The sequence below is a fragment of the Zea mays genome, chromosome 10 (genome assembly GCF_902167145.1).
Source record: "Zea mays cultivar B73 chromosome 10, Zm-B73-REFERENCE-NAM-5.0, whole genome shotgun sequence".
Taxonomy (NCBI): domain Eukaryota; kingdom Viridiplantae; phylum Streptophyta; class Magnoliopsida; order Poales; family Poaceae; genus Zea; species Zea mays.
Window position 1 is genome coordinate 79,463,761 of NC_050105.1, and position 72,089 is coordinate 79,535,849.

Sequence of the window (72,089 nt, forward strand, 5' to 3'; positions counted from 1 at the left end):
ATAAGCAACATGAATATGACTCTTATTATGATGAGGATGACTAGCAATTTTCCTATCATAAATAAAAGCATGGTTTCTTTGAGGACTACTAGCCATAGGGGCCTTCCCTTTCTCCTTGGTGAGAATGGGAGCCTTTTGGCAAGTTAAGTTCTTGGTTTCCCTTCGAAAACCAAGTCCATCCTTAATTGAGGGGTGTCTACCAACAATGTAGGCATCCCTAGCAAACTTTAATTTATCAAAATCACTTTTGCAAGTCTTAAGTTGAGCATTAAGACTTGCCACTTCATCATTCAACTTAGTAATAGAAATAAGATGTTCATTACATGCATCAACATCAAAGTCCTTACATCTATTACAAATACTAACATGCTCTACACATGAATTTATTTTACTAACTTCCTCTAGCTTAGCATTTAAATCATCATTTAAATTCTTTAAACTAGATATAGATTCATAGCAAGCAGATAACTCAGAAGATAGCATTTCATTTCTCTTAGTTTCTAAAGCAAGAGACTTTTGTACACTAACAAATTTGTCATGTTCCTCATACAAAATGTCCTCTTGTTTTTCTAGCAGTCTATCTTTTTCATTTAGAGCATCAATTAATTCATTAATTTTCTCTACTTTGGCTCTATTGAAGCGTTCCGATCCTTTGGGACTCAAATGTGATACAATTACTAGTCCCAGGAGGCTAGTAACCACATTCCTTACTTCAAATAGTACAAAGTTTAAATGAAGGTTATTACAATACCGGGGTACAAGCTCGAGAGAGCCAGAATAATAAGCGCAGTAGAAAGTACACTAGCCCAAGCCACAGGCAGAACTGGGTGCAGACACAACCCTCTCAATCAAGCATAGCAGAAAAGAAATCTTCGGCTGCTGAAAAACATAAATAAATCTAGTTGAATACACTAGGTATTCCGCAAGCCCATCCCACTCCCGTAAAGAGAAAGAGTCCTATAACATACATGTTTTATATGGTGGAGTTAAAATCACTCTTCTTTTCTCAGAAAAAGGCAGTTTATGTAGGGTTTTTCCCAAGGAAATAAAAATAACAAAATACTCAACCACCACTGAGCTTCCCGCTCCCGTGGCCTTGTTTTCTTTTTCAGTACGCACTTACACACACATTTCCCTGTTCACAGAGGTTATAAAAACACTAATTGTCATACCACACCCGACTCGTCCATACTAGTGGACACGGACTATTCGAATAGGTTTCAACTCTGCGCAGAGGGGTACACTTTACCCACTAGTCTTGTTTCTGCGATCTCACCGTCGTGAGACCCGAATGCCGAATCTCTTTCTTTCCTCGCACGTCCTAACCTTAACGGTTATACCGGAAGGAGTTAGGCCACTGCCATGTCCAAACCGGACAAAACATTCCCCCTCCATACCCTCCCGGTGCTCCCCAGCCTTCATAACCCTGGGGTCGGACCGTACGAGTTCGGATTGAGTGACTGCCCACACAGTCTCGAGTGGTTGTACTATTTATGAGTACAGGTAGTGAAAGATGACAAACTAGTCCTTATATGAGGGGATAATCCTTTTGCTCACGCCTAAACCAGCTGAGCCAACACCTTAGGCCCTCCCTTAAACCAGGGAGTCCCTGATCATCCCACTCCCAAGGTGATGAGGGTGAATACCCTTCATCGCACATCCCTTTTTCTAAAAACCTCTTTTGAAGAAACACACTGCCCTTTCTCCCATCCCATATTTTGTATCCAAAAGATATATGTTAATGTGGGCTATCTCTCTACTCACAATGCAAATATCCCACCCTGAAATCCCGGCCTAGGTAGTGGTAGAAAGAATAGGTAATTTATGCATCAAGGGAAGGATGGACTTGCCTTCGTCGAAGCTTTCCTAGCACAAAAGGTCTACCTCCAGGAGGTCGGGTTCCGGCCCTTCTTCCGGGGCTACGGCTTCCGGATCGACGGTCCCCGCTTCTTCTAGTAAAACAGGCAATAAACAATACATCAATAGTGGTTTACTAATTGGAGTGTGTCATTTTCTAACATTATTATTACATGTGACTTTAGAAATTATTTTGATAATTTTTGGTGCATAAAATATTGAGAAGTAATAATTAAAGGAGAAAAGGCTGAAAAAGGAAAAAGAAAAGGATTTAAGCTCTAGTGGGCCGTGGGGGGGGGGGGGGGGAATCTGGCCCAGCTGCGGCCCAAGGCGGAAGACGACACGGGCGTGCGAGGGATGACGCCGTTTCTGCGGGGCCCACACGTCAGAGAGAGCGGGAGGGGGGAACGGCGCCAACGGTCGACGGGCAGGGTGAACCGGCCGTCCGCGGGGGAGAAGCTGGCCGCCTGTGGGCTCGGCGGCGATTCGCCGCCGGTGACCCGGTTCTTGGGTAACGGGCAGGCGCCCTAGCATGAGGAGGGGTTGGCGAATTTAGGGGCGGGCTCAATTTGGCTAGAGGAGGCCGGGAGGGGGCTGACTACGGGGAGGTGGCGGAGCTCCACGGCGGGAGTCGCCGATGGTGAGGTTCGTGCGAGGATTGGGGTAGGGAGTGGCGTTCCAAGCTCGCGGTAGTGTGGCTCGACTGATGAGCCTAGCTAATTTCTTGCTGAACCACTAGAGGTGAAGGGAGAAGAGGGGAAGGGCTTACCGGAGGGGAAGAAGACGGCAGCGCTTTCGTGACCGAGCTCGGGCGAGGGGGAAGAGGGGTGGCTGAGGCCAGTGCGGGGCAAGGAAGTGCTCGGGGCGACCCTTTTATAGGCGCCCGAGGGGAGGGGAGCGGTGGAGCTCGGCAGACGCCGGTGAGGTGCACAGCGCCGGAGTTAATGCCGCACAGCGGAGACGACGAGACCGCACGGCAGGCGGTGCCGTGCAAGGACGCGACCGCTGCGGCGAGGACGGGGCGGTGCCAAACTTTCCTGTGCGGCGAAGGGATGGGCGAGGGGACGGGGCGAGGAAGAGGATGGTGGTCGGAGGTGATCGCGGCGAAGCCGTACGCGGCAAAGACGACGGGGTGACTGACTGGTGGGGCGAGTCTATCTGTGGGAGCGATCGCGAGCGAGGGCGAGGGGGCGGGGACTGACGAGTGGGGACGGCGCGTCAGCGGTGCGCGGGTGCGAGCTCGGAGTGGGTCGGAGGTGGGCCGGAGGGGGGGAGGGGGAAATCGCGAGCGTGAGAGGGGGAAGCAGCCGCGGGCTGGATTCGGCCCAGCTAGGAGAGAAGGTTTCTCTTTTTATTTTTCTTTTCCAAATTCTATATTCATTTTTTATATCCTTTTCTTTTGAACAATTAATTTACTAGATAATCTTAGATGCTAGAAAATAAAATCTAAGTGAGGTGCTTATAATCAAAGAAAGTGTATGCATATGATGAGAAGACCTAGGGGAGATTTGGGATAGATAATAAGAAGGGGGGGTTATATTAGGGTTCCAAACCTGGGTTGAAAATTGGGATGTTACAAACCTACCCCACTTAAAGGAATCTCGCCCTCGAGATTCAGACGGGGCTCGAGAAAAGGTAAGGGTATTCCCTCCTCAGAGAGTCCTCGCTTTCCCAGGTGGCTTCCTCTTCTCCTTCTCTGCTCCACTGAACCTTACAGAGTCTTACTTCTGAGTTGCGGGTCTTTCGGACTGCTGAGTCAAGAATCTTTATTGGCTTTTCCCGGTACTGGAGATCTTTTTGGATCTGAATTGTCCTTGCCTCGATGTGGTTCTCTGGTACTTGCAGGCATTTATGGAGCTGGGACACATGAAACACATTGTGAATATCTGACATGGATTCTGGTAGCTCAAGGCGGTATGTTGCGGGTCCCACTCTGCTAATGACTGGATAGGGGCCGACGAAACGCGGTGCTATCTTTCCTTTCATTTGGAACCTTTTGACACCATGCATCGGGGAGACCTTGAGGTATATGAAATCTCCTTCCTCAAATCTGAGTTCTCTCCGTCTGTTGTCTGCATAACTTTTCTGTCGACTCTGAGCTTCAAGTAACCTCTTGCAGATCAGGGCAACCTTCTCTTCGGCCTCTTTAACAGTCGGGTCCTTCTAGTGTCCTTTCCCCTACATTGGACCACATTAGGGGGGTCTGGCACTTTCGTTCATACAATGCTTCGAACGGTGACATCTTGATACTGGCCTGATGGCTATTGTTATATGAGAATTCGGCATACCACAAGCTGGACTCCCAATTCCTGTCGAACGTCAACACACAGGCTCTTAGTAAATCTTCGAGGACCTTGTTGACCCTCTCCGTTTGACCATCTGACTAAGGGTGATAAGCGGTGCTAAAATCTAACTTGGTGCCCATAGCTTGCTGAAGGCTCTTCCAAAATTTTGAGGTGAACTGCGTCCCTCTATCTGACACTATCTTCCGAGGAATACCATGGAGCCTGACTATCTCTTTAAGATATATTCGGGCAAGGGTGGCTCCTCCGAAAGTGGTTTTTACTGGAATGAAGTGGGCCACCTTGGTGAGACGGTCTATTATTACCCAGATAGAGTCATTTCCTTTTTGCGTTCGCGGCAGTCCGGTTACAAAACCCATGCCTATTTCCTCCCACTTCCATTCAGGCACTGGGAGGGGTTGCAGTAGGCCTGCAGGTTTCTGGTGTTCGGCCTTTGTTCGCTGGCAGGTGTCACACCGGGCCACATACTGTGCTATCTCCTTCTTCATCCCTCTCCACCAGTATCTGGTTTTGAGGTCTAGGTACATCTTAGTGGTTCCTGGGTGGATGGAGTAAGCTGAGTTGTGGGCTTCATTGAGCAGGACTTCCCGTGCCTCTCCTTTTGGTACACACAGACAGTTCTTGAACCAGAGAACTCCTTGTTCATCCGTCCTAAGGTCCAGAAGTTGCTCTTTGCGAGCTTTTTCCATAAGCCTTGTTGTCTCCGTGTCCAGGCGTTGAGCCTTGCATATGAGGTCTTCTAGCATTGGCTTGACTTCTAGGCTACCGTTGTCTCCCAGACACGCATTTAGCTGAGCTGATTCCTTCTTCCAATCTTCTAAAAAGTTGGTCCCCTTTATCCCGAAAGGTTTTCGGCTGAGGGCGTCTGCAACCACGTTGGCCTTCCCAGGGTGTAATGGATCTCGAGGTCATAATCTTTGATCAGTTCAAGCCATCTTCTTTGACGGAGGTTGAGGTTTGGCTGAGTGAAGATATACTTCAGACTCTTGTGATCAGTGAAAATGTGGCATTTGTTCCCAATCAGATAGTGCCTCCATATTTTTAGGGCATGCACTATGGCTGCCAACTCCAAGTCGTGAGTGGGGTAATTCTGCTCATGCGGCTTGAGTAAGTGGGATGCATAAGCAATAACTTTCTCAATTTGCATTAAGACACACCCTAAGCCTTGCCTTGAAGCATCACAGAAGATGACGAAATCCTGGTGTATATCTAGTAGTGTCAAAACGGGCGCGGTCGTGATCTTCTCCTTTATGATCTGGAAACTTTCCTCACACTTTGGAGTCCACACAATTTATTGTCCTTCTTGAGAAGTTCGGTCATAGGTCTTGCTATGTTGGAGAATCCCTTGATAAAGCGACAGTAATACCCTGCCATTCCCAGAAAGCTTCGTACTTCACTGACGTTGGATGGCTGTTTCCATTGTGAAACGGCTTCTACCTTGGATGGGTCTACTTCTATCCCTTCCGCAGTCAAGATATGCCCAAGCAAGGCTATCTTTTCTAACCAGAATTCACACTTGCTGAGCTTAGCATAGAGTTGGTGTGCCCTGAGTCTTCCGAGGACGATTCGAAGGTGACGCTCATGGTCCTTGCGATTCTTGGAATAGATGAGGATGTCGTCGATGAAGACTACAACAAACTTATCCAATTCGTCCATGAATACCTTATTCATGAGGTTCATGAAAAAGGCGGGGGCGTTCGTTAGCCCAAACGACATCACTGTGAACTCATATTGTCCGTATCGGGTGAAGAATGCAGTCTTCTGTATATCTGCTTCCTTGATTCTCAGTTGGTGATATCCTGACCTTAGGTCTATCTTGGAGAAATATTTGGCTCCCTGCAGCTGGTCGAAGAGATCGTCGATCCGAGGGAGTGGATACTTATTTTTGATTGTAACTTCATTCAAGGATCGGTAATCAATACACATTCTCATACTTCCATCCTTTTTAGTGACGAAAAGGATGGGTGCTCCCCAGGGAGACGAACTGGGACAGATGTACCCTTTTTGTTGCAGCTCTGCAATCTGGAGTTTTAATTCTGCTAACTCTGTGGGGGCCATGCAGTATGGTCTCTTTGCGATGGGCGCAATGCCAGGAATGAGATCTATATGGAGCTCCACTCCTCTTTCTGGCGGCATTCCAGGCAACTCTTCCGGAAATACATCCATGAATTCCTCTATTACGGATATGTTTTCTGCTGCCAGGTTAAACATCACTGGATCATTGGCGGGTGGTTGGGCCTGACAGGAAACTGCTTTTCCTTGGCGGTCGGTGAGAAGGACGGTCTTACTTGCGCAACTTATGATACCCTTGTGCTTAGTTAGCCAGTCCATTCCTAGGATCACACCAATCCCTTGGGATGGCAAGACGGTTAAGTCTGCCAAGAACACTACCCCACTTAAAAGAATTCTGACTTGGGAGCATTTGAGCTGGCATAGAAGGTCTCACCCCGGGGTTCGGGTGACTAGAGGGATTTCTAGAGGTGTAGAGGGGATGCCATGTTTTTCCACAAAACTAGTGGCTATAAATGAATGGGATGCTCCTGAATCAAAAAGCACAGTAGCCGGAGTAAATTCAACAAGGAACTCACCGAACACTACTCCCGGAGCTTGCTGGGCCTCTTGAGCGTCGACGTGGTTAACTCGAGCTCTGCCCTAGTACTGGGCCCTGCTCTGCTGACTGTTGGAGGGGAGTGCCTTGGAGGCAGGTGTCGTGGTATTCTTGGGTCCATTCACCGAGTTGGAGTGGGTAGGTCCGGGTGCCTTCAACTGGGGGTAGTTATTCTTGAAGTGACTGGGGTCTCCGCAGTGCCAACAGGCAATTGCTGGCGGTTGGTTGCTTGCAACCGAGGGGGCCTGAAAGGAGCTCTGACTCTACTGACTGTAACATGACGGAGTGGGTCCAGCTGGTCTATTGAAGCTTGGTCCCTTGGGTGGAAGCCCGAAGGATCGATCTCTCTGGTGACGGTCTTGCTGCTGAGCTCGAAGAACCTGGAATTTCCTCTTGAGGTGCCCTTTTTCTTCCTCTTTTGCCCTTTCCACTTGGATGGCTTTGTTGGAGAGGTGCGAGAAGTTGAGGAAATCTTGGCTGGCAAGGATGGTCTTGAGTTTTGGTCTTAGCCCTTTCAGAAAACGGGCCATCTTCCTGGTTTCGGTGATGACATCGTCAGGCGCGTAACGAGCCAACTCTGTGAATTTGTGCACGTACTCACTGATAGATCTTCCTCCTTGAGTTAGTTCCCGGAATTCATCTTCCTTGAGTTGAACGATCCCCTGGGGTATATGGTGCTCACGGAAAGCAGTTTCAAATTCTGCCCAGGTAGCGTCCCTGACGGCCGCGCTGAAGGTATCCCACCATGCTAGGGCCATCCTAGAAAGTTGATGAGCAGCCAATTGAACACGCTGATTTTTGGGGCATCCGATGGCTTCCAGTTTCCTCTTGATCGTGTGCAGCCAGTTGTCGGCATCGAGGGGATTGCTGGATCCAGCGAACGTGGGAGGCTTGAGTCTCAGAAATTCTCCCATCCTATCCTGTGGTCTTCCACCACCTGGGCGCTGGTTCTCCAGACTTCTAGTGAGGACTTCAATGAGTCGGGTCTGATTGGATAGAACTTGGGCCAAATCTAGTGGTAGTTCCGGAGGTGCGGGGAGGTGGGTCTCACTCCCTTGTCCACGAGCTTCTCCTTCTGCTCCTAGGGGAAATCCTGCTCCAATCCCGGAGGCGGTAGGCGTGGTTTTATCCGAAGCCATCTGCTAGGGGAAAAGAGTTACTACCATGCACATGCCAATTTTTTTAACCAGTTACTTTATTCATTACACAAGTTCATTACAGCATACAACTACCATAAGTTCATTACACGCGAGTGCTATCTAGGGTACTCCCGAACTCCTTCTCTAAAGTGTCCCCAAATTCCTTGAGAAGGTCATCAAGGCTGGCTAGGGACATTTTCTCGGTGTCGGACGAGTTCCCTATCCTGGTAGGAGGTAGGGCTGGAGGGGCTTCTTCCTTCTGCTCAGTCTGGCATCCTTGGCTTCTGGTCTTTTTGCGGATTTTTCTTGCGTGGGCGAGCTTCTTTAGCTTCTTGTCGTAATCCATCTTCAGAGTGTGGTAGGCCTCATGGGTGTTGGTTTCCTCGCCTTCCGCTATCTTGAGACTCTCTTGAAGGGACACCTTTTCCCTTGTAAGCTCCCTGACTTGTTACTCCAGGCTTTCCACCCGGGAGTTTAGGTGAGTGCAGTGGGAGGTAAGGTCATCATATTGGTTATCGAGAGTGTGGAGGTATCCAGCCATGTAGACGATGGTGGGGTCATCCTCGATAGGGTCTCTCCCTGACAGGGCCTGAAGTCTTTTCCTCCAGGCGGGGGTATTTTTGTTGCTGGGTGGAAAGTAGCAAAGGGGGTTTCAAAGATTACTCTGCTGTAGTTCTGGCATAGTTGACGGAGGGCCTTTCGGGCAACATTTTGGCAGGTATCTGGGAAGCGGTATCCGGTGAAAGTGACTTGGAAAGAAGGATGGTTCGGGTAGTTTCGGCTTTCTCCCAGGTAGACTGCCATAGAGCATTTCTCCATTCCATTCTCGAGATACTCCTTCCAGACATATTCTGGCTTCTTGTGGATACCCATGCGAAGCGCACAACTTCGTAGCAGATGTGGGAACCCCTCCACCTCTGAGCAGTAGGATGTCCTAATGACAAGAGAGTCTTCCATCTGGAATAGGAAAAGAAGGGTCTGTTAATATCGGGGGAAAGGAGAGAAGTTTTTTCTTGGGGTAAGAGGTATTTTCTTTTAAGGCAAATTTTAAGGTCAGGGCTGCGACCTACGGCCAGTCCTATGGCTCTGATACCACTTGAAGCGTCCCGATCCTTTGGGACTCAAATGTGATACAATTACTAGTCCCAGGAGGCTAGTAACCACATTCCTTACTTCAAATAGTACAGAGTTTAATTAAAGGTTATTACAATACCGGGGTACAAGCTCGAGAGAGCCAGAATAATAAGCACAGTAGAAAGTACACTAGCCCAAGCCACAGGCAGAACTGGGTGCAGACACAGCCCTCTCAATCAAGCATAGCAGAAAAGAAGTCTTCGGCTGCTGAAAAACATAAATAAATCTAGGTGAATACACTAGGTATTCCGCAAGCCCATCTCGCTCCCGTAAAGAGAAAGAGTCCTATAACATACATGCTTTATATGGTGGAGTTAAAATCACTCTTCTTTTCTCAGAAAAAGGCAGTTTATGTAGGGGTTTTCCCAAGGAAATAAAAATAACACAATACTCAACCACCACTGAGCTTCCCGCTCCCGTGGCCTTGTTTTCTTTTTCAGTACGCACTTACACACACATTTCCCTGTTCACGGAGGTTATAAAAACACTAATTGTCATACCACACCGACTCGTCCATACCAGTGGACACGGACTATTCGAATAGATTTCAACTCTGCGCAGAGGGGTACACTTTACCCACTAGTCCGGTTTCTGCGATCTCACCGTCGTGAGACCCGAATGCCGAATCTCTTTCTTTCCTCGCACGTCCTAACCTTAACGGTTATACCGGAAGGAGTCAGGCCACCGCCATGTCCAAACCGGACAAAACATTCCCCCTCCTTATCCTCCCGGTGCTCCCCAGCCTTCATAACCCTGGGGTCGGACCGTACAAGTTCGGATTGAGTGACTGCCCACACAGTCTCGAGTGGTTGTACTATTTATGAGTACAGGTAGTGAAAGATGACAAACCGGTCCTTATATGAGGGGAAAATCCTTCTGCTCACGCCTAAACCAGCTGATCCAACACCTTAGGCCCTCCCTTAAACCAGGGAGTCCCTGATCATCCCACTCCCAAGGTGATGAGGGTGAATACCCTTCATCGCACATCCCTTTTTTCTAAAACCTCTTTTGAAGAAACACACTGCCCTTTCTCCCATCCCATATTTTGTATCCAAAAGATATATGTTAATGCAGGCTATCTCTCTACTCACAATGCAAATATCCCACCCTGAAATCTCGGCCTAGGTAGTGGTAGAAAGAATAGGTAATTTATGCATCAAGGGAAGGATGGACTTGCCTTCGTCGAAGCTTTCCTAGCACAAAAGGTCTACCTACGGGAGGTCGGGTTCCGGCCCTTCTTCCGGGGCTATGGGTTCCGGATCGACGGTCCCCGCTTCTTCTAGTAAAACAGGCAATAAACAATACATCAATAGTGGTTTACTAATTGGAGTGTGTCATTTTCTAACATTATTATTACATGTGACTTTAGAAATTATTTTGATAATTTTTGGTGCATAAAATATTGAGAAGTAATAATTAAAGGAGAAAAGGCTGAAAAAGGAAAAAGAAAAGGATTTAAGCTCTGGTGGGCCGTGGGGGGGGGGGGGGGATCTGGCCCAGCCGGGCGTGATTGCGCCAGCCCAGCTGTGGCCCAAGGCGGAAAACAGCGCGGGCGCGCGAGGGTTGACGCCGTTTCCGCGGGGCCCACACGTCAGAGAGAGCGGGAGGGGGGAATGGCGCCAACGGTTGACGGGCGGGGTGAACCGGCCGTCCGCGGGGGAGAACCCGGCCGCCGGTGGGCTCGGCGGCGATTCGCCGCCGGTGACCCAGTTCTTGGGTAACGGGCAGGCGCCTAGCATGAGGAGGGGCTGGCAAATTTAGGGACAGGCTCAATTTGGCTAGAGGAGGCCGGGAGGGGGCTGACTGCGGGGAGGTGGTGGAGCTCCGCGGCGGGAGTCGCTGTAACACCCAAATTCTGAATTTGGGATTGGTAGAAGAAATCTGAGCAAAGTACCCTTGATAAATAATTAAACTTTATAGTTCACCCTTTTTAAAGGTAAATGATCATAATAAAATAACGATGGTTAAAATAAATCATAATAAAGATTAGACATTGGAAAAATGTTCCTATCAAAACAAAGGGAGAATTTTTGAATATACCTTTAATTCGACTACACACTCAAATAATAATATATTGCTATAATGAGGTGTGTGTACTTCATGTTGAAAACATTACCTAATTAATATAATAATAAAATAAATGAAGAAATACTATGTAGTAATTGTGCATCATGTGAAGTTTTTCTTGTGCATAAATTTGAAATTTAGAATTTAAAACTTGGTTTGATTTGAAATTGAAATAAGAAAGGAAAATAGAAACAATAAAGAAAAGAAAAAAAGGGAAAAACTCACCTTGGGCCGAATTCTCGCGCGCCTCGTCCCAATACTACTTTTCCACCGCGCCAGCCCACTCTGCTCCTCTTCCTTTTTTTTCCGGTTGGGGCACTTCCAGGTGGGTCCCTATGGCTAGCTTCATCCCCACCAACTGAGCGTATCCAATTCCCTCGCCGTGAAACCCGCTCCCGGCCGATGCGGCCTCAACCAAATCCCCACCGCGCCGCCGGAGTTCTCGGCGGACCGCTTCAACCGCCGTGTGGGCCCCGTGGTCGGAGCTTTCGTCTCCGCGTCGCGCGCGCTCCGGGTAACAGAATCGCGCTGCCCGCCGCGTTCGTCGCGACGGCTGCACCGCGAAGCTCGCAACTCCATCCTTCGTTCCTAGCTCGGACTCTACCCGCACCTGTGTATAAAGGAGACCCCCTCTGTCTCGCCATCTACCTTGTGCCGTAGCTTCGTTCGCCACCGCTGTGAGAGAAGTCGGAGAGGGCTACGTAGTTCCATCGCAAGCGAAGCTCGTCATCGCAGGGACTCCGTCCTCGGGGTTGGGCTTGGCAGGGTCGCCATCATCTAGGGTGGCCGTCCGCGACCTCAATTGGAAGGCGGACCTTGGGGAGCGCGGATAATTCCTCACCGTGATCCCGCCACCGTCGTGCTTCCACCCATCGCCGTGGCCATACTCCTGTGCTTCAACCCCTCGGTAAGAAATCCGTCCCTCTTGTTCGTCTTGCCTTCCGCATGGTATATCTCGAGTCAATTTAATGCTTAGCGCGCGGGGAACACCGATTGGCGACCTCGCCGGAGCTCTGCTGGGTGTGGAGCAGGGGGCGGCTCCGCCGTGCGTGTGTGCGCTGTTGGGGCGGAGATCGTGCGCCGTTGGATGACCAGCAACGGCTGCGATTAGATCATGTGCATACCGATTCGCATAATGGGCTCGACGCTGTTCAATCCGCATCTGGCGGCCGGAAAGCGATCGTGGGAGAGTTACTGCGTATGGTAGATCTGAGCCGTAGGAGCCCGATCCACCTATCAGGATTGTTTACTGATTCTTATAAAGCGTGGGCTAATCCTGGCGGTCCGTTTCGGATCGGACAGCTCTGAGTGAAGGATACCCGTTCGGCTTGGATTTTTGCATAAGAGACCTCTGGTTTCCGTTAAAATAACCCGCCATCCCGTTCTGCTGTGTACTGAGTCTTAGGACTTTTTACACCGAGCCCCTGCGTTTCTGTTTAATATACGCGCAGCCCAGAGATCCTAGGAATTGAATAAATAATATCAGGAAATGGTTTTTAATGAGAAAATAAATACTAGAACTTATAAAATTCATAGAAAATTCACATGATATCCAAAATTACCCATTCCAGTTTCTATAATTTTGTAATATTATTGTTTATCATTTATTACCACTGTTTTGACATGAAAATCACAATAAAATTTATATCATATTTAATCTTGTGCAAAACACATAAAATCTCCAGAAATTCATAACTTAAAATCTACAACTCCAAAATTAATGATTCCTGTTCCTAGAATCTTATTTTAATGTGTAGATTATTATTATATATTTTGTTCTTATGTTTGGTGTGATGTTAATTTTGCCTACACATGTATGTGTGTATTGCTACGTTTAGCGGTGAGGACACGTGTCATCTGAAGAGCAAGTTGGTACCTGGAATCTCAAGTCCCAGGCAAGTTGTGCCCTTGATCACTTCTTTTTACCCACTCATGTTCTAATTAATCATAATGATCTGCATAGGTTAATTTTGATGGGACCCAATAGGTTACCCTAGTTTGACTATCTTTATACCTTGTTCACCACTGAACTTTTTGGGTAGTGCTTGCTAGTGCTATATGTGGATTTGGGTATAGAGATACACATTATTCATGATTATACTTCTGTTATCAGTTGTTATTTACCGTTCATGATAAGATCATTATATTAATTGGAACATGGAGCGACCACCTGGGAAAACAGTGCTACCACAAGGGTTTATGGACGCCCTTGGCTGATTAATTAGGAAAGCTAGTGGAGGACTACCTTACCCGAAAGGGGCAAGGGAAGTAGGGGAGTGGTCAGTGTAGGGAGGTCCTTGGGATGATTTTGCTGCGATGGCGGTCATGCGAGGCGTCCCTGCATTGGAGCTTCCTATAAACTGTAGCGGGTTTTCTGAAGCTAGTGGAACTTTGTAAAGGCCTCGTAGTGTTACCCTGCCTCGCCTCCTCGGTAGAGGTGTATGGGAAGTCGCGATCCCTTGGCAGATGGGTAACATGACTTGTGGGTAAAGATGCGCAACCTCTGCAGAGTGTAAAACTGGTATACTAGCCGTGCTCACGGTCATGAGCAGCTCGGACCCTCACATGATTAACTTATGGAACTAAATTCAATTTGTCATATGCATTGCATCGCAGGTGATGTTATTACTTTTGTTCTACTATTTAATTGGGTTGGTATTTACTTATACTTAGTAATTGCTAATAAAATTTTGACCAACTTTAAAAGCAATGCTCAGCTCTAACCATCCTCTTTGGTAAGCCTTACACTTCACGTGAGCTCCCACCTTTGGCGAGTTCATGCACATTATTCCCCACAACTTGTTGAGCGATGAACGTATGTGAGCTCACTCTTGCTGTCTCACACCCCCCACAGGTCAAGAACAGGTACCGCAGGATGAGGCGCTTGGAGGATGCTGTGACGAGTTCGTGAGAGGTCTAGATCGTCGTCTCCCAGTCAACTTTGGGTTGCTGGACCGTTGTCTCCTTATAATGTAATTAATTATTTATTTTGTATAGAACTCCTATTATATAGTAAAGTTGTGACATTCGATCCTGTGCCATGATTCATCATATGTGTGAGACTTGTTCCCAGCACACCTGGTGATTATGTTCGCGCTCGGGTCTTGGTGCCCCTGAAATCCGGGTGTGACAGTCGCCGACGGTGAGTTTCGTGCGGGGATTGAGGTAGAGGAGTGGCGTTCCAAGCTCGCGGTAGTGTGGCGCGACTGATGAGCCTAGCTAATTTCTTGCTGAACCACCAGAGGTGAAGGGAGAAGAGGGGGAAGGGCTTACCGGAGGGGAAGAAGACGGCGACGCTTTCGCGACTGAGCTCGGGCGAGGGGGAAGAGGGGTGGTTGAGGCCGGTGCGGGGCAAGGAAGTGCTTGGGGCGACCCTTTTATAGGCGCCCGAGGGGAGGGGAGCGGAGCGGTGGAGCTCGGCGGACGCCGGTGAGGTGCACAACGCCGAAGTTAATGCCGCACTGCGGCGACGACGAGACCGCACGGCGGGCAGTGCCGTGAAAGGACGCGGCCGCTGCGGTGAGGACGGGGCGGTGACAAACTTTCCTATGCGGCGAGGGGATGGGCGAGGGGACGGGGCGAGGAAGAGGACGGTGGTCCGAGGTGACCGCGACGAAGCCGTACGCGGCGAGGACGATGGGGTGACTGACTGGTGGGGCCAGTCTGTCAGTGGGAGCGATCGCGAGCGAGGGCGAGGGGGTGGGGACTGACGAGTGGGGATGGTGCGTCAGCGGTGCGCGGGCGCGAGCTCGGAGTGGGCCGGAGGGGCGGGGGGGGGGGGGGGGGGGGGGGATCGCGAGCGCGAGAGGGGGAAGCGGCCGCGGGCTGGATTCGGCCCAGCCAGGAGAGCAGGGTTTCTCTTTTTCTTTTTATTTTCCAAATTCTATATCCATTTTTTATATCCTTTTCTTTTGAACAATTAATTTACTAGATAATCTTAGATGCTAGAAAATAAAATGTAAGTGAGGTGCTTATAATCAAACAAAGTGTATGCATATGATGAGAAGACCTAGGGGAGATTTGGGATAGATAATAAGAAGGGGGGTTAGCTTAGGGTTCCAAACCTGGGTTGAAAATTGGGATGTTACATCTATCTAAACCTTTAAATAAACTAGAGTAATCTACTTCATCATCGGATTCCTCATCACTAGAAGAAGAGTACTTCGGGGAATCTCGAATACGTACCTTCTTCTCCTTAGCCGTTAGGCAAGTGTGATGTTCGTTGGGGAAGAGCGAAGACTTGTTGAAGGCAGAGGCTGTCAGTCCTTCATCATCGGAGTCGGATGAAGAGCAGTCCGAATCCCATTATTTTCCAAGGTGCACCTCACCCTTTTCCTTCTTGTAAACCTTCTTCTTCTCCCTCTTCCCATACTTTTCTTGTTTCTGGTCATTATCATTATCGGGGCATTGAGCTATAAAATGACCAGTCTTACCGCATTTGAAGCAGGAGTGCTTTCCCCTTGTTTTATTCTTGGAGGGGTATTCTTTGCATCCTTTGAGCGCGGTCTTGAAGCGCTTGATGATAAGCGCCATCTCATCTTCATTGAGTCCGACAGCCTCCACTTGAGCTACCTTGCTTGGTAGCGCCTCCTTGCTTTTTGTTGCTTTGAGAGCAACGGACTGCGGCTCGTAGATGGGTAGTGGACCGTTCAAGGCGTCATCCACGTATCGTGCCTCCTTTACCATCATGCGCCCGCTCACAAATTTTCCAAGTATCTCCTCAGGCGTCATCTTGGTGTACCTGGGGTTTTCACGAATAAGATTGACAAGATGGGGGTCAATTACCGTGAATGGCCTTAGCATGAGTTGGACGACATCATGATCCGTCCATCTTGTGCTTCCATAGCTTCGAATCTTGTTGATGAGGATCTTGAGCCTGTTGTATGTATGAGTTGGCTCCTCTCCCCTGATCATCGCAAATCTCCCCAGCTCTCCTTCTACCAGCTCCATTTTGGTAATCATGGTGGCGTCGTTTCCCTCATGAGATATCTTGAGGGTGTCCCAGATTTGCTTGGCGTTGTCCAAGCTGCTCACCTTATTATATTCATCCCTGCAAAGCGAAGCTAGCAAGATAGTAGTAGCTTGTGCATTTTTATGAATTGCTCATTTATGAAGACGGGATTGTCAGCACTATCAAAATGCATTCTGTTTTCAACAATCTCCTAGATACTAGGATGGAGAGAAAATAAATGACTACGCATTTTATGACTCCAGAAAGAGTAGTCTTCTCCTTCAAAGTATGGAGGTTTCCCAAGTGGATTGATAGCAAATGAGCATTTGAATTAAATGGAATACGGGAGTAATCAAATGAATAGTTTTGATTGACCATTTTCCTTTTTGAAGAGTCGTCGTCGTCGTCGTGTGGTGAAGAAGACGAGGCATCGCTGTCGTAGTAGATGATCTTCTTAATGCGCCTCTTCTTCTTCCCTTCTCTCTTCTTTTGACTCAAGCCTGAGTCAGTAGGCTTGTCGTCTCTTGGCTCGTTGAGGATGGACTCCTTTTCCTTGTCGTTGACCACCATCCCCTTTCCCTTAGGATCCATCTCTTCGGGCGGTTAGTCTCTTAGATGAAGAGTACGACTCTGATACCAATTGAGAGCACCTAGAGGGGGGGGGGGGGTGAATAGGTGATCCTATAAAATTAAACACTAAATAGCCACAAAACTTAGTTATATAAGTGTTAGTGCGACTAAGTGAATTTGAGGCGAGTCCTTGTGGAAAAAACAATCACAGAGAAAGCAATCACAAGAGACACACGATTTTATCCCGTGGTTCGGCCAAGTAACACTTGCCTACTTCCACGTTGTGGTGTCCCAATGGGCGAGGGTTGCATTCAACCCCTTTCAAGCGATCCAATGATCAACTTGAATACCACGACTTTCTTCCTTATAGTCTTTTTCCCGTTTGCGAGGAATCTCCACAATTTGGAGTCTCTCGCCCTTACAATTGAGATCACAAAGAAAGCACAGAGTAAGGTTGGGAAGAGCAACACACACAAGACCCAAATACGCAGCACAACCACGCACACAAGTGAAGACTTGAGCTCAAATGACAACTCAGGGAGTGCACAACTCGAATAGAGCCCAAATCACTAACACAATGAAGCGAATGTGCGAGAGTGGAGTCTGGATGCTTAAGAATACTCAGAGAATGCTTGGGTAGCTCCTCCATGCGCCTAGGGGTCCCTTTTATAGCCCCAAGGCAACTAGGAGCCGTTGGAGGCAAACTTGGAAGGCCATCCTTGCATTCTGTCGAGTGGCGCACCGGACAGTTTGGTGTGCCACTGGACAGCAACTGTAGCCTGTCCGGTGAGCGATTGCCTTCCAAATCAGGCACAGACGACCGTTGCAGCTCCGGGCCCGTTGGCGCACCGGACAGTCTGGTGCCCCCTGCCGACCATTGGAGCTGCCACGCGTCGCCCGTGGATTGCGCGGCCGACCTTTGGTGCTGGCGACCGTTGGTTCACCGGACTGTCCGGTGCACCTCCGGACAGTCCGGTGAATTATAGCCGTACGCCGCCGTCGAGTCCCGAGAGCGGCCTTTTCACGCGGACCAGTCTGGTGCACCGGACACTGTCCGGTGCACCACTGGACAGTCCAGTGTGCCAAGCAGAGCTGGAGTTGGCTGCACAGAGCCAAGTCTTTTCCTTTTCTTCTTTAGTCACTGTTTCTAGCACTTGGATAATCATGTTAGTACATAAAACCAAATCAACAAGTTTAGAAACATACATTTTGTCTTGATTTGCACTTCTCGCTTTATTTGGCACTTAAGAACTTAATTAAACATGTTGGGCACTTAATCACCAAAACATTATAGAAATTGCCCAAGGGCACATTTCCCTTTCAGTTGGTTCCTTTTATGCTTTATTTAACTTTCATGGCAGTCGTTATTCATTTCGTTTATTGGTCCAATTAAGTGGAGCAATTCTGTTCGTCCAATTCATTGGAGATGCGGCTGGTTAGAGTTGCCTATGAGGGAGCTTTCATCTAAGTCTCAAAGTATGATGGAGACCTTGCTCTAACCAAGAAACAAAAGGAATTACAACAGACGGTAAGTAGAGTAAATTATGCTCCCTTAGGATCGATGCGGATGCACAAAGGCCATGTAAACAGTATCTCGTGTTCCTGAAAAAAGTGCACCACTTGCTTTACAATTCCAGAGAGAAATTTCCATATATCCAATTGTATAATTGTGTTGTAATTTTTTGCAGATAGACATACTCGTGGTTATGGCAGATTGCCTATATGATATATAAAAACCGTAGCAACGTACGGGCACATACCTAGTACATAAATGTAAGAGTGTCCAATACAAGTGAAACCCTAGCTACAGGGGTACAAGTATATAGAACCCTAGTGGGCCAGGCCCATATTACACAGATACTTTAACACCCCCCGCAGTCGAAACTCTAGCCACTGCAGATGTTGAGACTGGATCAAAACTCTGTAAACACCACCGACGGAAGCCCCTCGGTGAAGACGTCGGTGAACTAGGAGGTGGTCGGGACGTGAAGAATGCAAACAACTCCACATGCGACCTGTTCGCGGACGAAGTGAAGATCGATCTCAACATGCTTCGTGCGCTGGTGTTGGACGGGGTTGGTGGAGAGGTAGACGGCACTGACGTTGTCACAGAAGACCAGAGTGCTCGTGGCCAGCAGGCTGTGGAGCTCGTGGAGCAGCTGACGGAGCCAAGCCGCTTCAGCCACGCCGTTGGCCACGACGCGGTACTCGGCCTCGGTGCTGGAGCGGGAACCGGCTGGCGCTTCGACGATCAGGAGACGAGGCTGTGGCCGAGGAACATTATGTAGCTCGAGGTGGACCGGCGCGTGTTTGGACAGCCTGCATAGTCAGCATCGGTGTAGACGCGAAGCTCCGTGGCTGAGGACCAGCGTAGAAGGAGCCCAAAGTCGAGAGTGCCCCGCAAGTACCGCAGGATCCACTTCATCGCGGTGAGATGCGGCTCCCAAGGGTCGTGCATGTGGAGGCACACCTGCTGGACGACGTAGGCGATGTCGAGCCTGGTGAAGATGAGGTACTGAAGTGCCCTGGCAATACTCCGGTAGCCGGTTGGATCGGCGACCGGGGGGCCAGAGGCGGAGAGTTTGCCCTGCGTATCCACCAGAGTCGTGCAGGGCTTGCATTCAGCCATGCCAGCGCGGTCAAGGATGTCGACAGTGTACTGCCGCTGGTGGAGGAACATGCCCTGGGGACAGCGCTCGACGGTGACCCCCAGAAAGTGGTGGAGCGTCCCTAGGTCCTTCATCGCAAATTTCTGTTGGAGGCAGGAGATGATGCGACGTAGAAGCTCAGGGGAGGAGGCGGTGAGGACGATGTCGTCGATGTAGAGGAGGAGGTACGCTGTATCCAAACCACGATGTAGGATGAATAGGGACGTGCCCGACTTGGCCTCGATGAAACCCTGCGAACACAAGAAGGTGGTGAAGCGACAGTACCAAGCCCAGGGGGCCTGCTTGAGGCCGTAGAGGGACTTGTTGATCTTGTTGACCATGTTGGGGTGAGCAAGGTCAACAAACCCAACAGGCTGGATGCAGTAGACCGTCTCGATCAGGGTGCCGTGGAGAAAGGCGTTCGTCACGTTGAGTTGGTGGACCGGCCAGTCCTTGGACAGTGCTAGAGTTAGAACAGTCCAGATGGTGGCAGGCTTGACCACCGGACTGAAGGTCTCATCATAGTTGACCCCAGGGCGCTGGGTGAATCCTCGGAGCACATAACGGGCCTTGTACTGCTCTAGGGACCCGTCGGCGTGCAACTTCAGCTTGAATATCCATTTCCCGGTGACCACGTTGGCGCTAGGGGGAGAAGGCACTAGGTCCCAGGTGTGGTTAGCATGGAGAGCCGCGTACTCCGCTTCCATGGCGCGCCACCACTGCGGGTCGTCAAGCGCACCACAGACAGTCGTGGGCATCAGCGGAAGAGCCGAAGAAGAGGTCGCAGAGAGAACCAGAAGATCCGGTGACCGAAGGACACCGGCCGCGCGCCGGGTGACATCGGGTGGATGTGTCGAGAAAACCGGTGGACGACAACGGGGTGATAGGTTGGAGCCTCGGCTCGAGGTCGAGCCAGGGTATCGCGTTGACCACAGCACTGGTACGTCTGAATGGGGTCGGTGTAGCGAGACGAAGGAGCGATGGGTGATGTTGCAGAAGGCGCCGGTGCCGCACGGGGCTATGCAGGAGACGGTGGGGTCGCACGAGGTGATACAGGGGACGCCGAGGCCGCACGTGGCTGTGCGAAGGAGGGTGGCGCAGAGGACGTCGAGGCCGCACGTGGCAGTGCGGGGGTGGGTGGCGCAGGCAGGGCCGCGCGAGGCGACTCAGGGGACACTGAGGCCGCACGTGGCTGTGCGGGGGAGGACATCACAGGCAGGGCCACGCGAGGTGGGGAAGGGGCCCACGATTATGGGGGATACAGGGTCGAGGTCGAGGAACACGTCGAGCTCGGTGAGAGAGGCAGCGGGAGAGGAGGAAAAAGGGAAATCCGACTCGTTAAAAACGACGTGACAAGAGATGAGGACTCTATGGGAGGTGAGGTCAAGACACCGATACCCCTTATGGTCGGGGGAGTATCCGAGGAAGACATAGCGAGTGGAGCAAGGGGCCAGCTTATGAGGGGCAGTGGATGCGAGATTGGGGTAGCAAGCGCACCCAAAGACACGAAGATGGTCATAAGAGGGATGGATGCCGAAGAGAGTGAAGTAAGGGGTGGGGTGGGCAACTGCCTTGGGGCTTGTTCGATTATTTTCAATCCATATGGATTGGAGGGGATTGATACGGATTGAAGGGGATTTTAACTTACTAGGGATTGAAACCATCTCAATCCCCCTCAATCCATATGGATTGGGGTAGAACCGAACAAGCCCTTGGTGGGGAGACGGTTGAGGAGGTAGGTGGCAGTGGCGAGGGCCTCAGCCCAGTAATGAGTGGGAAGGGAAGCCTAGAAAAGTAGAGAGCACATGACATTGTTTGTTGTGCGAATCATACACTCAACCCGACCGTTATGAGGAGACGTGTAGGGGCATGACATGCGGAGGTGGATGCCACAAGAGAGGATGAAGTCTCGGGACACGTTATTATAAAACTCACGCCCGTTGTCACACTGGATGCTCCGGATGGTGCGACCAAACTGAGTGGAGACCCAAGCGAAGAAGTGAGACAAGGTGGGATAAGTGTTAGACTTCTGACGTAAAGGAAAAGTCCATAGATAATGTGAGAAGTCATCGATAATGAGTAAATAATACTTATAGCCAGAAATGCTGATTACAGGGGATGCCCATACATCATAGTGTATTAGATAAAAAATGCCTACTGCTCGAGAAGAGGAGGTGGGGAATGGGAGCCTAACATGGCGACCTAACTAACAAGCATGACAGAGGTGCTCAAAGGATCCCCTACAACCTGAACCAGGGGTGCTGATGGAGAGCTTGGACATCACATCGCGACCGAGGTGACCGAGACGATGATGCCAAGTCACAGAAGAGGCGGACGCTGCAAGGACATGTGGGGCAGAGGTCGATGTAGTGGGAGCAGGCAGGCGATGTGTGTAGAGCGGCCCGGGGCTGTCACACCGAACGAGAAGGGTCCTGGTGGCAAGATCCTTCACAGAAAGACCAAACGGGTCAAACTCCATGGAACAAGAGTTGTCAGTAGTGAACTGACGGACGGAAAGAAGATTTTGAATGAGGTTGGGGGCAACAAGAACTTTGGATAAACAGAAAGGACCGGGAAGGACCGCGTCATCTACTGAGGTGACAGGAATGGTAGAGCCGTTGCCAGCCACGATGGAAGAGGGAAGGGAAGGGTAGGGGGAGAGGTGGAAGATAGAAAACCTGCGTCCGGGGTGGTGTGGTAGGAGGCACCGGAGTCAGCCACCTAGTGAGAGACCGAGGTGGGTGGGGCTAGCGTCATCGTGGAGAAGGAGCTGGCGAGAGACAACGTATCCCACCCATTAGTCCAGGGCCCCCCACATGGGCTGGGCTGGAGGCCCCGAAAGGGGAAGGAGCCCCTGCTGAGGCTGGGGAGGTGCCGAGGGCGCTGCCGGAGGTGGAGCGGCAAAGAAGACCTGCTGAGGGGTGGTGGGGCGAGGGGTCGAGGCACCCGCGGATGGCTCGGGCGACATGTGGATGGTGCCAGTCCAAGGTTTGTAGAAAGATGGCCACTGGGAGCCACCCGGGGAGCTTCCTCGGCCGCCCGTCGTGCCACTGCATCCACTCTTGTGACAACGGCCGCGACCACGACCGTGACCCCCCTGAAGCTAGTAGGCTGCCGAAGAGCTCCAGGCGGCGGGGGACCGAAGTGCGGTGAATAGGAACCCCCTAGAGGTAGAGGGGGCAGCCCGAGGAGAGTTGTAGAGCGCCGTGGCAGGAGCAGTGGTCGCAGAGGCGGAGAGGCGAAGCTCCTCGAGAAGCAGATCGTTCTTAGTCTTCGCAAAGGTTGGAAAAGGCTTCATGTGGGTAAGAATGGGTGTCACACGATCAAAGCGAGGGCTCAAGCCACAGAGGAGGTTGAGAACGAGGCACTCGTCGGTGATGGGGGGCCCGAGGGTGCGGAGAGTGTCCGCCATCGTCTTCATATGACGACAATATTTGTCCACAGATAGATCGCCCTAAGCAAGCTGACGGAAGGCGGTCTCGAGGTATAGGCTCCGAGTCTGGCGGTGGCCAAGGAACTGAGCCTCAAGGCTACCCCATATCTGGTGAGCAGTGTCGTCCGACACGCGAACGATATCCTGGAGTTCGACCATGAGGGTGCCATGGATCGAGGAAAGCACCACCTCGTCCATTAGAAGCCAATCCTCTGACGGGACAGGGACCGTTGAGAGGACGTGGTCGGCGAGGGCGTAGCGATGGAGGGTCTGTAGGACCTGGTCGCGCGACCGGGGGTACTGAGTGGAGTCCGATGCAAGAACATCGGTGACAGTTGCCCGGATGCTGATGAGGGCCATCGCCTGAGCGTGAAGATAAGCGCGAAGGGTTGAGGCCGGGGCGGGCGCGGGCTCAAAGGTGTCGGCGCTGTGGCAAGCAGACGTGGGGGAGCCATCCGACACTCCCTTGCCGGCGAGACGGCGGTAGGTCTTGGCGTACTGGCGCTCGATGGTGCCGGCAACCGCTTGCTCCTGCTCAAGAGCACGTGCGGCATCCTAGGCCCGCTGGCGAGCTACCGTAACGGCCGCCCGGGTGGCAACAAAAAGGGTAGCAGCATCATCCGAAGGAGTGCGTAGGGATGACGTGATGGAGGACGGCTGGCTATAGATAGTTGGCAGTAGGGGGCAGCCATGCACGGAAGCCGGGCCAGTTGTGTCAAGCGGAACATGTGGAAAACCTGACGCCAACAGCTGGGAGCGAAGCAGCGCGGCATCCGGCAGGGAGAGCGCAGGAGCCGGCTGAGACCTGTTAGGGCCAGGGGCGACCGCGAGGGTGGCATATTGGGTCGGCGGGGGTGGAGGTGGCTCGACAGTGGGGGGCAGCGCAGCGGTGAGGACGAAGGCATGCCCCGGCGGTGTGCCGACAGCGGCGAAGGGATGTGCAGGGCCGAAGATAGCGGTTGTGGCCGAGAAGTGGGCCGCAGGAGGCGAGGCGACGGCCGGTGGCTCGCTGGTCGCAGAGGGAAGAGCCGCCAGGGACACAGCGGTGCCTAGCGGTGCTCCTGTCGCAGAGGAGATGGTCACCGGAGGGGCGGCGGGGCTCGGCGACGCGCCGATCGCGGGGGAGAAGTTTGTCGGAGGGGCTGCGAGGCCCGGTGGTGTTCCATCCGCAGAGGAATGGATGACCGAAGGGGCAGCGAGTCCTGACGGCGCGCCGGCCACGGGGTAGAGGGCCATCATTGGCGTGGCAAAGCATGACGACGCGTCGGCTAGGGGGGAGACGGTCACCTGGGGCACGACGAGTGCCGCCCTACAGGAGAGAGGATGGGGAAAGGGGAGGGAAAGGGTCACCGACAGCTGAGGAGATGGGAGGGGGAGGCGGCCGGCCGACCATGGAGAGGCGGCGGCGACGGCTGGAGGCGATGGGTGGGGGCGGCGGCGACTGTAGGGAGGGAGAGAAAAAACCTAAAGCTTTGGTACCATGTAAGAGTGTCCAATACAAGTGAAACCCTAGCTACAAGGGTACAAGTATATAGAACCCTAGTGGGCCAGACCCATATACACAGATACTCTAACAATAAATATATTGGTTTTAACTTCATAGCTATATGGGCAATTCCAGTTGTACATAGTACGACACGTCCTCAGATTTCTAGCGAATAGTTTCTCCATCTCTTGTCTTACATGGGTAGCGTAAAATAGAAGACGCGTAACTATAGATACCACTATTTGACACTGTTGGTAGAGTGGAGTTTGAAATAAAAGACGAAATAGAGAATGAAATAGGGAATATGCTAGAGATAGCCTTAACACACGAGCAGATTTGGGACAGAAAATATAAATGAATTTATTAAAGTGCAGGAGCGAGTACTGTTAACACCAAAGAAATTAGATTTAGTAGGGATGCAAAGGGTTTTAAATTTTTGATGAAATTTTGTAAATTTTGGAAGTAGATGTTAAAAAATCCAAACTTTCATATTACACCAATGTATAAGCTTTATTGTAAATATATTACCTCTGTCCCAAATTAAATTCGTTTTAGATAATTAATGGATTTATACAATACTTGACGTATGTGTTTTATATGTGTCTATATTCATCATCATCTATTTCAATATAAACATAAAAATCAATAGCTAAAATGAATGCTATTTTGGGATGGAGGGAGAATAGCTCTATACCTATGTTTTCTACACCCTCTGCCCCAAAATAAAATTTATTTTTGAAAAATAGTAAATTTATACAATAATTAATATATGTGTTTTATATATGTACTAGGTCCATTATCATCCATATGAATATAGACATAAAAACCAAGAGCTAAAATGACTACTATTTTGGAACGGAGGGAGTACTACTTATGTTACATATTCTCCTTCTTGATACATGTCCAGCTAGAATGCCTATTTGGATTCTTGGCGTTTGGTTAACTGAAAGGTGGGAGACTCAATAAAACACTTTGTTGGGATGGTTCCACAGTCCGCACGCCCCTAGCCCGAAGCCGCGAGAACCCCCACCCTAGAGCCCCGCTGCCACCAGCCCACCACCCACCGCGCTTCGCTATCTCCAACGTCCATCCGACCATGCAACTACCGTAGCCCCCACCTCGCAGCGCAACACACCAAGGTTTCCTGCCACCTCTGTCGCCTGGTTGGTCTCCGCTCGCTCTGCATACACCAGGTAATAGTAATGCTAGCACGAGAGCTTCCCTTGAGGAATCCTTCTTGTCCAACTTCACCGCCATGAGTTCCTCTGCTATCGTGGGGGCGAAACTACACCTGTTTGGTTCACTCCAACATACTACTCACCTCACATCATTGCTGGATTTGTTAGCAACATGCTTAGCTATCTCCTGACGGTGCCTTTGTTTCGCCTAGGTGTTGTCTGCGTCGATGAGCCGGTGTTTTGAAAGTTCCCTTTGGCGGGAACAGGGATCTTGATGTCGCCTAGAGGGGGGTGAATAGGTGAATTAAACTTTACACAAAACTAGAACGTTCTTATTCTACTTGAAGCATTGATTGCAGCAGAATGAAGTCGAGTCAAGTAGATCACAACGGAATACAAGTTCTTGTCTCATAATATCCTGCACTTCATCAATAGCTTATACAAAGATGAGAACAGAAGTGCAAATAATAAAGCAAACAAGAAACAAAACATAGAGACAAGAGACACATGATTTTTTCTGTGGTTCGCCCAAGCCTAAAATGCTTTCCTACATCAACATTGGAGTTAGCCAACCTAACATGGAGTCTCTTTCAACTCCTTCATCTGGTTTCTTTGGTTTGTCGCCAGGTGACAGACCGAGTGTTCCACTATATCGAGTTTGGTTACACAGAACCGAGGTTGTACAACTATTGGCAGCTCCTCGACAGAGTAACATTACCACCACTTGCTAAAGGTCACCGCTCTATCTTCCAGCAACACTTCTTGAAAGTTGCCTAGAGGGGGTGAATAGGCGAAACCTAAAATTTATAAACATAAACACACGCTAAGGTCGGGGTTAGCGTTAGAATTAAATTCAAGTCCGAAAGAATATCTCTCTTGCTAGGAGTTGCTTAAGGATTGCGGACGACGTATGGAAGCCAACTCAAATTCACACTAGCAAGGAAATGTTAGAGAGGGAAAAACAAATCAAACAAGAATCATGGCGAGTGAACACGATGATTTGTTTTACCGAGGTTCGGTTCCAAAGAACCTAGTCCCCGTTGAGGAGGTCACAAAGACATGGTCTATTTCAGCCCTTTCCCTCTCTCAAACGGTCACTTAGACCGAGTGAGCCTTTTCCTTAATCTCACGGGTCACTTAGGCCCTGCAAGGACCACCACACACTTAGAGCTGATTTGGTGATCCGGGATCCCAAGAGGATCGGAAGGGATTGAGGGGGAAATTAGTTCATTTCCTCCTCAATCCCCTTCGATCCTCCCGGGATCCTCTTGTCACCAAATCAACCCTTAGGTGTCTCTTTCTTTGGTTACAAGTCACTTGAGAATAATAAGGGAAAAGAAAAAGGCCAAACCAAGCGACAAGAGCAATAAAAGAACACAAATGATCCTCTCACAAGCCCAAATGCACTAGAGTTGATTTTGGGGCTTTGAGTGGATTGATTGCTTTGATTGTGTCTTGGAGTGTTGGGCTTTTGCTATGCAATGAATGAGTACTCAGAAATGCTTGGATGGAAGTGAATGAGGTGGTTGGGGGTATTTATAGCCTCCCAACCACTTCTAGTCGTTGGCTGAATTCTGATGGCGATGGGCGCACCGGACAGTCCGGTGCGCCACCAGACAGCCACTGTGCACTGTCCAGTGCGCGCCACGTCAGCGCAACCGTTAGGGTTCGGAGCTGGTCGACCGTTGGACGCTTTGTCGTCTTGTTGCACCAGACAGTCCGGTGCCACACCGGACAGTCTGATGCCCTCTGACTTCGGACATGCACTGTTCCTCTGCGTAGAGAGCCGTTGGCACGCAGGGAGCCATTGCTCCGCCGGCTCACCAGACAGTCCGGTGGCAGACCGTACAGTCTGGTGAATTATAGTGGAGCGTGCCCAGGAATTCCCGAGAGTGGCTGGTTTGGAGTTGTACGACCTGGTGCACCAGACACTGTCCAGTGGCACCGGACAGTCCGGTGGCACACCGGAAAGTCCGGTGCTCCACTTTCCGCACACTCAAGTTCTTTGCTCCATTTTTAATTGTGTCCCTAACTTGATTTATTTCTTGGTTTGTGTTAAACCTTATGCACCTGTAATACATGAATTCTTGACAAACTAGTTAGTCTGCGTGTTTGCGTTGGTCATCAACCACCAAAATTAATTATAGGAAATGATTAACCCTATTTCCCTTTCACTTCTCCTCTCTCTTTTGGCTTATAATTGTTCCAAACACTTAATCTATAGAGAGTTACACAAGAGATGGATGAAGAATGTGTATGCACTTGTTCTACGCTTGTATGTAGCAAAGGTGTACCCCTTAGGGTCGAGGGAGGGCCTATTTATGCTATCTCTAGCAAATCCCTTATCACATCCCCTATTTCAAACTTCTCTGCAAACAGTCATCTACAGTTCCACATCCCCTATTTTACGCACTAACTGGAGACAGTCTTATATCCTCAAGAGCTCCCATAGTCGTTGGGACCTTACTCTAAAAAATAGACTTACAGTTCACGGTCGCTAGACCATTGGGATGCTGATTGGAGGTTTCCTTCTCTGAGTGGCACCAGACTGGTCTGGTGCACCATTGGACCAGGTTCCATGTCATCTAGCCGTTGGCGCCCGCAAAGAGTTGTTGGCTGAGGTCAGGCACACTACTGGACCCTACACAATTCACGGTCCGGTGAATTTTATCCAAAATTCCTGAGACCGTATAGTTCCTTGCAGGCGTCTGGTGCACACCGGACCGACCATGTTGAGGGCCTGATGCACCCAGACAACACCCTTTAAGTCCTTTCTTCTCCAATTCTTTTTTATTCATCTTGAACTTCTTGGAGGAGCTCCCTATGACTTAGACACACATGATTAAACTATAATTCAATTGACTATGTCACAAAAACTTACCTCATTCTCATCTCCTCCACCATTTCTCTATTTTTCTTCCAATAGGGACCAAAGTGGCACTTTTACTACAAAACAATTTAGAGTACAAACCAAAGTGCCAACCACATAGTAAAATGTGTATGCAACATGTTTTAATGATCAAACATCCATACTTAACCTTTTCACCATTTTGCTCATTTGGCCTTGTTTGAACTTGAAGTTGGACACTAAATCCTCAAGTCAACATAACTTGACACTACTAGCCATCTATGAGCTCCAACACCCTACAATGGTCAACAAGAACATCTCCAAACACATGAATGGCCCAAACTATAAGTCAAAGTATACTTAGCTCTTTGGGGTTCTTCCAGGTCCTGACTTTGATACTTCTCCTCTTCTTGTGACCATGTCTTTCACTTGAGTTGTGATCTTAAGCCTTACGGCTTGGACCATAAACCATAGGAATTACCTCAATGGCTTCAAGTCATATCCTTATGTAGTGATCTTCAAATCACCATGTCTCTTCACAGCTTGACCAACTTTGGCCTCTTGCAAGAACATCTTCTTCTCCGTGGGCTTACGTACCTCAGTCATCTTTGACATTTTCCCTTGCACTTCATATCTCGAAGTCCTTCTTGCATTCGTCCTCAGTTCAATCAGATGTCTCTAAGTCATGCACATTGAGTCCCACTTAGTCAATGTCCATCCTTCATCTTGACTTGTGATGTTTCAAGTCATTCGGTTCCTCCTCAAACTTCTACAAGTGATTCTCAAATTGTATCAAGAATCCATCATTCTATTATAAAAGATCACTAGATTAATCAAATTGTGGGTGACATAAGTAAGGGTGTTCAAACTCGCTCTCGTATTGCTTCATTTTGTGAACATTTCTCTTTTATATCTTGTATTAAACCTAACCATGTAGATGAAGCACTACTTGGTGTTGATTTGGTGAATGCAATGAAAGAAGAATTAAATAACTTCACCCGTAATGAAGTGTGGGAGCTTGTTGAGAGACCTAAGAACCACAATGTTATTGGTACCAAATGAGTGTTTCACAACAAGCACAATGAAGATGGATTGGTAGTAAGGAATAAGGCAAGACTACTGGCACATGGATATACACAAATAGAAGGATTGAATTTTGGTGAGATATTTGCTCCCGTGGCAAGATTGGAGGCAATCTAGATTCTTCTCGCTTATGCTTGTGCCCACAACATAAAACTCTACCAAATGGATGTGAAGAGTGCTTTTCTAAATGGTAAGATTTGTGAACTAGTGTATGTGGAGCAACCTCTCGGTTTTGAGGACGCCAAAAGGCCTAACCGTGTACAAGCTTTCTAAAGCTCTCTATGGGCTTAAGAAAGCTCCACACGCTTGGTATGATAGGCTTAGGGATTTCTTGCTTTCCAAAGACTTCAAAATTGGGAAGGTTGACACTACTCTATTCACTAAGAAAATTGAGAAAGATTTGTTTGTTTGTCAAATTTATGTTGATGATATTATTTTTTGGATCTACTAATGAGTTGTTTTGCGAGGAGCTTGGCAAAATGATGTCGAAGAAATTAGAAATGTCAATGATGGGAGAATTGAGCTTCTTTCTAGGTCTTTAAATCAAACAATTGAAAGATGGAATTTTCGTGAGCCAAACCAAGTATTTGAAGGACATGCTCAAGAAGTTTGGCCTAGAGGATGCAAAACTGATCAAGAGTCCTATGGCTATTGTCGGAGAGGGAATTCTCCGGTCGGGTGGCGGAGTGCACCCGCCCTAAATCCTAAGATGAGGAGGGGGCTTAAGCGTTTTGGCTGTGGTTCGGGCCGCCGGAGCGTAATACCCTACTCTACTGTGTGATGTATTGAGCTTGAGAGCTCGTATGAACTTGTGAGCCTGAGCTGGGTCTAAGTCTAAGTTCGGTCTGAGTGTCCCCTTTTTTCTCCCTCCCATAACGTTGCATGCCTCCCCTTTTATAGCTCAAGGGGGGCGCGTACAAGGGTACTGGGCCCTGACATGTGGGCCCAGGAATATAATGGATGTGATACTTGGAGTTGCTGGAGCAATCTTCTCGCACCCTGACATCCGTGATCCGCGTGGTATTGGCGTGCAGGGGAAGCTTCCCTGGCAACGCATAAGTGATGATGGACACAGTGCACCTTGCAGCACGGGCGTACTGTTTGGCAATGGACTGGACAGGCACGCCGCTTGCAGGATGGCCTGGACGCCGCCTGCCAGCTGAGTGGATAGGTCACAATAAATGTTGAGGCGGCACATCGCATGTCAGCAGAGTGGGCAGGCGGCGCGTCCCCTCCGCAATAAATGTGGAGACCGCGCGACCTAGAGGCCTTACGTCAGGCTCCGCCCACTGGCTTACGTCACGGGCAACAAGCCACGTGGCAGCATCTGGTCTCCGCCTGAGCGGGGAGCGCAAGCGCACATGATAAAGCTTGGACACGTGTCAGTACCGGACCCTTGCTTAGGCCAGGGTATCCCCTGTCCTAGGACCTCGCTGTGGGTGGCCTAGACCCCGCTTAGAGGGGTCCAGACCTCACCCAAGGGGTCTGGCTTGCTTGCATGGGAGCCCTAGACCATACTCGAAGATCCGGGTCATGAGTATAGCGGTCCAGCGCTTTCTCGAGGAGGTCCGGACCTACTGAAGGTATCCTGGAGTATACCACCTTTTCTGGCCACGCAGTGGCCCCAAAGCTACCCATGCGGAAAGGTTGGGTGTTGTTTACCGTGCGACTAGAGATAGCCGCGCGGGCACCGTGTCTTTAATGCTGTAGTAAGAGGTACCCCTGATTCAGGGTACCGACAGTGGCCCCCGGGCTCGCCTCAGGGGAGGGTACGAGCCTGCAGGTGGGGCCAAAGCTTGATCGGCGATTGGCGTGCCACTTCCGTGCGCTTGCTGACATAACTACTGTCAGTCCGCCTTCAGTCACGTCAACCGCCATGCCTATTCCCGTGGCTAACTGGCCCGTGACCTCCGCACTTGATGGCTTTACTGGGCCATGAGTGGGGTGCCTCGGTACCGTTGCCTTGATTTTGAAATTTCACCTTCACTGTCTTCTGCGGCAGCCTCGAGGAGGCGCGGTATTGGCGTGAGCGGCGGTTCGACTTCTCTGTACGCAGGAACCGGCGCCCAAGGAGGATGACTCATGGGCCTAGGCCCCCGTGCCAGAGACTGGGCTGTCGATTTCGGCGGGGGCGAAGAGGCGCGCTCTTCACGCGTCGGTTTGCCTTCTCCACACACAGAAACCGGCACGCCAGGTGCATGACATGTGGGCCTGGGCCCCCATGCTAGGGGTTGGACCGCTGGTTGCAGCGAAGACGAGGGGGCGCACTACTGCAGGGCGGTAGCACGCTTCGTGTGCGGCGGTTCGCCTTCTCCACACACAGAAACCGGCACGCCAGGTGCATGACATGTGGGCCTGGGCCCCTATGCCAGGGGTTGGACCGCTGGTTGCGCGAAGACGAGAGGGCGCACTACCGCGGGGCGGTAGCACGCTTCGTGTGTGGCGGTTCGCCTTCTTGACCGTTGGTCGTGGCGAAGATGAAGGGGGCACACTACCGTGGGCGGTAGCACGCTCCTTGTGCGGCGGTTCGCCTTCTTCGCACTCGAAGACCAGTGCGTCAGCTGTATGACTTGTGGGACCGGGCCCCCGTGTCATAGGATGGATACCCCGGTGTGCATCGGGGGAGACTTCTCGCGACGTTTCAAGGTGGGAGCGGGGGAGTCTGCCTTTAAAGAGGGTTTCATCCCTCGAGTAGCAACCATGCCTTGCTTCTCTCCCACTCACGGCGTCCTCTCACCTCCGAGCTCTCTGCGCCCCTTTGCCTTCAAGGTCTCTGCTTTGCGTTGCCGTAGTTTGCCATGGCCTTGTAAGTTCATCCTGAGCGTGCCCAGACTAAGTGAGTGCTCGACATGGTATACCGCCTGCTTGGATGGGATGCGTCGGCGTTCGGCAGAAGGATTTGCGCTGGCGCCATCCACCCCGGTGAACTTGCTGCTGGAGAGTTCGTGCCTTTTGTCCTCCCCAGCGGGTTGGTGCTGCCGGTCTTGTCTTTCCTCTGCTTGAGGTGCGCGGCCTTGTGGGAGCGGCGCTCTTCCACCGGTGCTTGGCTTCAAGGATGTTCATCAGCCTCGCGGTGGTGGAGAGCGAGCTGAGCCACGGCTCCGCCTCCCACATGGGCTAGTGACCCGCCTCTTCCTCCAGCATTCGGAGGAAAAGGATGATCACCAGCCTTGTGAAGGTTGGAGGCGAACTTCGGCTGCGCGGTCCCAGCCAGACTGCAAGCACCGCCTGTCGCCGTGCTCCCAGCTCCATGGCTTGGATGGTCTTGTCCTCACCCCCATAGGAGGGCGGGAGCGAGGGCCTCTTCGCCATGGCGTAAGCGCTGAGGTGGCCACCGTCGCTGGTGAGGCTGCTCGGTGCAGAGGTGGCCGCCGCCGCTAGCGAGCCGTTGGTGCAGAGGTGGTCACCTCCGCTGGCGAGCCGCTCGGAGTAGAGGTGGCCACCGCCGCTGGCGAGCCATCGGTGCAGAGGTGGTCGCCGCCGCTGGCGAGCCACTCGAGGCTAGCTACCCACGCGACCCTACTGGTGTGGAGGTAATTCATACCTGTAGAGTAGAGATGGAGCTAGGACTCCGCTTGAAGGCGGATGTAATACTTTTGCTTTTTGTATGGTACTTTTGAGTACTATTTATCAAGCAGTATTAGCACTTATCTGTGTACCACTTGTCCCTGTTGTGTGTGGTGTAACCGATTCCTCCTTGGTACCTGGCCCCCCTGGGATGTAGGCTCGATTTGTCGAGGCTGCAGACCAGCATACCTAAGAAAGAGTTGGCAATGGCCCCCAGGAGGTAGCCTCGACTGGGACCTGGGCCTCCACACAGCTTTGGCTAGGGAGCATTAGTAGTACACCCGCAGGACCCCCCATCTGACACTAGCCATCCTTTGATACATGCTCGGGACCTGCAGGGTCTAGTCTAGGAAGCCAAGTTGTGCGTCCGGACCCCCCTAGAAGGTGGTTCTAGATACTAGGACACCCGTCACAGAGTGGTGGAGCATGCAGGCCCATGGTACGGGACCAGGCTGAGCGGCTACACGGCTCCGGACCACCCCAGGAGACAAGTGTCCATTCTCTAGTTCCGGACCCCAGGTTGCCGGACCCACATGACTTATATCTCCAAATACTTGGGTACCCGTCATGGGGTGGTGGAGTGTGCAGGCTTTCGGGTACGGGACCAGGCTAAGCAGCCACACAGGCTCCGGACCTCCCCATGGAACGGGCTCCCGTTCTTTAGAACTGACCCCCAGGCTGTCTGGCCCTCCTGCTTTCGCAGAGAGGTCCTAAACTGCAAGCCCGGCTGTTCAATTTGGACGCCATCATGTCTGATGGGATGGGAACTATTTGGGTGGGTTAGATAAAATAACATCCGGAAAACTACAATGTAAGACCATGGAGCAGTAGGATAAAACTATCATAGAGGCACATCTGAGGGGGTAAATCTTTTCTTTATAACCTGTCATGCATGGGTGCAGACCAATAGGCCGGGCTTATGAGGGCGGACCTCACCGGGCTGTCGTACACGTATGCGTTACCTAGTTACAAAAGGGACAAAAATTCGACCCCTCAGACTTGCTCCTATGGATATAACTTACAGAGATGCTCCAGTGGTCAGGAAGATGTACTCCTTCAGTCGTAGCAAGATAGTCACCCCCGGGTCGGCGTATTCCCGTCACCTTGAAGGGTCCTTCCAAGCTGGGGGAGAGTTGCGGAGCCCTTCTTGGTTTGGTACTTGCCGTAGGACTAGGTCCCGACCCTGGGTTTCCATCTGTGTTTGATGACGGAGTCCTCGTCCTCGTGTTGTAGCCATTTCTGCATGGATTTGTCAGAAGCCTGGACCCATGGGGAGTCCAGAAGGTTTTCCGGGGGAAGGTAGGCTTCGGCCCCGTAGATCGGGGAGTACGGGGTCCCTCCGGGGGTCCATCTAGTTGTCGCCACCGGAGTAGGAGTCTCCAGCGAAGACATCCTTCAGGTCCCCCTCAGGTGACTGATACCCGAGGTCCCGTTCAGCCGCGGCCACCTCGCCGTCGTCGACCCTTTCCTTGCCAGGTCAGCGACGAGGTGGGGAGCCGTCTTTAGAAGACTGCTCGCGCCGCTCGCTGACACGTTTTGGGAGGTCGATGATCTCGCAACACTCACCGGCACTGTGGCGACCATTGGGGTGCACATGGCATGAGTCGCTGTTACCCCTCTCCGGTCGTGGGCGTTTGTTGCGGTCGCCCTGGCCCCCAGTCGCGACTGCGACGACTAGAGCGGTGGACCGCGGCTTCTGTTGGTCGCGGTCCTTTTTCTTTTTACCGTCCCGGGGGACGGTACCCGAGCCACCTGTCTGGGTAACCCTGGTCTGCGGAGCCGAGTGCCATGCACGACCCTCGGCGACTCTAGCGCACTTGTCGGCCAGAGCGAAGAGTGTGGAGACAGTCTCCACGTCATGCGTGGCCAACTTCTCCAACATTTTCTCATCACGTACTCCCTGGCGGAAGGCCGTGATGATGTAAGCATCGGAAATGCAAGGTATAGTACCTCGCACCTTGGTGAAGCGAGAGATGAATATCCGAAGAGTCTCCCTGGGCTCCTGCCTCACTGCCTGGAGGTGGGCCTCCACACCGTGTTGCTGGTAAGCGCTGGCGAAGTTCGCAACGAACCTAGCGCAGAGCTCTTCCTAGGAGTAGATTGACCCTAGGGTGAGGTTCATGAGCCAAGTCCGGGTAGGCCCAGACAAGGCGACATGAAAATATGTCGCCATCACAGCGGTGTTTCCACCTGCTGCTGTGATAGCGGTGACGTACACCTGCAGGAATTCCGATGGGTTTGACGTACCGTCGTACTTTTCTGGTAGGTGTGGTCGGAACTTGGATGGCCATGACACCGCGCGGAGATAATCTGTGAGAGCGGCGCAGCCCACGCCGGAGAAGGGGACACCCTCTTGGGACCGGTGCCCATTGGGGCCTATGGTGCTACCGCAGCGAAGTCTTGATCGAGGTTGCGACCCTTGATGTTTTGCCGACGCTCGCGCGCCCTCTCTAAAGAGATCCAGGCGTCCTCCCCCGCACGCTTGCGGTTGAGTTCTGCCCGGAGGTCGTTGGTCTGTGCGCCCCTTACTGAGGGTGAGTGCACAGACGTCATCGCCTCACGTTCGCGCCAGGATGACCGAGGCTTGGACCTGGTCGAGGTGGAATGCACCATGCCGAGCAGCCGGTCGACGTCGTCGCGCCACTGCTTCATGGCCCCTGGTGAGGCCGTGGAGCTTGGAGGGTGACACAGCAACTCCCTGGCTGCAGACAATGCTCCCGGCGCCGTCTTCGACGGAGTCCGGGATGTCTGCGCAGTTGTATGCTGCCGTGCAACGTGCACAGCAGCAGTGCCCGGCACATGTAACACCCTGAATTTGGGGGTATAAAATTTCTTTCCTAATATCCATCAAATTCAGGTGTTACCCTCTCGTCTCTTTACTTTTCTTTTCTATTTTCCTAAATAATGAAGACTTATTTTATTTTATATCGATGTGTAAGCCAAGTAAAGTAAAAAACCCTAGTGGTGCCTTGATTGTCGCATCATGCTGAAGCATATTTCCACTTTGTTTGATGAGCGAGTTCGTGATGTATGAGTTTAGTAAGGAATTTGATTTGAGGTAGTAGGAAATAAAAAAAAATAAGAAGAAATAAAAAAGGGGGAAACAACCACCCCAGCCAGCACGGCCCAGCCCCCTGCGGCCCAGCCCTTCCCCCCCCTACGGCCTACCCAACGCGCGAGGCCCACTAGCGCAGCGCGCCTTTCCCCCAGCCCATTGTCGTGCGGCCCACCTAGCCCATCCCGGCGCCGACGCCTCCCCCAAACCCTAGCCGATGTGCCCCAGCCGCCGGGCCCGCTTGTCAGTGGCGCTCACCTCCTATTCCTCTTCCCCGAACCGCCCTGCCCTAATTCTCACCCACGACGCACCCACCGAGCCTGGAGTTATCGCCGCCGTCGAGGTAGGTCCCTCCTGCCAAACCCCCCCTCTCTCTTCTACTCCTTCGGCCGAGCCCCACCGGCGGCCAGCAGCCCTTGCCCCCTTCGCGCGCGTGCTCCAGGGCTCAGCCGGCCATGGCGCGGTGCGGCCAGCAGCCTGCGGCTGGCATGGCGTGGCCCGGTGCCCCGGCGCTGCAGCGTGGCGGCCTAATGGCCTGCCAGCGTGGCACGCTCGGCGGCTCGCCTGCGCAGCGACCCGGCGCGTCCCGCCCGGTGTGCCCTGCGTGGCTCGCCTAGCCAGTGCGGCCAACGTGGTGCGCAGCCGGCGCGGCTCACCGGCGTGGCGGCCCGACGCGGCTCGCCAGCGCGGATTCCACGCCGATATGTCCCCGCGCGCGCCCGGTCTTTGCGCGGAGGAGCTGCGCAGCCTCGCCATCGTCGAGCTCGTCGACGCCCTCGCTATCTTTGTCTATGTTAAGGAACTCGCCGTGGCACAGACCAGCGAGCGGTGCCCAGCGCGGCCAGCTGTGCGTCCGGCACGGCCATCTCGGCCTGCGCATGGCCGGCGTGCTCACGGCTTGCCCACGACTCGCTCGCGTGCCCTTTGGCGCAGCCCACGCGCTCGCCGTCACCGCCGTTCGCCAGAGCAGCGTCTCGCCACGAGTTTCGTCGTCGCTATGCAGCAGGGTTTACGTCGCTCTCGTCGCCGCCGAGATGAGCTTCGTCTACCCCGGTTTACTCTCCGTCTACTTCGTGCGCAGGTCGTCGAATCCAGTCCCGAAACCGGTCATCGTGCTTGTGCAACTGCGTGTGAATTGGGTGTTGTCGGAGTTTAGACGACGTTCGTCTATCCCTAAATGACTCCTGTCTACCCCCCGTCTACCTCGTCTATTCCCATGCGCTAATTAATTTCCTATTCGATTGTCGATCAGTAAACTGAGTACTCAATTGGATTAAAATTATGATTTTAGTTAAGCGATTGTAAATATGTGATAATGTGATCTTAACGACTTAGATGTGGTATTTAACACTTATTTAGTGTTTAGTATGAACGTGATGTCTATTAGCGACTCTTGTGAGTCGTGCGCGTCGTCGCACTATCTACACGCGGTACGCACGTGTGGCGCTCGCCGTCGCCTTGTTGTTCGTGTGTATACTTCATTCGTTACTCTCGTGTTGTTTCGCATGTCGCGCGCTACCCGCGCGCGATATTAAAGTCGTTCGATTTTAATCACTAAGGTCAATTAGTTAACTATTTGTTTAATCGTCCACTAGTAAAATAGTAAGTTAGTCAAAGCTAAATATTAGTTTTAATTTATATTTGATATGATAATGTTAATTCATGTAATTATAGTTATGTCGAACTAATATTCTAATTAAGACTTGTTTAGTATAAACACGTCACCGATTTAGCTTTCTCGCCTATCGCGCGTGTTGTTCAGCATATGGCGGCGTGCTGGTTCACGCTTCGTTCACGCTCGTTGCGCGTGCTGTCCGTGTATCGTCGGTGTGCTATGTCGCGCGTGTCCGCGCGTCGTTCACACGCTGTCGTGATGTTTCACGCGTTACGTGTTTCGTCTCGCTCCGCTAATTCGTTCTGCTTAGAGTCGCTATTGTTATTTAAATTACTTATTTAACTAAAAATCATTAGTGTGGTCAGCTAATTAAAATTGTGCAACAGCTCTAGTTCTATTTTAATAAATATTGATTAATATAATTAGATCAAACTAAATGTTATGATTAATACTCGCTTAGTATGGACGCGATAACTTCTCGACCATAGCCTCGACCGTCGCGTTTCTTTTTCCTCGCGTGACTGTAGTAACGCGCTCTATTTCGTATTGCATGTTTTGATTATATTTTCCTTTGTATGATGTAATGTTCTTATGCATATGTATATGTTTGTTTGCTGGTGCTTGTTCGTCTTCGCTTCATGTCGCGAATAGACTGCGATCCATTTTCGAGCTTCGAGGAATCGACGGTCAAGCTTTGGCGACCAAGTGATCGAACTCTTCCAGTTCTACGAAGTTGAAGACCCTGAGCATCTGTTTGGTGAAGGCAAGTGTCCTCTGACCCATTATGTCCCATTCACTTTTAATGCATTGTTCCGCATTACTTAATTGAAACCTAAGGATTGACTAGCTTCCCATTTACCTTATCCTTGTTTACCTTTTGGGTTATCATGGTTAGTATTATGCTATTGCTTTACTTGAATCAAGGAACATGATGTGAATACTTATGATACTATGATGTTATCCCGATGATGTTCCTGTGATACTTTAGGGGGCTCAGGCTGTTTCCTGAGTGCCTCTCCATAAGGACCTGTTTGGGGAGTGACAACCCGGGATAACAGTGCAACCATGAGGGTGAAATGGGACGCCCTTAGCTGATTAATAGAGGAACCAGAGGAGTAGTTGGCTTCGCCGTAGGGCCGTCAATGGGGTCCGGGCACTGTACTTGCTCTGCCGAGGCTGGTTGCAGAGGTTCTTGATTTGGTTTTGTTAGTCACCCTTCCTTTGGAGAGATGTACTGTGTTTATCAAACTGGAGAAACCTAACGGGCGGCTATGACCTCTGGGAAATCTTTGTAAAGGCTACGTAGTGATACCCTGCCACGCCACCTAGGTAGTGGTCAATGGGGATTAGCTCTCCCCGTGCAGAAAGAGAATCATGACTCGTGGGTAAAGTGTGCGACCTTTGCAGTAGGTTAGAAACTGATATATCAGCCATGCTCACGGTTATGAGCGGCCTTGGGATCCTCTTTGATTAGAGATACTTGATCAGAGATGGTTGGTTTACAGGTGGTGACAAGGATGATGGTTATGACTATGGTAATGGTAAGTGGTGTTCTTTCCGTTTGGAAAGGGTACTTTGGGTTAATAAGTTGGGTTAATGTTAAATCCTGGCTCTCAATGAGTAATAATAACCTGACCAACTAAAAGCAACTGCTTGACCTTAACCCCAAATAAAGCTAGTCCACTACAGCCAAACGGGACATTTGCTGAGTACGTTGATGTGTACTCACCCTTGCTTTCACAAAACACCAGGTTGCCTTTGGTGCAATCTATGCTCAGGTAAAGAAGAAGGCGTCGAGGCGAATCTCCGGTAGTTCTATGACTTCGACGAGTTTGAGGATTAGGCTAGCGACCTCCCCCAGTCAGCTGCCTGTGGTGGGTTTATTTACGTTGGCTACGTTTCGATTCTGTGTACTTTGATTTTATATTATATAAATGACTCTTGTCTTTAATATTAATACTTACACTTTATTGTTATTCGAAGCATTGTGCTATGATGAGTCATTCATGTAATCGCCGTGAACGTGAATTTCTGATCCTGGCACGTACATGGTTCGCATTCGGTTTACCTTCCAAAACCGGGTGTGACATAAGTGGTATCAAAGCCGTGCTGACTGTAGGACCGCTGACCTAGAGTAGCATTGGTCGTTTTAAGGACTTATTGATTATTACTTCATCTCATCCTTGATTTTGCTTCAAAATATTAGTCACCTCGACTAATTCTATGTTGTGCTCCTATATGCCCCCTTGCCAAAAAGTATTTTATTCTAGTATGATCTATACTTCTCTCATTCTATTAGATCTGATCTCATCTTGTGCTTGCGACATCTTTGTAGATGCCCCCTGACCATAGCCTTTAGTCTTTTGGGACTCTTTCCTCATCCATTATTAAATTGCTACTATTTGACCATCTCTATTCCATTTTGTTATTGACATGCTCGTATCCTTGCATTTTTAATACCCTTATCCCTTGATCTAAAGCACTTACCCTTGTACCTCTACTGCCTATTTAAACATTTTCGTTTATATATCCATGATCTTACTGTCTTTTGAGACCCTTACCTATTCCATTGACAAGTCGCTATCTTTTTGGCAATTTGTACTTTCTTGGTCTTGGTATGCTCGTACCATTGGAATCTTGCATACTCTTATTTTTATATATGCTTACCTTTATGTCCCAATATCTGCTTGAAATATTTCAGTTAACACGCCCTTGACCACCCTTGTTTCCTAATGATCCATGAGTGATCATTTTATTTTGCACACCTGTAGTATCTCGCGAGTTTGTAACCTCATCCTTGTTGTGCTTTTGTTTCTTATTGCCTTTACCCTTCTCATCTCTTAATCTTACCTTAGCGATTATGTTATGTTCGTTATCTAAAACCTCCAATCTCCCACCTTAGTTCAAGCGTGGTCTCTTACTTATCTCACCCTTGACTATATCCTCTTCTTTACCGCGTGTAGGCCCAGACTTAACTCCATTCGTTATTATATTTGTACCACTTGCTCTTCTATGCCTTTATCTTTTCTCTTACACCCTTGTCCGTTATCGCCTTTGGCCCTTGTTTTATTTATGTCTTCTACCTAAATGCTTACCTTAAACTTATCCCTTAAATCCTCCCCTTTCTTTCAACCCAGTTTGAGAGTTGCGAGTTACCTACCTCTCCCTTGATTTCTCTTCACCTTTTTTTGTCTTACAAGTGTTGTCTTAATTCCATACTTTGTTGTGTTTTGATTTTCTATCACCATCACCTTGTCATCCATCGATCTTACCTTGATACTCATCTTTATTCATACTCAAAAAAAAAATCTCCGCTCTTCCACCTCAAATTGAGAGTGGCAGTTTACCTATCTGGCCCTTGGACGTACCCTCTTTTTTTTATATTTGCACGTCCTGTCTTAACTCCACCCTCTGTGGTATTTATATCCTTGGTTCTTATACCCATTTACCTCCTCTTCTACATCCTTGTCCATTATTACCTTTAAACCCTCGTGATACCTATGCCCTTGCCCACATGCTTATCCTGAACCTACCCTTTAAAGCCTACTCTTTTCCATCGCTATTTGAGGATAATGCCTCACCTACTTCACCATTGATTGCTTCCCATTCTTTGATACCTCGCACGTTTTATCTAAATACCTCCTTGGTTGTGTTTGTCTGTTATCACCTTAACCCTTGTCATCCCTTGATCTTTACCATGATGCCTATCTTGCACCTGCATTTTAAAGCCCCCTCTCCCATTTCATTTCAAGAGTGATGTCTTGCCTATCCCGCTCTTGTTCATTCCCTTTTTCCTCTGTCACGTTGCAAGTCTTGTCCTAACTCTATCTTTTGGTGTGTTTTTTCTTTCACCTCCCTTACCTTTGTAATCTCTAGATCTTTCCATGATGTTATCTTATGCCTACCTTTTGAAATATCATCTTTTCCATCTCGATTTGAGAATGGTGTTTTACCTATCCTGACCTTGGTTGCATTCTCTCCCTTGTCGGTTACAATCATTGCTTTAGCTCCATCCTTTATTATGCTCATGCCCCTACCCTCCATGTCTTATTATTCCCCTTGCCTTTTGTTGGCCTTAGAGTAGTATCCCTTTTTGAGGAAAGACCACCATTTAATTAAAAGGAACGTGTAGCACGAGATGTTTGTTGTTGTGTGCTCATGATGGTTGTCCTTCTGCTATGACTGATTTGCTTCTTTGGAATGAGTGTTGATGTGTTGTGGCCCTTGGTCCGCAATGGCATCAGTTTGCTAGGTGAGTGTCATATATTTAGGTAGGTGGGTTCTCTCCCCTGCTCTCTCTAATTCGTCTATACTTACCTTTTCTCTCTATTCTTTCCTCTTGCACCTGTCCATTTGGCAACCTCCAACTCATCCAAATCAGTCAAGATCAGAGTCGGCAGCATCTTCACCAAGTGCATATCAACGCTCCTGTTAAGGGGGTTAGCCGCTAACCCCAATGAAGACAATGTGATCAACATCAACCAACAAGATCAGAGTGGCGCAGCGAAAGCGTGTGTGGGTCCTAACCCATAGGTCCAGAAGATCTTCAAGAATTGCATCAATTGGTCTCAAGCATCTGATGGTCAAAGTAACCAATCCACAAGTCAAGCCAGCGGAGTCAAAGTTGAGTTAGAAAAAGCTATGAAAGACTAATGAACCAATCTCACTTTCTTGCTAGCCTCTTCTTGAATCTCGAGGACGAGATTCTGTTAAGGGGGTTAGGTTTGTAACACCCTGAATTTGGGGGTATAAAATTTATTTCCTAATATCCATCAAATTCAGGTGTTACCCTCTCGTCTCTTTACTTTTCTTTTCTATTTTCCTAAATAATGAAGACTTATTTTATTTTATATCGATGTGTAAGCCAAGTAAAGTAAAAAAAACCTAGTGGTGCCTTGATTGTCGCATCATGCTGAAGCATATTTCCACTTTGTTTGATGAGCGAGTTCGTGATGTATGAGTTTAGTAAGGAATTTGATTCAAGGTAGTAGGAAATAAAAAAAGAAGAAGAAATAAAAAGGGGGAAACAACCACCCCAGCCAGCACGGCCCAGCCCCCTGCGGCCCAGCCCTTCCCCCCTGCGGCCTACCCAGCGCGCGAGGCCCACTGGCGTAGCGCGCCTTTCCCCCAGCCCATTGCCGTGCGGCCCACCTGGCCCATCCCGACGCCGACGCCTCCCCGCAAACCCTAGTCAACGTGCCCCAGCCGTCGGGCCCGTTTGTCAGTGGCGCTCACCTCCTATTCCTCTTCCCCGAACCGCCCTGCCCTAATTCTCGCCCACGACGCACCCACCGAGCCTGGAGTTATCGCCGCCGTCGAGGTAGGTCCCTCCTGCCAAACCCCCTCTCTCTCTTCTACTCCTCCGGCCGAGCCCCACCGGCGGCCAGCAGCCCTTGCCCCCTTCGCGCGCGTGCTCCAGGGCTCAGCCGGCCATGGCGCGGCGCGGCCAGCAGCCTGCGGCCGGCATGGCGTGGCCCGGTGCCCCGGCGCTGCAGCGCGGCGGCCCAATGGCTTGCCAGCGTGGCACGCTCGGTGGCTCGCCAGCGCGCCAGCCCCCGGCCAGCCGGCGTGGCTCGCCAGCGCAGCAACCAGGCGCGTCCCGCCCGGTGTGCCGTGCGTGGCTCGCCCAGCCAGTGCAGCCAACGTGGTGCGCAGCCGGCGCGGCTCGCCGGCGTGGCGGCCCGACGCGGCTCGCCAGCACAGATTCCTCGCCGACGTGTCCCCGCGCGCGCCCGGTCTTTGCGCGGAGGAGCTGTGCAGCCTCGCCATTGTCGAGCTCGTCGATGCCCTCGCTATCTTTGTCTACGTTAAGGAACTCGCCGTGGCGCAGACCAGCGAGCGGTGCCCGGCGCGACCAGCTGTGCGTCCGGCGCGGCCATCTCGGCGCCCGGCGCGGCCAGCTGTGCCCACGGCGCGTGGCCGGCGTGGATCACCATCTATGCAGCACCGTCTCGGCCTGCGCATGGCCGGCGTGCTCCCGGCTTGCCCACGACTCGCTCGTGTGCCCTTTGGCGCAGCCCACGCGCTCGCCGTCGCCGCCGTTCGCCAGAGCAGTGTCTCGCCACGAGTTTCGTCGTCGCTGCGCAGCAGGGTTTACGTCGCTCTCATCGCCGCCGAGATGAGCTTCGTCTACCCCGGTTTACTCTCCGTCTACTTCGTGCGCAGATCGTCGAATCCAGTCCCAAAACCGGTCATCGTGCTTGTGCAACTGCGTGTGAATTGGGTGTTGTCGGAGTTTAGACGACATTCGTCTATCCCTAAACGACTCCCGTCTACCCCCCGTCTACCTCGTCTATTCCCCTGCGTTAATTAATTTCCTTTCGATTGTCGATCAGTAAACTGAGTACTCAATTGGATTAAAATTATGATTTTAGTTAAGCGATTGTAAATATGTGATAATGTGATCTTAGCGACTTAGATGTGGTATTTAACACTTATTTAGTGTTTAGTATGAACGCGATGTCTATTAGCGACTCTTGTGAGTCGTGCGCGTCATCGCACTGTCTACACGCGGTTCGCACGTGTGGCGCTCGCCGTCGCCTTGTTGTTCGTGTGTATACTTCATTCGTTACTCTCGTGTTGTTTCGCATGTCGCGCGCTACCCGCGCGCGATATTAAAGTCGTTCGATTTTAATCACTAAGGTCAATTAGTTAACTATTTGTTTAATCGTCCACTAGTAAAATAGTAAGTTAGTCAAAGCTAAATATTAGTTTTAATTTATATTTGATATGATAATGTCAATTCATGTAATTATAGTTATATCGAACTAATATTCTAATTAAGACTTGTTTAGTATAAACACGTCACCGATTTAGATTTCTCGCCTATCGCGCGTGTTGTTCAGCATATGGCGGCGTGCTGGTTCACGCTTCGTTCACGCTCGTTGCGCGTGCTGTTCGTGTATCGTCGGCGTGCTATGTCGCGCGTGTCCGCGCGTCGTTCGCACGCTGTCGTGATGTTTCACGCGTTACGTGTTTCGTCTCGCTCTGCTAATTCGTTCTGCTTAGAGTCGCTGTTGTTATTTAAATTACTTATTTAACTAAGAATCGTTAGTGTGGTCAGCTAATTAAAATTGTGCAACAGCTCTAGTTCTATTTTAATAAATATTGATTAATATAATTAGATCAAACTAAATGTTGTGATTAATACTCGCTTTGTATGGACGTGATAACTTCTCGACCATAGCCTCGACCGTCGCGTTTGTTTTTCCTCGCGTGACTGTAGTAACGCGCTCTATTTCGTATTGCATGTTTTGATTATGTTTTCCTTTGTATGATGTAATGTTCTTATGCATATGTATATGTTTGTTTGCTGGTGCTTGTTCGTCTTCGCTTCGCGTCGCGAATAGACTGCGATCCATTTTCGAGCTTCGAGGAATCGACGGTCAAGCTTTGGCGACCAAGTGATCGAACTCTTCGAGTTCTACGAAGTTGAAGACCCTGAGCATCTGTTTGGTGAAGGCAAGTGTCCTCTGACCCATTATGTCCCATTCACTTTTAATGCAATGTTCCGCATTACTTAATTGAAACCTAAGGATTGACTAGCTTCCCATTTACCTTATCCTTGTTTACCTTTTGGGTTATCATGGTTAGCATTATGCTATTGCTTTACTTGAATCAAGGAACATGATGTGAATACTTATGATACTATGATGTTATCTCGATGATGTTCCTGTGATACTTTAGGGGGGCTCAGGCTGTTTCCTGAGTGCCTCTCCGTAAGGACCTGTTTGGGGAGTGACAACCCGGGATAACAGTGCAACCATGAGGGTGAAATGGGATGCCCTTAGCTGATTAATAGAGGAACCAGAGGAGTAGTTGGCTTCGCCGTAGGGCCATCAATGGGGTCCGGGCACTGTACTTGCTCTGCCGAGGCTGGTTGCAGAGGTTCTTGATTTGGTTTTGTTAGTCACCCTTCCTTTGGGGAGATGTACTGTGTTTATCAAACTAGAGAAACCTAACGGGCGGCTATGACCTCTGGGAAATCTTTGTAAAGGCTACATAGTGATACCCTGCCAGGCCACCTAGGTAGTGGTCAATGGGGATTAGCTCTCCCCGGGCAGAAAGGGAATCATGACTCGTGGGTAAAGTGTGCGACCTCTGCAGAGGGTTAGAAACTGATATATCAGTCGTGCTCACGGTTATGAGCGGCCTTGGGATCCTCTTTGATTAGAGATACTTGATCAGAGATGGTTGGTTTACAGGTGGTGACAAGGATGATGGTTATGACTATGGTAATGGTAAGTGGTGTTCTTTCCGTTTGAAAAGGGTACTTTGGGTTAATAACTTGGGTTAATGTTAAAACCTGGCTCTCAATGAGTAAAAATAACCTGACCAACTAAAAGCAACTGCTTGACCTTAACCCCAAATAAAGCTAGTCCACTACAGCCAAATGGGACATTTGCTGAGTACGTTGATGTGTACTCACCCTTGCTTTCACAAAACACCAGGTTGCCTTTGGTGCAATCTATGCTCAGGTAAAGAAGAAGGCGTCGAGGCGAATCTCCGGTAGTTCTAGGACTTCGACGAGTTTGAGGATTAGGCTAGCGACCTCCCCCAGTCAGCTGCCTGTGGTGAGTTTATTTACGTTGGCTACGTTTCGATTCTGTGTACTTTGATTTATATTATATAAATGACTCTTGTCTTTAATATTAATACTTACACTTTATTGTTATTCGAAGCATTGTGCTATGATGAGTCATTTATGTGATCGCCGTGTACATGAATTTCTGATCCTGGCACGTACATGGTTCGCATTCGGTTTACCTTCAAAAACCGGGTGTGACAGCAAAGGGCGGTTGGGAACCTGTGGCGTGGAAGAAGCATCTTCTTCCTCCACCACGAAATCCACCAAAGTCTCGGCGTGGTGCTCAATGATTTGCACCATCATGCTGAGCGAGAAAACAAGCAAAAACCTAATGCCAAGCCCCCTACCTGGCGCGCCAAATGTCGAAGAGGGAATTCTCCGGCCGGGTGGCGAAGTGCACCCGCCCTAAATCCTAAGATGAGGAGGGGGTTAAGCGTTTTGGCTGTTGGTAGATGAACGATGAACTCAAGAACACGCAAGGGTTTAGAGTGGTTCGGGCCACCGGAGTGTAATACCCTACTCCACTGTGTGATGTATTGAGCTTGAGAGCTCGTATGAACTTGTGAGCCTGAGCTGGGTCTAAGTCTATGTTCAGTCTGAGTGTCCCCTTTTTCTCCCTCCCATAACGTTGCATGCCTCCCCTTTTATAGCTCAAGGGGGGCACGTACAAAGGTACTGGGCCCCGACATGTGGGCCCAGGAATATAATGGATGTAATACTTGGAGTTGTTGGAGCAATATTCTTGCACCCTGACATCCGTGATCCGCGTGGTATTGGCGTGCAGGGGAAGCTTCCCTGGCAACGCATAAGTGATGATGGACACAGTGCACCTTGCAGCACGGGCGTACTGTTTGGCAATGGACTGGATAGGCACGCCGCCTGTAGGATGGCCTGGACGCCGCCTGCCAGCTGAGTGGACAGGTCACAATAAATGCTGAGGCGGCACATCGCCTGTCAGCAGAGTGGGCAGGCGACGCGTCCCCTCCGCAATAAATGCGGAGACCGCGCGGCCCAGAGGCCTTACGTCAGGCTCCGCCCGCTGGCTTATGTCACGGGCAACAAGCCACGTGGCAGCATCGGGTCTCCGCCTGAGCGGGGAGCGCAAGCGCACAGGATAAAGCCTGGACACGTGTCAGTACCAGACCCTTGCTTAGGCCAAGGTATCCCTTGTCCTGGGACCTCGCTGTGGGTGGCCTGGACCCCGCTCAGAGGGGTCCGGACCTCACCCAAGGGGTCCGGCTTGCTTGCATGGGAGCCCTGGACCATACTCGGAGATCCAGGTCGTGAGTATAGGGGTCCGGTGCTTTCTCGAGGAGGTCCGGACCTACTAAAGGTATCCTGTAGTATACCACCTTTTCCGGCCACGAGGCGGCCCCGAAGCTGCCCATGCGGAAAGGTTGGGTGCTGTTTACCGCGCAACTAGAGATAGTCGCGCGAGCACTGTGTCTTTAATGCTGTAGTAAGGGGTACCCCTGATTCAGGGTACCGATAGCTATAAATGGTCATCTTTACTTAGATGAGTGGGTGGTCTAGGAGGAGGTATTAAGAAGTTTGCATGGTGTTTCCAGTCTAAGCGCCCCCGTGTAATTGATGCAAACTATGAACCTGCTGCTGACTCTTAGGCCTAGTCCTCTACTGGTGGGTGTTTCCACGGATAAAAAGGATATGCCACACAATCATCTAGATTTCCCTATTGACATCACATGATGGACTTTTGCCAAGAGAAGGTTTTCTATGGTAGAGTACTGCTCCAAGTGGACAGTTAATCAATACTAACTCCCTAGTGATACCAATGTTCAGTACTTTCACACTCAGTTACAATTTGATGTTTTCTGGGGGACTCTCATGGATACTAATTTTCACAAGCATCAGGTCATTGATTGGGAATACATGGAGGGTCAGTCTATGATGGAGGGGTTAATCCCTAAGTTCCAGGCTTGTGGTCTGTATGCATTTATGGGCAAGAGTACTAACTACAGTGAGATGTTGTCACACCCGGTTTTGGAAGGCAAACCGAATGCGAACCATGTACATGCCAGGATCAGAAACTCACGTACACAATGACTACATAATTGGACATCATCACAATTTGCTCAAAATAAACAACAGAAATAGTACTTTATTACATCAAGATGTCCAAGACATCCATAGAGTCATTAACTTGACATAGTCAATAACATAATAAAAGTGTGGAATACGAAACATAGAAGATAAGGCTTTCATAGGCAGCTGATTGGGGGGCTTGCCACTAAACACAACTATAACTCATCGTAGTCCTGAAACTCTTCAAAGTCCTCAATGTTGCCTTCATCTCCTCCTAAGCACTGATTGCAATGGGGACAACTTGGGGTTGGGGGTTTTTTTAAAGCAAGGGTGAGTACACATCAACGTACACAACAAATGTCCCGTTTGGCTAAAGTGGACTAGCTGTATGTGGGGTTAAGGTTAAAGCAGTTGCTTTTAGTTGGTCAGGTATTTATTACTAGTAGCAAGACAAGTTTTAGTAATAAACCCAGATATTACCCAAAAGTACTCCATCCAAGAGGAAATACTAGAAACCACAAATATAATTATCACTAATTACCATTATCATAAAAGTATCCAAAGTTATTCTAATCAAAGTGGATCCCAAGGCTACTCTTAACCATGAGCACGACTGATATACTAGTTTCTAACACTCTGCTGAGGTTGCACACTTTACCCACGAGCCATGATCCCTTTCCAGCCTGGGTTTGCAAGACCTGATCTTCACTACCGAGATGAACGGCCAGGAATAAACTACATAGCCTTTACAAAGATTCCCCTGGTGCATAGTTGCTCGTTAGGTTTTGCCAGTCGTACAAACACAGTACTCCTCCCTAAGGTGGGTGACTAACAAAACCAAATCGAATGAACCTCGGCACCTACCCTTAGAAGAGCAAGCACTATGCCCAACCCCCATTGATGGCCTTCCGACAAAACCAACTACACCCCAAGTTTATCTAATTAATCAGCTAAGGGCGTCCCATTCCACCCTCATGGTTGTACTGTTATCTCGGGTGGTCTCGCAATGAATAGGTCCTTACGGAGAGGTACTCAGGAAACAACCTGAGTCCCCTAAAGTATCACAGTTCATCATCATAATCAAGATAACATCATCGTCTCATAAATATCCGCATCATGTTCGTTGATTAAAGTAGAGCAATAGCATGAAGCTAACCATAATAACCCAAAAAGGTAATCAAGGACAAGGTAAATACAGACTAGTCAATCCTTAGTTTTCAATTAAGTAATATGGGACAGTGAATTATAAAGTAAGTAGGACATAATGGGTCAGAGGACACTTGTCTTCACGAGGTTGCTGCTCAGGGAAGTCTCCGGCAACACACTCAAGAACCACGGACTGCTCATTGTCTACGCAAAGCAATCATGCATTCAACACATTGGAAAATGACAAATAAACAGTACACCAAACAGGTACAATCAAGTGAACACAAATTCAAAAGAAAAGTAACAAACTCAAAAGTGAAGTCTGGGTTCTAGGGTGGACTAATACACCTAGAGGTTTGTGGTTCTCTAAGTACTGCCTATCTCAGGGATCACATGACTTTACTTCATTTATCCTAATGAATTAATACCAAGTTAAAGTTATTCCAAAGATGAGATCATATACTACATGATATTAACTTCACAAAGTTAATCACTTAATTATCATTATTGTTTTCCCTTTTTAATAAATGAACCATTACTCTACATGCACCTATAGCCTAGACATAAAATTAATACATGCATACAATGAAATATTATAATTTAAACAGATAGAGAATAATCTTATGAACATTTTGCAATTTGAACCACTCAATTCGAAGTTCATATGCAAAAGATATGAAATAAACAAGTTTTGGAATTCAAATACAAAATTAGGCCTATTTCTGTGATAAAATAAAAGGTCAGGGGCTTCTCTACAAAATTCCAGGGGTCTACGCGCAAAACACAGGCCCGGTGGGTTGATATCCAGAAAGCCAAGGGGGTTTTAACAAATTTTCCAAACGAATGGGTATGAGGTGATTTTGACCGCCTGATCGCAGATCAACGACTGAGATTAGATTTGAGCGTGAGCGCACGCGGACGCGTGGACGAGCGGACGAGCGCTAACAGGCGGGCCAGGGAAGTCAGTGACTGGGAGGGACGACGGGCTGACCAGTCAGGCCCAGCACCAGGGGGCGCAACCAACTGACGGGTAGGGCCCAGGGGCAGAGCGCGCTTACGCGAAGCGGTATCTGGAGATCCAGACCGCTGGATCAGGGATGGACGGTTGAGATGAGGCGCTCAGGGGTTTACGGCTCAGTGGCCGGCGCTGCTCCATCCGCGGCGGCGAAGTCACCGGAGACGGGGCAGACAGCCTCCTAGGGGGTCTGGGGTCGCTGGTGTTGGCTGGAACTGGTGAAGAAGGTCTGACGAACTCATTGGCAGGACTCCAATCATGAGAATGGGACCGGAGGCGGGAGAACAGCGGAGGGAGTACTCCGGGCAGGTTGGGTAACTCCGGCGAGGAACCCCGGCCGCAGGGAGGGGGAATTGGGCGTGCTAAGGCTCGAACTAGCTCCGGCGAGGTAAACGGAACGCTATGGACCACAACCGGAGCACAGGGCGAGGCTAATTCGACCGATCATCGCACGGGCATGGTGAATCGGTGTGGCCGAACTTCGGCGAGACCAAATTAGCTAAGACAGGGCAAAATTAAGGGAAACCGAGCATGGGAGTGAGTTTCTCACCTCGGGACGACTCGACGCAGCTTTTGGCGGGCTGGACGGCCAGCACGGCGGGCGCGGATCACCGACGAGCACGGGCGACGGCGGCAGAATGCGAGAGAGGGCGAACGTGGGCGAAATGAGGCAGGGGAGAGAGAGCGGGTGCGGGCAGGGCTCAAAAAAGAGCTGGGGCGCGTGGGCAGGCGATGTGGGCGGTCCTCTTGGCGTGCACGCAGACGTGGGTCAGCCGCGGTTGCGGGGAAGACGGAGCTGACAAGGCTAGCCCACGGCGCAGAGAGAGAGGGAGAGAAAGAGAGGGAGAACACAGGCGAGAGAGCGAGACGTGGCGCCGACATGTGGGGTCCACCTGTCAGCGGACGCGCGCGCACGGCCTAGCTGGGCCGGATTGGGCTGACTGGGCTGAATTGGGTTTTCTATTTTCCTGAATTTTGAAATGTATTTTCTTTTTATTTTCTTTATGGAATTCAATTCAAATTCAACCACAATTCAAATTCAAATAATTCAAACATGTGCATCAAACAAAAAGAATAATCTAGGCTCAACATGATGCAAACATTCACATGTACCCTGGGTTTTGATATTGTCAAGAAAATAATACATCTCCCACATAATTAACCCAAAATCCTATTAAAGAAAAAAAAGAAAAGAAACACTATAGAAGTGAGAAAAGGAGTAACACCTGAATTTTCTAGGTATTTAGAGAAGAATTTTTTATACCCCAAAATCAGGGTGTTACAAATGTCTGTTAAACAATTTCTTGCCACTGTAGAGATTGACATTGGGGCTGAGCTGATTGTTTGGTTGACTAGATTCAAGAGGTATGTAGCAACTTTTGATGAGTTTGCCACTGCTAACAATCTGGATTATGATGTGATCTCAGCAGGGTTTGATCTCTATACTAAGGACAACTTTGAAGATTATGTGCAATATTATGAGCCTATGAGGCTAGGCATTCACAGGAAATTTGGAGAGACTCCATGTCTCAGGCACCATCCAGCCATGATCAACAAGATTGCTAGGGTCGCTATTCTTCCAAAGAGTGGAGACAAGGGAAAAACCAAAGACAAGTTCTGGAATATCATTGACCATGTCATGAAGGGTGAAGTGATGAATGTGGTCCTTTTTATGATGAGGCAACTCAATGATCTGAAAATGGACAAAAATCAGAATCTGGCCTATGGTCCATATATTATGGCTCTGATCCTTGCTAAGACTAGATTTAAGGGCTGTTGTGATGTAGCTCACACCCCTTTCAAGCCTTTCAAGAGTGAGACCACATTTTTAATAGGCCTCTAACTCCCTTCCCTGATGATGAGGGAGCAGCTGAAGCTGATGAGAAAGTTGATCCTAAAGCAAATGCAGCTCACCAGATGCCTCCTCCTCCACCTCCTCCTCAGCATGAGTAGTACTTGCAGCCTTACCCAAGGTACTTTGACCCTTATTTCCATCAGATGGAGCAATGGCTCCAAACTCACATGGACAACTAGTATCTTGGATTGATGACTCACCTAGATAACAAATTTTAGGGCATGGATGGCTAGTTTCACTCTTTGCAGACCCACATGGATGGTTAGTACACAATAGTGGTCAACTGGATTCATGTCATGGATAATCTATTTGATAGCTTGCACAATGAGCTTGGTGGGCTTCATGAGCACATTCGTGAGAATGTTCATGACTCTATTATGACCAGAATGAACAACTTGCAGCAAAGTTTTCAGAATAACATGGGTGCACTATCTAGCCAGTTCGAGACTTTGTCTACTAGTCACAACATCCATGCACTTGATCAGAGGCAACAACAACTCCAGAATGACTTTAGTTAATTCACCTCTATCTTTGACAGTTTCAGCGCTCACTACCATGACATGTACCCGCGTCCTCCACCTGGTGGTCAGTGAAGCTCTCCTTTGTGGCAATTGATGACAAATAGGGAGAGATTCAAGGAAGATGGGGGAGATGTCAAAGTCAGGGGGAGCTCAATTATGGACATCGAGATTTCTTCATATGCATGTATATTTTTATTTTATGATTATGCACTCATGTTGTTATTGAACTATGTCGGTGAACTATGTACTCCAAACTATGTATGTTACTTTCATATTTATGAATTCGCGGTACTATGTATTTGGTTGATTGAGGGGTGACTAATGAGTAATGCTTATTTCATATCATATTACTCCTATATGCCTCGATGACCATAATTGTAGGAAATCTCCACCAAAAGTCCGATATATTATGTGTGTAATCTTCAACTGGACATATCATGCACACATGTAGGGGGAGCCTTTCCTACACCCTGACTTTTGACTTGACTTATATATTTCTAAGATGGAACTTCAAGGCAATATAAGTCACTCAAAACTCACCCCTAAAATCCTTCTTATACCTAGTGTATGAGGAAGATTAAAAATTGAAATGATCTCTGGATGAATTGTGTAGTGTTGTCATCAATTACCGAAAAGGGGGAGATTGTGAATCATCTTGGCCCCTTAGTGATGTTTTGGTAATTAATGACAACCATATGTGGACTATAATTCTTGGAGAAATAAGAATACAGATTGGACCACATGGAAAAGATTTTATCGAAAGTCTTGGACACTTAAGCATTGGTTGTGGATCAGGTGAAGGCAAAGGTATAACATAGGTTTTGTTTTTGCTGGTCACCAGGTGTTTAGAGAAGTAATTGACCGGATTAGTAGGCTAGATAGTCGTACTATCAAGAGGGGTCAATGTCACTTGTTTGTGTAAAACTTAGTGTCCCATAGATCATCTAGTGGTTGTATTTGCATGAGGACTAACAACGCTTCCGATTTTGAAAGTTTAAATCTTTTCAAAAGCACGATTGAAAAGTTGGTATGTTCAGTGGTCGGAGAACTGTCTGGCCCGGGCCGGCGGACCGTCCTCGACTACTCAGTGGACCAGCAGGAGTGCTCCTTCTCGGGTTGTTTTTAACTTTTGAACTACAGATTGTCCAAGCTTTGGCCCCTGACCGTTTGTAGACCTAACCAGAGGGATTGCAAGTTTGCACAAGTCCTTGTGTGCTTGTGCGGACGTCCGGACGGGGTCGGCAGACCATCCACAGGTGTCAAAATGGATTGGGTAGGGACTATGTGTTTTTGGTGATTGTACTACAGACTGCCCAAGGTTTCAGCCTAGACAGTATTGACTCCTAGGTGGTGGACCATCCGACCTTGGAGGTCGGACAGTCCACTCATGTTAAAAGCGTCTGGTCAGTGCTCAGGTGTGTTAAGTTGCCAGGTATCGAACCATCTGGCCATGGCGGCGGACTGTCCGGACCAGCCTTTTTTGATAGCTCTGACGGATTTCAAACGAGATTATAGCCGTTACTGGTGCGGCGGACCGTCCAGCCTAAGGGCATGGACCGTCCTCGTGTGCGTACAAAGTGTGTTGTTTGCACATAATAGCTAGAATTGTTTGGGGGCATATAAATAGAAGGGGTGCTCGTGTGTGAGAGATCTCTTGGCCATTCCTAGCACACATTGAGCACATTTGTGACCCTTCAAACTCACTCTCTTACACTCTTTGCTTGAGATTGCATTCTAGTGAGAGATTGAGTGTTCCTAGTGCATTTTCGTTAATTGGTGATCCTATAGGCACTAGGTGGTGCACTGAGCAAGCGTCATCGACTTGTTACTCTTGGAGGTTGCTGCCTCCTAGATGGCTTGGTGGTGTCTTCGTCGAGCTCTCCATGAAGGTTGTGGAGTCGTGGTGGTGATTGTGAGCTATAAGTGCTACGAGTAGGCACTAGGCTGATCCAGTTGAGGATCACTAGACAGCGGTAAAAGGCATTCTTAAGTACTTGGGAAGGACTAAAGATATGTTCCTAGTATATGGGGGTAATGTGGAGCTCATTGTAACTAGTTACATCAATGCTAGCTTCCAAACTGACCCAGATGAGTTAAAATCGCAATCAGGTTTTGTGTTCACAATAAATGGTGGTGCTGTTAGTTGGAAGAGTTTCAAGCAGGAGACTGTGACTGATTCTACAATAGAAGACGAGTACATTGCAACTTCTGATTCTACGAAGGGAGGTGTTTGGATAAGGAAGTTCCTCATCGAGCTTGGTGTGTTTCCTAATGCCTCTAGTCCATTGAACCTCTACTGTGACAACAATGGGGCTATTGCGCAAGCTAAGGAACCACAAGAAAAGCAAACATGTACTTTAGAAGTTTCATCTCATACGAGAATTTGTTAGGCAGGGTGAGATAAAGATATGAAAAAACATACGAATTTGAATGTTGCTGATACTTTGACAAAACCTCTTCCACAACCCAAGCATGAGGCACACATGAGATCTATGGGTATTAGATATCTTCTAGATTAATTCTAGTGCAAGTGGGAGACAGTTAGAAATATGCCCTAGAGATAATCATAGAGATGAGTATATTTCTTTGTATTCATGATATATATATATATATTGTTTAATTGAATAATATCCATGAAAGACACCTTGTATTGATTAGCAATTATGTGAATTGTTTGTGATATTCTTTACATGTATGGTTATTCTAAATGATGTCCCTACTCAGAGTCAATGACTAGCACATGTATTAGTTGATGACTACATTTCACAAGTCATGTACTTGGAGATGTTAAACTAATAATGTGGGCACATGTATGACATGAGGCTAGACCGACCCAACGTGAGATATTGTAATATAGTTCTCTTTTTGCAACATGTATAATGTATCCTTAGACCTGAGATTGTCACATGTTCTCAGGATGTGAATTGACTTACTTAGAGACTATCAAACGCTACTCCGTAACTGGGTAGTTATAAAGGTATTTTTGGGTTTGTCAGGAAGCATGCTGTGAGGCATGGTCAGTCAAGATGGAATTTGCCCCTCTCTTCTTGAGAGAGATATCTCTGGCCCCCTCAACTGATTGGATCAAGAAATGCATGGCCATGCTAGGGTTAAGTGTTAACCAATGAAAGGATTCCAATTCACAGTATTGAGAAAGAGAGGTCAGCTTAGAGCCAGACCAAATATCGTGAGACAAAAGGAACAACATGTATGTAATGTTGCAATGATTTGTCTGATTTGTTCTTTACGTGCGCATAGGAGTTGACATGTCTAGCTAGAGGTTGTTGTCAATTATTGGGCCAAGTAAGAGTACTTGGGCCATTTCTATATGTACATGAACCTATAGGGTCACACACTTAAAGGAAAGGAAGCCTAACTCGGATTAGATCTGAAATTAGACAGGGCTTTAGGATTACTCATGGGCCTCGGAGTTAGAAGCCCACCAGAAGGCCTATATAATGAGGGGTATGGACGCGGTTAAGTGAACCCTAATTCGCCACCAGTAAACGAGCAGCCGCCCGCCCCTTGCCCTCGCCTAGCCACCGTCGCTAACCTAGCAATTCGAAACGTGGCGCTTCCTCAATGTACATGTGGATACCTCGGAGGTGCTGCATCTGGGGCACTAGAACGAACCGCGTGAGGACGTGAAGGTCGTCGGCGACTGCACAGCACTGCTCGACGCTTTCGTCTACATCGAGACGTCTTCCGATGCCTTGCGCGTCTAGTGGTAATTCCATGATCTACAATTGCAGTAGTTTCTGGTTTTATGGGGTCAAAAAATTTGTTTTGTGTTAGTGTAGCCTCCCCATAATCCTTCAGTCTTGATAGAGGAGCAAGTGAGAACTTGGTGTCCACCTCAATTTGGATTAGGGTGATCGACAAATCACTGGTACCATGAGAAAAAAATTGGTGTCTCTTTTTACCTCTTACTTGTTTCAATTGCAAGTAGCTAGTGATTATTGAATTGTCATTCATTTCTAGCTTTGATATTGTTGTTTCCCATTAGTTGCATACTTCTAGTAACTAGAGAATTTATATATCTTGTCGTATTGATTAAATTTCTCTAGTGTCTTTGATTTTAGTCAAAATCGTCTACTGACCCCCCCCCTCTAGTCGATGTCCTAGATCCTTCAAGTGGTATCAAAGCTAAGGACCCCATTGTTTCTAGATTTAACCATCCCGGAGTTGGACAAAATGGCTAGTAGCAACAATGTGCACATTGGGAAACCATCGCATTTTGATGGAAACAATTGAGACTATTGGAAAATAAGAATATCAATGCATCTTAGAGCAATGGGTGGAAGGATTTGGTAAATTGTTAGAGATGGTTTTGTTGTGTTGAAGTAAGATGAACCAATGGTTAGTGACAATGAAAACATTGTAACTAATGATCAAGCTATGAATGTATTTTATGATGCTCTAGACATCAATGATTTCAATCGAATAAGAACCTCACAACCTCTCATGACATTTGGAAGAATCTAATGGAAATTCATGAGGGAACATCAATTGTGAAGAGTGCCAAACTATATGTGTGCAAAGGGAAGTTTGAGCAATTCATCATGAAAGAATATGAAAGCATATCCGACATGTTCAATAGGCTAAATGAGATAGTGAATGAGCTTAAGGGACTTGGTCTTGATGTACCAGATGTGGACTTCACTCATAAGTTCCTTAGTTCCCTTTCAGAGAAATATGACACTATTGTGACCATGCTAGTGAGAAGTTATTTGACCAAAACTTCTCCAACTGAAGTATTGGAAAAATACTTACACAAGACATATTCAAGAAATCTCAAGCCGAGGCTATAAGTTTGTCTAAGAAAGCAAAGAGTGAATCAATAGCTCTCAAAGCCAAAGCATCTAAGACTATTGAAAAGGAAGAAAGTGGGGATGAAGAAAGTGGAAGCGATAGTGATGGAGAATTGACTCTTGTTGTAAAGAGATTTAACAAGTTCATGAAGAAGAAGGGTCAACCAAGAAGAGGACAATCTTCAAGAAGAAATGTCTTTAATGATAAAAAGTGTTTTGAGTGTGGGGAGCTGGGTCATATTGCAAATAATTACCCAACTAAGAAAAATAAGAACAAGGATGGAGAAGACAAGAAGAAGAAATTATATCACAAGAAGGATGACAAAGCCTATCTAGTGGAATGTGATTCAGATGCAAGTTCGGATGATGATGATGATGACTCTTCATCCAAGCTCAATGCCAACATCGCCATCAAGGAAGCGTCTTCACTCTTCTCATCTCCACATTGTCTTATGTCAAAGGGTGATGCTAAGGTAAAAACAATAGATGATTTAAATGATATTGATGATGATGAGGTTGATGATCTAGATGATGATGGCTATTCATATGATGATCTATTTAAATTGTTAGGTGAGGCTGATGATTACATGCACATGGAGGAATAAGTTTAAAACCTTGAAGGAATTGTATAAAAACCTTCAAGTGTCTTTTACGGAGCTAAAAACTCTCATAACATTCTCAAGGAAAGTTGTGAGAAGCTTGAGCAAGCTCAAAAACCCTCTTGTGTGCATGACATCGTGGTGGTCACCGAAGATGTTGGAGTCACTTGTGATTTACTTGATAGTCCTACAAGTGAACCACATACTACTAACATTCCTTGTGATAATTGCAAAATGTCTCTCATGAATGATAATGTTGTTTGTGATGAGTATCAAGTTATTGTTGAGAATGAAATGTAAGTAGGTAAAGTAAAAGCTCTAACTCAAGATTTGGAGAAGGCATATGGTGGGAAAGCCAATATGGATTTCATTTTGGGAATCCAACGTTGCTCACTTAAACGTGAGGGACTTGGTTATTATCGGTATCTGGACCTAGGGCTCTTACCAACTAGTGAAACAATGCTACGTGCCCTGACCCAGATGGGTGATGCAAGATGACACAAGTCTTTATCCTAGTTCGAGCAAGATAAGGCCCTACTTCCAACAGAGGGGGATGAGATTGTAGTAGGGAATACAAGCTTATCGAGAGAGGGAAGGATTCCAAGTCCTTGGGGTTGATTGAGGCAAGTGCCAATAGCGTGGCGTGGGTGAAAATCGTGAAGTGTTCGCCTGCCTCCTTGAAGCTGTAGGCTGCCCTATTTATAGCCTCATGGAGGGCTGCTTGGAGTACCGAAGTTGGCCGTGTACGGCGAGGAGGCATAGCCGAGCCCCTGTAGACGATATGGCTCAGAGCATGGGTCTTGTACTTGAGGTTGACTTGTGCCCACCCAATTTCTGCTAAGAGCTGAGGCTAGGGCCGAGGGCTCCGTCATGTACCTGAGCCCCCTGACAAGGAGGTTGCCCATGTTGTAGTGGTTCACACAATACTAAGTATGACAAAAAGCCCTTAAGTAATATGTCAGCTCTGCAGTATACGGTGACGTTGGGCGCCTTTCTGTTGCTGATATCGAGGCCAAAGCCGGGCTCGAGCGAGACGGAAGTCTTCCCAAGGTAGTGATCGAGCCTGCTTCAGGGTTCGAAGACATGCGAGATACAGTCAAAAGAGTGGCCTCCCATGGGATTTGCGGGGAGCAGGTAGCCGAGGCCGTGCTCAGACCAGACGGAGTTTGTCCCGAGGCTAAGATCGACTTCAGGTAAGGCAGAGTTTGCGTCCGAGGGCCAGCTTGTACTCTTATCATATTGTGCGTCCCATCAGGAGTTGGCAGGCGGCGTGCGGGAATAGTGGCTGCATGCATCATCGTAGTTGGTGAAGTTTGACAGGACCGTAGTCTTATTGCTCCTATTCACCTGCAACTCAGCATGCGGTAGGTATGCACATTGAATGCTCCTGTCCCCTGTGGACTTCGTCTGAGTCCTACCTCGAGGTTGTCTTTCTTACCCAAGACAGGCTCGGGCGAGGCGGAGACAGCGGTTCTAGGGAGAGAATACCTCAGCGAGGACGAGGATTCTCCCGAGAACATACCTTGTCCGAGGGTAGGTTCGGGCGAGGCAAAGCTATGGTGACCCCTGAGAGGGGCCTCGGGCGAAGTGTGATTTGCACTCCCTTATCCTCGAGGAACGTGTCTTTGAGAGCACCTAGAGGGGGTGAATAGGTGATCCTGTTAAAACTTAAAACTTAAAGGCACAAAACTTGATTAAGTGTTAGCACAATGAAATCAAGTGGCTAAGGACCAAGCTCTTGTGAAACACAATAGTCACAGTGAGAACAAGCACAAGAGACACGAATATTTATCCCATGGTTCGGCCAAGTATAACACTTGCCTACTACACGTTGTGGCGTCCCAATGGACGAGAGTTGCACTCAACTCCTCTCAAGTGATCCAATGATCAACTTGAATACCACGGTGTTTTTCTTTCTTTCACTTTATCCCGTTTGCGAGGAATCTCCACAACTTGGAGCCTCTCGCCCTTACAATTGATGATCACAAAGAAGCACGAATGTAAGGGGGGGAAAAGCAACACACACACAAGACTCAAAGCAAGAGCACAAACACGCACACTAGTCACAACTTGAGCTCTAAGTTCACACACGGAGTTCTCAACTCAAGAGGAGCTCAAATTGCTATCACAAAGAATCAAATGCGCTAGAATGAAGTCTTGGTGCTTAGAGATGATCAAAGAATGCTTGTGTGTCTCCTCCATGCGCCTAGGGGTCCCTTTTATAGCCCCAAGGCAGCTAGGAGCCGTTGGAGGCATTCTTGGAAGGCATTTCTTGCCTTCTGTCGGGTGGTGCACCGGACAGTCCGGTGCACCACCGGACATCCCCTGTTTACTGTCCGGTGCAGATCGCCTTCCTAAATAGGTGCAGCCGACCGTTGAAGACTTGGAGCCGTTGGCGCACCGGACAGTCCGGTGCCCCCATCAGACTGTTGGCTCGGCCACGCGTCACGCGCGGATTGCGCGGCCGACCGTTGGCTCTGCCAACCGTTGGCTCATCGGACAGTCCGGTGCACCACCGGACAGTCCGGTGAATTTTAGCCGTACACCGCCGATGAATTCCCGAGAGCGGCCAGTTGACCAGACGCCAGCCTGGCGCACCGGACACTGTCCGGTGCACCACCGGACAGTCCGGTGCACCCAGACTGCACAGAGTCTTGGCTGTTCCAGCCAAGTCTTTTTCCTTTTGTATTTTCTCTAATTCTAGCACTTAGACAAATATGTTAGTACACAAAAAACCAATGTACTAAGTCTAGAATCATACCTTTGTGTTGATTTGCACTTCATCCACCATTTGGCACAATTTACTACTTGAACCATTTGTGTTGGGCACTTAATCACCAAAATACTTAGAAATGGCGCAAGGGCACATTTCCCTCTCAATCTCCCCCTTTTTGGTGATTTATGCCAACACAACACAAAGCAACACATAGAAGTGCAACATTAATTCAAATAAGAACAAGAATTGTTTTTATTCAAATTTGGCATATTTGGATCATTCTTTGCCACCACTTGGTTTGTTTTTGTAAATCAAACTCAATTTCCTATCTCTAAGTCAAACACACTTGTTAAGACATAAAGAGAGGTATTCCAAGAGAAATTGATCAAAGATTCAAAAAGATTCAAAAACTCCCCCTTTTTCCCATAATCAAACATTCTCCCTACAAGAGACCAACTTTTGACAATAAGAGACAACAAGAGTATTTTGACAAATCAAAAGTACTAACTCTACTATTTTCAAAATTCTTCAAAATTCTCAAGTGGTAGCTAATCCATTTGCTTGCTTTGGCCTTAATTTCTCCCCCTTTGGCATCAAGCACCAAAACGGGATCATTTTTGGCCCTTGAACCTCATTGCCTCACCAAAATCGTCAATTAAGAGCAAAAAGGCAATAAGAGCAAAGAGATGAACTTGGAGTTAATTACTCTCTCATCGGAGTGCAGTGGAAGTCTTGCATGGTCCAAGTTCACCTTTCCCTTTCAATTCACCCTTGAGACTAATTTAAGTAAACTCAAGCACACGGTTAGTCTCAAAGGGTCAAGTTGTAGCACATCTCCCCCTAAATATGTGCATCACTCACACATGAACTTTTGAGGTCCGGAGATTGCTTGCACAACTTGAGCACCATACATAAACAACAACATGCATAAAAGAACATGATCAAAGACATAAAACACATGTATGCTATAGATCAATCCAAGTTACGTGAATCTAAGACATTTAGCTCACTACGCAGCCTGCAAAAGTTTGACTCATCTAGAGGCTTGGTAAAGATATCGGCTAGCTGGTTCTCGGTGCTAACATAAAACACTTCGATATCTCCCTTGTGCTGGTGGTCTCTCAAAAAGTGATGTCGGATGTCTATGTGCTTAGTGCGGTTATGTTCAACAGGATTATCCGCCATGCGGATAGCACTCTCATTATCACATAGGAGTGGGACTTTGCTCAGATTGTATCCAAAGTCCCGGAGGGTTTGCCTCATCCAGAGTAGTTGCGCGCAACACTGTCCTGCGGCAACATACTCGGCCTCAGCAGTGGATAGGGCAACAGAAGTTTGTTTCTTAGAACTCCAAGACTGTAATATCCCCAAAAAATGTTGACCAAAAGTTAATCTCTGGTGCGTGGATGAGGTAAAGGGTTGTGGGCCATTGGATGCAAAGATAGAAGTCATCTGAGGCGTCGTTTTTTTCTCCCACAAAAAACCCTAGGTGGCCACCCCTTTTTTTCCCTTCACCCCCCCTCTTGGCCGCCACCCCCTTTTTTCTCCCCCTTGGCTGGACGCCCCCTCCCCCTATGGCAGCCATCCTCCATTGCTTCCTCCCCCAAGATCTCCCCCTACGCAGCAAGGATCGAGAAAAGGAGGGGCTCGTTGAATTGAAGAGGAAGAGAGGATCAAGGAGATGTTCTTCCCCATCTCCTCTTGAAGATTTCTTGGGGAAACCCTAGGTATGGATGAGATCCTTGTTCCTCCCTGTAATTATAGGCTTTTGGAGGTTGTGGATCATGGGAATTAAAGGATTAGAGGTTGGATTTGATGTGGGGTTAGGTTTTGATCTCGAATTTAGTTTTCTGCAGAATGGCAGATTCGACAGTTTCTGTTCCTGCCAGTTTTCCGTGGTCTTAGTGGCCTCAAAAAAATAAAAAGTCTATGTATGAGTCGTAGATAATTTGTAGATCTTTCCGTGGCCGCGAAGAACACCTCAATCGGACATCCGACCAGAAAGTTATTGCAGTTTTACTAGAGCAGTTTTTTCAGTCTCATAATTCTGTGCAGAATCTGTTCTCTTAAGATTTAGGCAATTTTATCAACAGAATTAAACTGTGGGTTGGTAAAAGAAGTTGTAGATAATTTTATAAGCTTTCCAGATTGTTAAATAGTGCATTCATATGATTTGTGAAACTCCAGTTATGTTTGTTTTACTGTGGCTGTTCCTGTTTACCTGACAAAAATGAGTGGGTCTGTTCACTGGTGGGTTTCATCTAGTAAATGGCCGAATTGGCTCTTCCAACTATGGAGACTTTTGTAGAGGGATAAAAGTTCTTACTTCCAGCAGAATTTCATAATTTTTGGTTCAGCAGTTTTGGCGATATCGAATTTTAAAGTTAACCATACTGCTGTCTAAAACAGATTCAGTCAGTTATCTTGTAAGATGTTTTAGAACTTGTAGATGGCAGAATTTAATTATCTATTGAATACTAAAGTTGTAGAGTATTTTGTGTAGATACTCCTAAAGTATTTGTTTGATATCACCGCTGTTTTAATTTTAAAGATACAAAATTAACAAACAGCGTTGCTGCTGTATGGCATGTGGTTCAGGGTGGGAGTCTTTCCACTGGGTCTTGGTTTCAAGTGTAGGAGTGTTTTGTTGATTGATGGCAAATGTTTGTGAAATATTTGTACTAAGTTTTATGCCCACTAGCAGGTGGCTACACTCCAGATCATGTCTAGTACATTTCTTCTTCTTCGATGAAGGCAAGTGAATGTAGCGGTGGTTGCTTCCGTTCTGACCTGTTATTTCTATCGCCTACACTCTAATATTCAGAAGTATCAGATTCTTTCATAATTGGACTCTATGGTGATGCTTTACTTGCTTGCATTATACTGATGCTCAATCATATATTGATGATGATTATGATTTGAGTATGACTCATGAGATTAATTCACACCCCTGAAGGTAAATGAAGTATTATTTGAGGTTGGTATTGTATCTGAAGGTAAATGAAGTATTATTTGAGGTTTGTGTTGTATCTGAAGGAAGTGAAGTTTATTGATAAATGTAGCATGCCATATACATTGCATGACTCATTTGCATATGAAGTTTTGTCGTGACCTATGGTCCGACCGTACCGGTACAACTTAGCATCGTATGTTGCCCGAGAAGGGGTACGATGCGGCTTCATACCCTTAGAGGTATGAAGGCAGAGGACATATGCATTGCATTCATATGCATTCATTGAACTGATATTTGCAGATGATGTGGTTTTATACCCCCAGAGGTATGAAGATAGAGTACCTACACATTGCATTCCTATGCATACATTGAAGTGATATTTGCAGGTATTGTTGACGCAGGGAAGTGTTATAGAACCTATTGTGGTTGTTCGAGGAAATGAGATGGTATTGGTTATAGTGGGACTACTGAGTTCTATATCTACAAGCATTTCTGATTTTTAATTGTGACTCTTTTAAAATGTTGATGAATTCAATTTGTGGTTTAAATATCTCGTCAGAACAATTAGCTTGCTGAGATGTTTCATCTCACTCTTGCATTACTCAATGCAGGTGCTTGTTGCTCATCAAGGGGAGTGGGAAGTAGCAGCACATCCACCTTCATTCTCATAATAATGCTGCCCAGACGCAGCCATGATTTAATTAGAAACTTCTTGTCAAAGGATGTTTGTTTTTAACTAGTCGTGCGCACTGATTAATTCAGTTCATGTTGTTATGGTTGTCTTCCCATTGCTAGCAGATTATTAATGTCTTATATGTTTTCTTATCATGATATCTATTTATACTTTGTTGCTTCTCCCGTTTATGCAATTTTCAAAGGAGATGCTGTCGAAATTTTATATATGAATATTAGATGTGTAGTTTAGTAGCATTCTGGGGTGTTTGTGGATCCCGGGGTGTTACAGTTGGTATCAAAGCATAGGCTTTAGATTCTTGGCAATTTGAAGATAAATTTGACACACTTGCACATATAGGAAGGGTATGGGTTCAAATATCTTTGATATATATTAATGTCTTTGGAGTGCAGATGACAATAGTTTCACCCCTCCCAATTCCTTTACGGTGATGTGGTAAGTTGTTTATGGCTTAATGCTTGATATAATTTATTTCTGAAATTTTGATATTGTTTTATTAATGCGGTAGATATCGCTGGTCATTGGTGAGAATGAAGTTGTTATTATGCTTGTGATATACAAGTATGCCTATGTTGTTTTCACCATGTTTTTCATGGTTGAGTTTTATTACAATAATATTGTTATATATGCTTGATTGTGGATGTTTCTAAGAGGAGTGTGAATTGCGTGTTTTGGGGTACAAGGTAATCATCAATTTGAATTTAAGTTGTTGAGCGGTTGGTGGATAGCTCCAACTATCATTGCAAAGAATGATTGTTTATGTTGAGAAACCAGTTTTGAAAGAAATGAATATTGGTACTTTATATGGATTTTTGGGGGAAGTCTTTTCATAGCCAGAATGGCCTACATGTCTCTCTCATATTGTGTGTTTTAGTTGACAAAGCCTAGATGTGGTTTAAAGTGGTTGCCTGTTAGTCATACTAATTGTAGAATAAATCTTTGATTCTCTTGATCCATTGATTATGTATTGATACATTGAGGATCTGATGGTTCCCTTTTCGATGCATGCTTGTGGATCCATTTTTTTTAGACCACCTATCTATTGGTTTGAAGGAAGTCCTTGCCTAGCCTAGAGTTGGTTGGGTGTGGCTAGTCACCTATTCCTAGATCATGTGGTGTTTACATCAGCTTAATATGTTTGTCAAATGTGTGAAGGATTAGGGGTTATTATTATTGACTTTGTATGTCTGGTACTTTGAGTGCATCGTATGATAGAATGAAATGTAAGTTTCTGAACTACAGTAGATGAAGACTTATATTATGTGTAGGTTATCCTTACTAGTTGGATATTTTTCTTAGTTGAGATATTGAATGAAGTATAGTGACATGGGTTAAGCAAGTATTGTGTTGTTGTTGGGCTATCAGTGCTCTATGTAGAGTTTTTGGCATTTCTTCGATGAACTATGCCGCACAAGATGTTATTGGCTTCTTTTGGCTTTATTGCTCCATTAGTTCTATAGATTTTCTCCCTTTTGGTGGGGTGCAAGGAATGTTAGATTACATGATTATCTTTTCATGATGGCAAGAATAAGGTTTAGGAAGATTAGGAGTTTTGTTCCAATAGAACTACTTGTTTCATAGTGCTTTAAGGTGAGGTGTTTGATCTTCTTATACATTCGTCGGGTGTAGATGTTTCACCATTTAATTAAAATTAATGGTTGAAGTTGGTAAGGGTTGTGCTTGGTGCATATTACCCCTTCATAAAAGAGTGTTGTCTTAAGACATTGATGTTGATGTATAGCTGCATCCAAATTTGATGGTGTGAAATTGGAGTGTTGATTGCAACTATGACATGCTTTGAGCTTCATTACATGTTGTTTCATGCTTGATGTCAGGTCGTGTAGTTTCCTTAGACAATTAGTCCAAGGTAGAAGTTCTTGTGTTAATTAAGACCAATAATGGACCCATGTTTTGAATTGTGGTGCTATATGGGGTACCTTGGGTGTTTTGCTTGGAGTGGCCGAATTCGAGGTCGAATTCTTTTTAAGGGGGGTAGAGTGTAATATCCCAAAAAAAATGTTGACCAAAAGTTAATCTCTGGTGCGTGGATGAGGTAAAGGGTTGTGGGCCATTGGATGCAAAGATAGAAGTCATCTGAGGCGTCGTTTCTTTCTCCCACAAAAAACCCTAGGTGGCCACCCCTTTTTTTCCCTTCACCCCCCCTCTTGGCCGCCACCCCCTTTTTCTCCCCCCTTGGCTGGACGCCCCCTCCCCCTATGGCAGCCATCCTCCATTGCTTCCTCCCCCAAGATCTCCCCCTACGCAGCAAGGATCGAGAAAAGGAGGGGCTCGTTGAATTGAAGAGGAAGAGAGGATCAAGGAGATGTTCTTCCCCATCTCCTCTTGAAGATTTCTTGCGGAAACCCTAGGTATGGATGAGATCCTTGTTCCTCCCTGTAATTATAGGCTTTTGGAGGTTGTGGATCATGGGAATTAAAGGATTAGAGGTTGGATTTGATGTGGGGTTAGGTTTTGATCTCGAATTTAGTTTTCTGCAGAATGGCAGATTCGACAGTTTCTGTTCCTGCCAGTTTTCCGTGGTCTTAGTGGCCTCAAAAAAATAAAAAGTCTATGTATGAGTCGTAGATAATTTGTAGATCTTTCCGTGGCCGCGAAGAACACCTCAATCGGACATCCGACCAGAAAGTTATTGCAGTTTTACTAGAGCAGTTTTTTCAGTCTCATAATTCTGTGCAGAATCTGTTCTCTTAAGATTTAGGCAATTTTATCAACAGAATTAAACTGTGGGTTGGTAAAAGAAGTTGTAGATAATTTTATAAGCTTTCCAGATTGTTAAAGAGTGCATTCATATGATTTGTGAAACTCCAGTTATGTTTGTTTTACTGTGGCTGTTCCTGTTTACCTGACAAAAATGAGTGGGTCTGTTCACTGGTGGGTTTCATCTAGTAAATGGCCGAATTGGCTCTTCCAACTATGGAGACTTTTGTAGAGGGATAAAAGTTCTTACTTCCAGCAGAATTTCATAATTTTTGGTTCAGCAGTTTTGGAGATATCAAATTTTAAAGTTAACCATACTGCTGTCTAAAACAGATTCAGTCAGTTATCTTGTAAGATGTTTTAGAACTTGTAGATGGCAGAATTTAATTATCTATTGAATACTAAAGTTGTAGAGTATTTTGTGTAGATACTCCTAAAGTATTTGTTTGATATCACCGCTGTTTTAATTTTAAAGATACAAAATTAACAAACAGCGTTGCTGCTGTATGGCATGTGGTTCAGGGTGGGAGTCTTTCCACTGGGTCTTGGTTTCAAGTGTAGGAGTGTTTTGTTGATTGATGGCAAATGTTTGTGAAATATTTGTACTAAGTTTTATGCCCACTAGCAGGTGGCTACACTCCAGATCATGTCTAGTACATTTCTTCTTCTTCGATGAAGGCAAGTGAATGTAGCGGTGGTTGCTTCCGTTCTGACCTGTTATTTCTATCGCCTACACTCTAATATTCAGAAGTATCAGATTCTTTCATAATTGGACTCTATGGTGATGCTTTACTTGCTTGCATTATACTGATGCTCAATCATATATTGATGATGATTATGATTTGAGTATGACTCATGAGATTAATTCACACCCCTGAAGGTAAATGAAGTATTATTTGAGGTTGGTATTGTATCTGAAGGTAAATGAAGTATTATTTGAGGTTTGTGTTGTATCTGAAGGAAGTGAAGTTTATTGATAAATGTAGCATGCCATATACATTGCATGACTCATTTGCATATGAAGTTTTGTCGTGACCTATGGTCCGACCGTACCGGTACAACTTAGCATCGTACGTTGCCCGAGAAGGGGTACGATGCGGCTTCATACCCTTAGAGGTATGAAGGCAGAGGACATATGCATTGCATTCATATGCATTCATTGAACTGATATTTGCAGATGATGTGGTTTTATACCCCCAGAGGTATGAAGATAGAGTACCTACACATTGCATTCCTATGCATACATTGAAGTGATATTTGCAGGTATTGTTGACGCAGGGAAGTGTTATAGAACCTATTGTGGTTGTTCGAGGAAATGAGATGGTATTGGTTATAGTGGGACTACTGAGTTCTATATCTACAAGCATTTCTGATTTTTAATTGTGACTCTTTTAAAATGTTGATGAATTCAATTTGTGGTTTAAATATCTCGTCAGAACAATTAGCTTGCTGAGATGTTTCATCTCACTCTTGCATTACTCAATGCAGGTGCTTGTTGCTCATCAAGGGGAGTGGGAAGTAGCAGCACATCCACCTTCATTCTCATAATAATGCTGCCCAGACACAGCCATGATTTAATTAGAAACTTCTTGTCAAAGGATGTTTGTTTTTAACTAGTCGTGCGCACTGATTAATTCAGTTCATGTTGTTATGGTTGTCTTCCCATTGCTAGCAGATTATTAATGTCTTATATGTTTTCTTATCATGATATCTATTTATACTTTGTTGCTTCTCCCGTTTATGCAATTTTCAAAGGAGATGCTGTCGAAATTTTATATATGAATATTAGATGTGTAGTTTAGTAGCATTCTGGGGTGTTTGTGGATCCCGGGGTGTTACAAAGACACCAGGGACCTTCCTAGGAATTGGCACGTCCCTGATGTACTCTTCCTATCAACCTTGCATCCAGCATAATCGGAGTCTGAATATCCAATCAAGTCAAAGGTAGACCCCTTTGGATACCAGATCCCGAAGCAAGGCGTAGCAACTAAATATCTAAGTATTCTCTTAACGGCCACAAGGTGACACTCCCTTGGGTTGGATTAAAATCTAGCACACATGTATACGCTTAGCATAATATCCGGTCTACTCGCACATAAATAAAGCAAAGAACCTATCATAGACCGGTATGCCTTTTGATCAACGAACTTACCTCCTTTGTTGAGGTCGACATCTCCGTCGGTTCCCATTGGAGTCTTTGCGGGCTTGGCATCCTTCATCCCAAACCGCTTGATCAAATCTTGCGTGTACTTCGTTTGGGAGATGAAGGTGTCGTCCTTGAGTTGCTTCACTTGGAACCCAAGGAAGTAGTTCAACTCGCCCATCATCGACATCTCAAATTTTTGAGTCATCACCCTGCTAAACTCTTCACAAGACTTTTGGTTAGTAGAACCAAATATTATGTCATAGACATAAATTTGGCATACAAATAAGTCACCATCACAAGTCTTAGTGAATAAAGTTGGATCGGCTTTCCCAACCTTGAAAGCATTAGCAATTAGAAAGTCTCTAAGGCATTCATACCATGCTCTTGGGGCTTGCTTAAGTCCATAGAGCGCCTTAGAGAGCTTACACACGTGGTCGGGGTACCATTCATCCTCAAAGCCAGGGGTTGCTCTACGTACAACTCCTCCTTGATTGGCCCGTTGAGGAAAGCACTCTTCACATCCATTTGGAACAACCTGAAAGAATGGTGAGCGGCATAGGCTAACAAAATACGAATAGACTCTAGCCTAGCCACAGGAGCAAAAGTCTCCTCAAAGTCCAAACCTGCGACTTGGGCATAACCTTTTGCCACAAGTCTAGCCTTGTTTCTTGTCACCACCCCGTGTTCGTCCTGTTTGTTGCGGAACACTCACTTGGTTCCCACAACGTTTTGCTTGGGACGTGGCACCAGTGTCCAAACTTCATTTCGCTTGAAGTTATTAAGCTCTTCCTGCATGGCCATCACCCAGTCCGGATCTAGCAAGGCCTCTTCTACCCTGAAAGGCTCAATAGAATAGACAAAAGAGTAATGCTCACAAAAATTAGCTAATCTAGAGCGAGTAGTTACTCCCTTGCTTATATCACCCAATATCTGGTCGACGGGATGATTCCTTTGAATCGTCACTCGGACTTGAGTTGGAGGGGCCTGTGGTGCTTCTTCCTCCATAACATGATCATCTTGTGCTCCCCCTTGATCACACGCCTCCTCTAGATGAACCTGTTCATCAGTTTGAGTTGGAGGATGCACCATTGTTGAGGAAGAAGGTTGATCTTGCTCCTTTTGTTCTTGTGGTCGCACATCTCCAATCACCATGGTGCGTATTACGGCCGTTGGAACATCTTCTTCATCTACATCATCAGGATCAACTTGCTCTCTTGGAGAGCCATTAGTCTCATCAAATACAACGTCGCTAGAGACTTCAACCAAACCTGATGATTTGTTGAAGACTCTATACGCCTTTGTATTTGAGTCATAACCTAACAAAAATCCTTCTACAGCTTTGGGAGCAAATTTAGAATTTCTACCTTTCTTCACTAGAATATAACATTTACTCCCAAATACACAAAAATACGAAACGTTGGGTTTGTTACCGGTTAAAAGTTCGTACAACGTCTTCTTGAGGAGGCGATGAAGGTAGACCCGGTTTATGGCGTGGCAAGCCGTGTTCACGGCTTCCGACCAAAACCGCTCGGGCGTCTTGAACTCTCCAAGCATCGTCCTTGCCATGTCTATGAGCGTCCTGTTCTTCCTCTCTACCACACCGTTTTGCTGTGGTGTGTAGGGAGCAGAGAACTTGTGCTTGATTCCTTCCTCCTCATGGTACTCCTCCACTTGAAGGTTCTTGAACTCGGACCCGTTGTCGCTTCTTATCTTTTTCACCTTGAGCTCAAATTTGTTTTGAGCTCTCCTTAGGAAGCGCTTAAGGGTCCCTTGGGTTTCTGTTTTATCCTGCAAGAAGAATACCCAAGTGAAGCAGGAAAAATCATCAACAATAACAAGACCATACTTACTTCCCCCGATGCTGAGGTAGGCGACGGGTCCGAAGAGGTCCATATGAAGTAGCTCTAGAGGTCTTGTCGTGGTCATCATGTTCTTGCTGTGATTAGTACTTCCCACTTGTTTACGTGCTTGACAAGCTGCACAAGGTCTATCTTTTTTGAAAGATACATTGGTTAGACCTAACACATGTTCCCCCTTTAGAAGCTTATGAAGGTTCTTCATCCCAACATGTGCTAGACGGCGATGCCACAGCCAGCCCATGCTAGTCTTAGCAATTAAGCATGCATCTAGACCAGCCTCTTCCTTCGAAAAATCAACTAAATAGAGTTTGCCGTCTAGTACACCCTTAAAAGCTAATGAACCATCACACCTTCTAAAGACGGACACATCTACATTGGTAAATAAACAATTGTAACCCATATTACAAAGCTGACTAACGGACAACAAGTTATACCCGAGCGATTCAACTAAGAACACATTAGAAATGGAATGCTCGGATGAAATAGCAATCTTTCCTAGTCCTTTAACCTTGTCGTGATTCCCATCACCAAATATGATTGAATCTTGGGAATCTTTGTTCTTGACGTAGGAGGTGAACATTTCCTTCTCCCCCGTCATATGGTTTGTGCATCCGCTGTCGATAATCCAGCTTGAGCCCCCGGATGCATAAACCTGCAAGGCAATTTAGGCTTGGGTTTTAGGTACCCAACTCTTGTTGGGTCCTATAAGGTTAGTAACAATAGCCTTAGGGACCCAAATGCAAGTTTTATCTCCCTTGCATTTTGCCCCTAATTTCCTAGCAACCACTTTCTTATTTTTACATTGGAGTACAAAATCAGTGTTGCAGGCATGAATAACAGTAGCATTTTCATTATGCATTTTCCTAGGCACATGAACAACATTT